The 72,089-nt window shown below is 50.1% G+C and overlaps 1 protein-coding gene across 5 annotated transcripts; it reads left to right on the forward strand.

Moving 5' to 3' along the window:
* The first annotated feature begins 6,088 nt into the window (after positions 1 to 6,088).
* LOC308231622 (methyl-CpG-binding domain protein 2-like) lies at positions 6,089 to 35,803 on the forward strand. 5 transcript variants are annotated; one of them, XM_080637248.1, is made up of 7 exons: positions 6,089 to 6,283; positions 8,796 to 8,955; positions 12,445 to 12,582; positions 16,681 to 16,801; positions 17,114 to 17,291; positions 29,001 to 29,141; positions 35,335 to 35,803. In XM_080637248.1, the coding sequence occupies exons 1-6, from the start codon at positions 6,171 to 6,173 to the stop codon at positions 29,128 to 29,130; spliced, it is 840 nt and encodes a 279-aa protein (XP_080493374.1). In that variant the 5' UTR covers positions 6,089 to 6,170; the 3' UTR covers positions 29,131 to 29,141; positions 35,335 to 35,803. The 5 variants fall into 5 exon arrangements, with proteins under 5 accessions (XP_080493374.1, XP_080493376.1, XP_080493375.1 ...); XM_080637250.1 differs by having other exon boundaries at positions 17,200 to 17,291; XM_080637249.1 differs by having other exon boundaries at positions 16,711 to 16,801.
* Positions 35,804 to 72,089: the final 36,286 nt, after the last annotated feature.

Genomic DNA, 72,089 nt, shown 5'->3' on the forward strand with positions numbered 1-72,089 from the left:
CACCCATAGAGCACCCATGCAGCACCCATAGAGCACCCATAGCGCACCCATAGAGCACCCATTGGGCACCCATAGAGCACCCATAGAGCACCCATAAAGCACCCATAGAGCACCCATAGAGCACCCAAACAGAACCCAAAGAGCACCCATGCAGCACCCATAGAGCACCCATAGAGCACCCATAGAGGACCCATAGAGAACCATAGAGCACCCATAGAGCACCCATAGAGCACCCATAGAGGACCCATAGAGAACCCATAGAGTACCCATAGAGCACCCATAGAGCACCCATAGAGGACCCATAGAGAACCATAGAGCACCCATAGAGCACCCATAGAGCACCCATAGAGCACCCATAGAGCACCCATACAGCACCCATAGAGCACCCATAGAGCGCCCATAGCGCACCCATAGCGCACCCATAGAGCACCCATAGAGCACCCATAGCGCACCATAGAGCACCCATAGAGGACCCATAGTGAAGCATAGAGCGCCCATAGAGCATCCATAGAGCACCCATAGAGCACCCATAGAGCACCCATAGAGCATCCATAGAGCACCCATAGAGCGCCCATACAGAACCCAAAGAGCACCCATGCAGCACCCATAGAGCACCCATAGAGCATCCATAGAGCGCCCATAGAGCACCCATAGAGCACCCATAGAGCACCCACAGAGAACCATAGAGCACCCATACAGCACCCATAGAGCACCCATAGAGCGCCCATAGCGCACCCATAGCGCACCCATAGAGCACCCATAGAGCACCCATAGAGCACCCATACAGCACCCATAGAGCACCCATAGAGCACCCATAGAGCGCCCATACAGAACCCAAAGAGCACCCATGCAGCACCCATAGAGCACCCATAGAGCATCCATAGAGCGCCCATAGAGCACCCATAGAGCACCCATAGAGCACCCATAGAGCACCCATAGAGCGCCCATAGAGCGCCCATAGAGCGCCCATCGAGCACCCATAGAGCACCCATAGAGCGCCCATCGAGCGCCCATCGAGCACCCATCGAGCGCCCATCGAGCGCCCATCGAGCGCCCATAGAGAACCCATAGAGCACCCATAGAGCACCCATAGAGCACCCATAGAGCACCCATAGAGCACCCATAGAGAACCATAGAGCACCCATACAGCACCCCTAGAGCACCCCTAGAGCACCCCTAGAGCACCCATAGAGAACCCATAGAGCACCCATAGAGCACCCCTAGAGCACCCCTAGAGCACCCATAGAGCACCCATACAGCACCCCTAGAGCACCCCTAGAGCACCCCTAGAGCACCCATAGAGCACCCATAAAGCACCCATAGAGCACCCATAGAGCACCCATAAAGCACCCATAGCGCACCCATAGAGCATCCATAGAGCACCCATAGAGCACCCATAGCGCACCCATAGAGCACCCCTAGAGCACCCATAGAGCATCCACAGAGCACCCATAGAGCACCCATAGAGCACCCATAAAGCACCCATAGCGCACCCATAGCGCACCCATAGAGCACCCATAGAGCACCCATAGAGCACCCATAGAGCGCCCATCGAGCATCCATAGAGCACCCATAGAGCGCCCATCGAGCGCCCATCGAGCACCCATCGAGCGCCCATAGAGAACCCATAGAGCACCCATAGAGCACCCATAGAGCACCCATAGAGCACCAATAGAGAACCATAGAGCACCCATAGAGCACCCATAAAGCACCCATAGAGCACCCATCGAGCGCCCATAGAGAACCATAGAGCACCCATACAGCACCCCTAGAGCACCCCTAGAGCACCCATAGAGCATCCACAGAGCACCCATAGAGCACCCATAGAGCACCCATAAAGCACCCATAGCGCACCCATAGAGCACCCATAGAGCACCCATAGAGCACCCATAGAGCACCCATAGCGCACCCATAGAGCACCCATAGAGCACCCATAGAGCATCCACAGAGCACCCATAGAGCACCCATAGAGCACCCATACAGCACCCCTAGAGCACCCATAGAGCACCCATAGAGCACCCATAGAGCACCCATTAAGCACCCATAAAGCACCCATAGCGCACCCATAGAGCACCCATAGCGCACCCATAGCGCACCCATAGAGCACCCATAGCGCACCCATAGCGCACCCATAGAGCACCCATAGAGCACCCATAGCGCACCCATAGAGCCCCCATAGAGCACCCATAGCGCACCCATAGAGCACCCATAGAGCACCCATAGAGCACCCCTAGAGCACCCCTAGAGCACCCATAGAGCACCCATAGAGCACCCATAGAGGACCCATAGAGCACCCATAGAGCACCCATAGAGTACCCATAGAGGACCCATAGAGCACCCATACAGCACCCATAGAGCACCCATACAGCACCCATAGAGCACCCATAGAGCACCCATAGGGCACCCATAGAGCACCCATAGAGCACCCATAGAGAACCCAAAGAGCACCCATGCAGCACCCATAGAGCACCCATAGAGCACCCATAGAGCACCCATAGAGCACCCATAGCGCACCCATAGAGCACCCATGCAGCACCCATAGAGCACCCATAGCGCACCCATAGAGCACCCATAGGGCACCCATAGAGCACCCATAGAGCACCCATAGAGCACCCATAGAGCACCCATACAGAACCCAAAGAGCACCCATGCAGCACCCATAGAGCACCCATAGAGCACCCACAGAGGACCCATACAGAACCATAGAGCACCCATAGAGCACCCATAGAGCACCCATAGAGCACCCATAGAGGACCATAGAGCACCCATAGAGCACCCATAGAGCACCCATAGAGCGCCCATAGAGCACCCATAGAGAACCATAGAGTACCCATAAAGCACCCATAGAGCACCCATAGAGGACCCATAGAGCACCCATAGAGCACCCATAGCGCACCCATAGAGCACCCATAGTGAACCATAGAGCACCCATAGAGCACCCATAGAGCACCCATCGAGCGCCCATACAGCACCCATAGAGCACCCACAGAGCGCCCATACAGAACCCAAAGAGCACTCATAGCGCACCCATAGAGCACCCATAGAGCACCCATAGAGCGCCCATAGAGCACCCATAGAGCACCCATAGAGCACCCATAGAGCACCCATAGCGCACCCATAGAGCACCCATGCAGCAACCATAGAGCACCCATAGAGCACCCATAGCGCACCCATAGAGCACCCATAGAGCACCCATAGCGCACCCATAGAGCACCCATAGAGCACCCATAGGGCACCCATAGAGCACCCATACAGAACCCAAAGAGCACCCATAGAGCACCCATAGAGCACCCATAGCGCACCCATAGAGCACCCATAGAGCACCCATAGAGCACCCATGCAGCACCCATAGCGCACCCATAGAGCACCCATAGGGCACCCATAGAGCACCCATACGGCACCCATAGAGCACCCATAGAGCACCCATACAGAACCCAAAGAGCACCCATGCAGCACCCATAGAGCACCCATAGAGCACCCATAGAGCGCCCATAGAGCACCCATAGAGCACCCATAGCGCACCCATAGAGCCCCCATAGAGCACCCATAGAGCACCCATAGCGCACCCATAGAGCACCCATAGAGCACCCATAGAGCACCCATACAGAACCCAAAGAGCACCCATGCAGCACCCATACAGCACCCATAGAGGACCCATAGAGAACCATAGAGCACCCATAGAGCGCCCATAGAGCGCCCATCGAGCACCCATAGAGGACCCATAGAGAACCATAGAGCACCCATAGAGCGCCCATAGAGCGCCCATAGAGCACCCATAGAGCACCCATAGAGCACCCATAGAGCGCCCATAGAGCGCCCATAGAGCACCCATAGAGCGCCCATAGCGCACCCAAACAGAACCCAAAGAGCACCCATGCAGCACCCATAGAGCACCCATAGAGCACCCATAGAGGACCCATAGAGAACCATAGAGCACCCATAGAGCACCCATAGAGCACCCATAGAGGACCCATAGAGAACCCATAGAGTACCCATAGAGCACCCATAGAGCACCCATAGAGGACCCATAGAGAACCATAGAGCACCCATAGAGCACCCATAGAGCACCCATAGAGCACCCATAGAGCACCCATACAGCACCCATAGAGCACCCATAGAGCGCCCATAGCGCACCCATAGCGCACCCATAGAGCACCCATAGAGCACCCATAGCGCACCATAGAGCACCCATAGAGGACCCATAGTGAAGCATAGAGCGCCCATAGAGCATCCATAGAGCACCCATAGAGCGCCCATACAGAACCCAAAGAGCACCCATGCAGCACCCATAGAGCACCCATAGAGCATCCATAGAGCGCCCATACAGCACCCATAGAGCACCCATAGAGCACCCATAGAGAACCATAGAGCACCCATACAGCACCCATAGAGCACCCATAGAGCGCCCATAGCGCACCCATAGCGCACCCATAGAGCACCCATAGAGCACCCATAGAGCACCCATACAGCACCCATAGAGCACCCATAGAGCACCCATAGAGCGCCCATACAGAACCCAAAGAGCACCCATGCAGCACCCATAGAGCACCCATAGAGCATCCATAGAGCGCCCATAGAGCACCCATAGAGCACCCATAGAGCACCCATAGAGCGCCCATAGAGCGCCCATAGAGCGCCCATCGAGCACCCATAGAGCACCCATAGAGCGCCCATCGAGCGCCCATCGAGCACCCATCGAGCGCCCATCGAGCGCCCATCGAGCGCCCATCGAGCGCCCATAGAGAACCCATAGAGCACCCATAGAGCACCCATAGAGCACCCATAGAGCACCCATAGAGAACCATAGAGCACCCATACAGCACCCCTAGAGCACCCCTAGAGCACCCCTAGAGCACCCATAGAGAACCCATAGAGCACCCATAGAGCACCCATACAGCACCCATAGAGAACCATAGAGCACCCATACAGCACCCCTAGAGCACCCCTAGAGCACCCCTAGAGCACCCATAGAGCACCCATAGAGCACCCATAGAGCACCCATAAAGCACCCATAGCGCACCCATAGAGCATCCATAGAGCACCCATAGAGCACCCATAGCGCACCCATAGAGCACCCCTAGAGCACCCATAGAGCATCCACAGAGCACCCATAGAGCACCCATAGAGCACCCATAAAGCACTCATAGCGCACCCATAGAGCACCCATAGAGCACCCATAGCGCACCCATAGAGCACCCATAGAGCACCCATAGAGCACCCATAGAGCGCCCATCGAGCATCCATAGAGCACCCATAGAGCGCCCATCGAGCGCCCATCGAGCACCCATCGAGCGCCCATAGAGAACCCATAGAGCACCCATAGAGCACCCATAGAGCACCCATAGAGCACCAATAGAGAACCATAGAGCACCCATAGAGCACCCATAAAGCACCCATAGAGCACCCATCGAGCGCCCATAGAGAACCATAGAGCACCCATACAGCACCCCTAGAGCACCCCTAGAGCACCCATAGAGCATCCACAGAGCACCCATAGAGCACCCATAGAGCACCCATAAAGCACCCATAGCGCACCCATAGAGCACCCATAGAGCACCCATAGAGCACCCATAGAGCACCCATAGCGCACCCATAGAGCACCCATAGAGCACCCATAGAGCATCCACAGAGCACCCATAGAGCACCCATAGAGCACCCATACAGCACCCCTAGAGCACCCATAGAGCACCCATAGAGCACCCATAGAGCACCCATTAAGCACCCATAGAGCACCCATAGCGCACCCATAGAGCACCCATAGCGCACCCATAGCGCACCCATAGAGCACCCATAGCGCACCCATAGCGCACCCATAGAGCACCCATAGAGCACCCATAGAGCACCCATAGCGCACCCATAGCGCACCCATAGAGCACCCATAAACCCCCCCGTTACCGGTCGCTCCGCCCTCCCCCCCCCCCCATCCCCGCGTTGGTTCCGTCCGGCTGCCAGCCCCGCCCCTCGCGCATGCGCACTCCCCCCCGGGCCCACTTCCGCCTCGGCCGCCATCGCCAGCGGGGCCCGGCCCCGAGCGCTCCGGAGCCGGGGGCCCGGGGCAGGGCGGGCGGGGAGGGGGGGGGGGGAGGACGGGAAAGGGGTTGGGGGGGGTGGGGGGGAAAGGAACCGGACCCGGTTCCGGTTCCGGCTTCCCTTCCCGGCCAAGCCCCCGCATGGAGCGCCAGGGCCGCATGGAGTGCCCGGCCCTGCCGCCTGGCTGGAAGAAGGAGGAGGTGATCCGTAAATCCGGCCTCAGCGCTGGCAAGAGCGATGTCTACTACTTCAGGTACGGGGAAAACCGGGAATAGCAGCGGGAATAGCAGCGGGAATGGCGCCGGGAACAGGGTCCTAGTGCCCCCCCCCCCCATAGCTCCATTAACAGGGTCCTAAAGCCCGCCTATGGCTCCATTAACGGGGTCCTAGTGCCCGCCTATGGCCCCATTAACGGGGTCCTAGTGCCCGCCTATGGCTCCATTAACGGGGTCCTAGTGCCCGCCTATGGCTCCATTAACGGGGTCCTAGTGCCCGCCTATGGCTCCTTTAACCGGGTCCTAATGCCCCCCTCTGGCTCTATTAACAGGGTCCTAGTGCCCGCCTATGGCTCCATTAACGGGGTCCTAGTGCCCGCCTATGGCTCCATTAACGGGGTCCTAGTGCCCGCCTATGGCTCCATTAACCGGGTCCTAATGCCCCCCTCTGGCTCCATTAACAGGGTCCTAGTGCCCGCCTATGGCTCCATTAACAGGGTCCTAGTGCCCGCCTATGGCTCCATTAACAGGGTCCTAGTGCCCGCCTATGGCTCCATTAACAGGGTCCTAGTGCCCGCCTATGGCTCCATTAACAGGGTCCTAGTGCCCGCCTATGGCTCCCATCTCCATTCCCTGTTTCCCCCCTCCTTATCCCTGTTTCCCACCTCCTTATCCCTGTTTCCCATCTCCTTATCCCTGTTTCCCATCTCCATTCCCTGTTTCCCCCCTCCATATCCCTGTTTCCCACCTCCTTATCCCTGTTTCCCACCTCCTTATCCCTGTTTCCCACCTCCTTATCCCTGTTTCCCATCTCCTTATCCCTGTTTCCCACCTCCCTATCCCTGTTTCCCACCTCCTTATCCCTGTTTCCCACCTCCTTATCCCTGTTTCCCACCTCCTTATCCCTGTTTCCCATCTCCATTCCCTGTTTCCCACCTCCTTATCCCTGTTTCCCACCTCCATTCCCTGTTTCCCACCTCCTTATCCCTGTTTCCCATCTCCATCCGTGCATCGGGAACGCTCCCATTCCCTGCTTCCCTTTCCCAATGCCTCCGGGGCCGGGCTTGTTCCCCTTCTCCAATGGGAAGCGCTGCCTCCGCCCGGAATTCCGATGGGAAAGGCTTGGGAGCTCTTCCCAACAACCGAGTCCATTGGATCGGGGGGGCATCTGCAGCGGCCCGGAATTCCCAATGGGAATATCCCACAATCCCCAATGGACACGTCCCAAACCTCCCCATGGAGCCATCCCATAATTCCCAATGGAGCCATCCCATAATTCCCAATGGAGCCATCCCATAATTCCCAATGGAGCTCTTCCCACAATTCCCAATGGAGCCCTTGCCGCCATTCCCAATGGTCACATCCTGGAATTCCCAATGGAGCCATCCCATAATTCCCAATGGAGCCATCCCATAATTCCCAATGGAGCCCTCCTATAATTCCCAATGGAGCCATCCCACAATTCCCAATGGGAATATCCTATAATTCCCAATGGGAATATCCCTAACCTCCCAACGGACACATCCCATTATTCCCAATGGGAATACCCTGCAATTCCCAATGGGACTATCCCACCCTTCCCAATGGGAATACCCTGTGATTCCCAATGGACACATCCCATTATTCCCAATGGAGCCCTCCTATAATTCCCAATGGAGCCATCCCACACTTCCCAATGGGAATACCCTGCAATTCTCAATGGGAATAACCCACACTTCCCAATGGACACCTCCCATTATTCCCAATGGGAATACCCTATAATTCCCAATGGGACTATCCCACACTTCCCAGTGGACACCTCCCATTATTCCCAATGGGAATACCCTGCAATTCCCAATGGGAATATCCCACACTTCCAAATGGACACATCCCATGATTCCCAATGGAGCCCTCCTATAATTCCCAATGGACACATCCCACAATTCCCAAGGGGAATATCCTATAATTCCCAATGGGAATATCCCACACTTCCCAATGGACACATCCCATTATTCCCAATGGGAATACCCTGCAATTCCCAATGGGACTCTCCCACCCTTTCCAATGGGAATACCCTGCGATTCCCAATGGGACTATCCCACACTTCCCAATGGACACCTCCCATTATTCCCAATGGAGCCATCCCACAATTCCCAATGGGAATACCCTGCAATTCCCAATGGGACTCTCCCACCCTTCCCAATGGGAATACCCTGCGATTCCCAATGGCCACATCCCACAATTCCCAATGGAGCCATCCCACAATTCCCAAGGGGAATATCCTATAATTCCCAATGGGACTATCCCACACTTCCCAATGGACACCTCCCATTATTCCCAATGGAGCCATCCCACAATTCCCAATGGAGCCATCCCACAATTCCCAATGGGAATATCCTATAATTCCCAATGGGAATATCCCTAACGTCCCAATGGACACCTCCCATTATTCCCAATGGGAATACCCTGCAATTCCCAATGGACACCTCCCAATATTCCCAATGGGAATACCCTGCAATTCCCAATGGGACTCTCCCACCCTTCCCAATGGGATCGCCTCCCTTCTGCCAGTCCGAGCGGGAAGAAATTCCGGAGCAAGCCGCAGCTCGCCCGCTACCTGGGGAATTCCATGGATTTGAGCAGCTTCGACTTCCGCACGGGAAAGATGATGCCGGGCAAAGCGCAGAAGAACAAGCAACGGCTCCGGAATGAGGCGCTCCAGCAAGCCAAGGTGGGGAACATTCCCGACAGCGGGAATTGCATCCGTGGGAAAGAGGGAGCTGCTCGGGGAAGGCTGGGAATGGGAAAAGGTGGGAGGAGGAGGAAGGCTTCCGTGGATACAGAGTGAGATCTACTGGGGGATGGGGCTGTGGATATAGGGAATGGGAATGGGAAAAGGTGGGATGAGGAGGAAGGATTCCATGGATATGGGAGCGGGATCTACTGGGAGATGTGGGAATGGGAATGGGAAAAGGTGGGATGAGGAGGAAGGATTCCATGGATGGAATGGAGGGATGGGGCTGCGGAGATTGGGATTGGGAATGGGAAAAGGTGGGATTAGGAGGAAGGATTCCATGGATACAGAGTGGGATCTACTGAGGGATGTGGTTGTGGATATAGGGAATGGGAATGGGAAAAGGTGGGATTAGGAGGAAGGATTCCATGGATACAGAGTGGGATCTACTGAGGGATGGGGTTGTGGATATAGGGAATGGGAATGGGAAAAGGTGGGATGAGGAGGAAGGATTCCATGGATGGAATGGAGGGATCTATTGGGAGATGTGGTTGTGGATATAGGGAATGGGAATGGGAAAAGGTGGGATTAGGAGAAAGGATTCCATGGATACAGGAGTGGGATCTACTGAGGGATGGGGCTGTGGATATAGGGATTGGGAATGGGAAAAGATGGGATGAGGAGGAAGGATTCCATGGATACAGGAGCGGGATCTACTGGGGGATGGGGTTGTGGATATAGGGATTGGGAATGGGAAAAGGTGGGATTAGGAGGAAGGATTCCATGGATACAGGAGCGGGATCTACTGGGGGATGGGGCTGTGGATACAGGGAATGGGAATGGGAAAAGATGGGATGAGGAGGAAGGATTTCCTCTGGAAAACCGGGATACGGCTGATAGGGATGGCCACGGAGCACGACCGGATCATTTGGGATGCGATGCCGGAATCCCTTGGGAATGCAGTGGCTGCGGTGGCCCCGCTCCGGCGCCTCCGGACGTGTTATCCCAACGCATTCCAATAGGGAATTCCATGCAGGCTCGTGCCTTTGCTGCTGGGAATCAGCCCTTTTCCATGGGAAGAGCTTCCCGGGATAACTGGGAAAGGTTGGATGCGGGAATGGGGAAAGGAGGCCAAGGCAGTGGGGAAGTCGCTGGCCTCGGAGCGTTGGAATTCTGCTTGGGAAGCTTGGAGCCAATTGGGAATCCTTGATTCCCATTGGGAATCTTGGATCCCATTGGCACCCTTGGATCCCATTGGGAACCTTGGATCCCATTGGAACCCTTGGATCCCATTGGCAACCTTGGATCCCATTGGGAACCTTGCATCCCATTGGCAACCTTGGATCCCATTGGGAACCTTGGATCCCATTGGAACCCTTGGATCCCATTGGCAACCTTGGATCCCATTGGCACCCTTGGATCCCATTGGCACCCTTGCATCCCATTGGCAACCTTGCATCCCATTGGCAACCTTGGATCCCATTGGCACCCTTGGATCCCATTGGCACCCTTGGATCCCATTGGCACCCTTGGATCCCATTGGCACCCTTGGATCCCATTGGCACCCTTGGATCCCATTGGCACCCTTGGATCCCATTGGGAACCTTGAATCCCATTGGAATCCTTTGATCCCACTTGGGAACCTTGGAATTCATTGGGAACCTTGGAATTCCTTGGGAACCTTGCATCCCATTGGCAACCTTGGATCCCATTGGCACCCTTGGATCCCATTGGCACCCTGGGATCCCATTGGCACCCTGGGATCCCATTGGCACCCTTGGATCCCATTGGCACCCTTGCATCCCATTGGCACCCTTGGATCCCATTGGCAACCTTGGATCCCATTGGCACCCTGGGATCCCATTGGCACCCTGGGATCCCATTGGCACCCTGGGATCCCATTGGCACCCTGGGATCCCATTGGCACCCTGGGATCCCATTGGCACCCTGGGATCCCATTGGCACCCTTGGATCCCATTGGCACCCTGGGATCCCATTGGCACCCTTGGATCCCATTGGCACCCTTGGATCCCATTGGCAACCTTGGATCCCATTGGCAACCTTGGATCCCATTGGCACCCTGGGATCCCATTGGCACCCTGGGATCCCATTGGCACCCTGGGATCCCATTGGCAACCTTGGATCCCATTGGCACCCTGGGATCCCATTGGCACCCTTGGATCCCATTGGCACCCTTGGATCCCATTGGCACCCTTGGATCCCATTGGCAACCTTGGATCCCATTGGCACCCTGGGATCCCATTGGCAACCTTGCATCCCATTGGCACCCTTGGATCCCATTGGCAACCTTGGATCCCATTGGCAACCTTGGATCCCATTGGCACCCTTGGATCCCATTGGCACCCTTGGATCCCATTGGCAACCTTGGATCCCATTGGCACCCTTGCATCCCATTGGCACCCTTGCATCCCATTGGCACCCTGGGATCCCATTGGCACCCTTGCATCCCATTGGCACCCTTGCATCCCATTGGCACCCTTGCATCCCATTGGCACCCTTGCGATCCCATTGGCACCCTTGGATCCCATTGGCACCCTTGCGATCCCAGTGGCACACTTGCATCCCATTGGGAACCTTGGATCCCATTGGAATCCTTTGATCCCACTTGGGAACCTTGGAATTCATTGGGAACCTTGGAATTCCTTGGGAACCTTGCATCCCATTGGCAACCTTGGATCCCATTGGCACCCTTGGATCCCATTGGCAACCTTGGATCCCATTGGCACCCTGGGATCCCATTGGCACCCTTGGATCCCATTGGCAACCTTGGATCCCATTGGCAACCTTGGATCCCATTGGAAACCTTGGATCCCATTGGCACCCTTGGATCCCATTGAGAACCTTGCATCCCATTGGCAACCTTGAATCCCATTGGCAACCTTGGATCCCATTGGCACCCTGGGATCCCATTGGCACCCTGGGATCCCATTGGCACCCTGGGATCCCATTGGCACCCTTGCATCCCATTGGCACCCTGGGATCCCATTGGCACCCTTGGATCCCATTGGCACCCTTGGATCCCATTGGGAACCTTGGATCCCATTGGCACCCTTGGATCCCATTGGGAACCTTGGATCCCATTGGAATCCTTTGATCCCACTTGGGAACCTTGGAATTCATTGGGAACCTTGGAATTCATTGGGAACCTTGGAATTCCTTGGGAACCTTGCATCCCATTGGCAACCTTGGATCCCATTGGCACCCTTGCATCCCATTGGCACCCTGGGATCCCATTGGCACCCTTGGATCCCATTGGCACCCTTGCGATCCCATTGGCACCCTTGGATCCCATTGGCACCCTTGCGATCCCATTGGCACCCTTGGATCCCATTGGCACCCTTGGATCCCATTGGCACCCTTGGATCCCATTGGCACCCTTGCGATCCCAGTGGCACCCTTGCGATCCCAGTGGCGCCCTCGCCTCCGTCGCCGCCCTTCCCGCTCTTCCCCTTTGCCTCCCCGTAGGGGAAGCCGGACCTGAGCACGGCGCTGCCCATCCGCCAGACGGCCTCCATCTTCAAGCAGCCCGTTACCAAGGTAACCAATCACCCCGGCAACAAGGTGCGGGCCGAGGCGCAGCGGGTACCCGAGCAACCGCGCCAGGTGAGCATCGCCCCCTGCCCTACGGCATCCCAAGGGGGATCCGGTGGGATCGGGCGGTTCCCATTTATCCGCATGGGGAATGGTGTTCCTGAAGCCATGTTTTTCTTCCCGTCGTTCTTTGCTTCCCGGAAGGAATTCCATTGGAAACCATGGGGAAAATCCATCCCATCCCTGGTTTTCACCGTATGGAGATGGGAATGGGATCCGATGGGATCAGGGAATCCGATTTATCCGCATGGGAATGGTGTTCCTGAAGCCATGTTTTTCTTCCCGTCGTTCTTTGCTTCCCGGAAGGAATTCCATTGGAAACCATATGGAAAATCCATCCCATCCCTGGTTTTCACCGTATGGAGATGGGAATGGGATCCGATGGGATCGGGGAATCCGATTTATCCGCATGGGGAATGGTGTTCCTGAAGCCATGTTTTTCTTCCCGTCGTTCTTTGCTTCCCGGAAGGAATTCCATAGGAAACCATGGGGAAAATCCATCCCATCCCTGGTTTTCACCGTATGGAGATGGGAATGGGATCCGATGGGATCGGGGAATCTGATTTATCCGCATGGGGAATGGTGTTCCTGAAGCCATGTTTTTCTTCCCATGGTTCTTTGCTTCCTGGAAGGAATTCCATAGGAAAAATATATGGAAAATCCATGTTATCCCATCCAATCCCTGTTTTTCACCTTATGGAGATGGGAATGGGATCCGATGGGATCAGGGAATCCGATTTATCCGCATGGGAATGGTGTTCCTGAAGCCATGTTTTTCTTCCCGTCGTTCTTTGCTTCCCGGAAGGAATTCCATTGGAAACCATGGGGAAAATCCATCCCATCCCTGGTTTTCACCGTATGGAGATGGGAATGGGATCCGATGGGATCAGGGAATCCGATTTATCCGCATGGGAATGGTGTTCCTGAAGCCATGTTTTTCTTCCCGTCGTTCTTTGCTTCCCGGAAGGAATTCCATAGGAAAAATATATGGAAAATCCATGTTATCCCATCCAATCCCTGGTTTTCACCTTATGGAGATGGGAGTGGGATCCGGTGGGATCGGGCGGTTCCCATTTATCCGCATGGGAATGGTGTTCCTGAAGCCATGTTTTTCTTCCCGTCGTTCTTTGCTTCCCGGAAGGAATTCCATAGGAAAACCATATGGAAAATCCATGTTATCCCATCCAATCCCTGTTTTTCACCTTATGGAGATGGGAATGGGATCCGATGGGATCAGGGAATCCGATTTATCCGCATGGGAATGGTGTTCCTGAAGCCGGGTTTTTCTTCCCGTCATTCTTTGCTTCCCAGAAGGAATTCCATAGGAAAACCATATGGAAAATCTATGTTATCCCATCCAATCCCTGTTTTTCGCCTTATGGAGATGGGAGTGGGATCCGGTGGGATCGGGCGGTTCCCATTTATCCGCATGGGAATGGTGTTCCTGAAGCCATGTTTTTCTTCCCGTCGTTCTTTGCTTCCCGGAAGGAATTCCATAGGAAAAATATATGGAAAATCCATGTTATCCCATCCAATCCCTGTTTTTCACCTTATGGAGATGGGAGTGGGATCCGGTGGGATCGGGCGGTTCCCATTTATCCGCATGGGGAATGGTGTTCCTGAAGCCATGTTTTAATTCCCGTCGTTCTTTGCTTCCCGGAAGGAATTCCATTGGAAACCATGGGGAAAATCCATCCCATCCCTGGTTTTCACCGTATGGAGATGGGAATGGGATCCGATGGGATCAGGGAATCCGATTTATCCGCATGGGAATGGTGTTCCTGAAGCCATGTTTTTCTTCCCGTCGTTCTTTGCTTCCCGGAAGGAATTCCATAGGAAAACCATATGGAAAATCCATGTTATCCCATCCAATCCCTGGTTTTCACCTTATGGAGATGGGAATGGGATCCGATGGGATCAGGGAATCCGATTTATCCGCATGGGAATGGTGTTCCTGAAGCCATGTTTTTCTTCCCGTCGTTCTTTGCTTCCCGGAAGGAATTCCATTGGAAACCATGGGGAAAATCCATCCCATCCCTGGTTTTCACCGTATGGAGATGGGAATGGGATCCGATGGGATCAGGGAATCCGATTTATCCGCATGGGAATGGTGTTCCTGAAGCCATGTTTTTCTTCCCGTCGTTCTTTGCTTCCCGGAAGGAATTCCATAGGAAAAATATATGGAAAATCTATGTTATCCCATCCAATCCCTGTTTTTCGCCTTATGGAGATGGGAATGGGATCCGATGGGATCGGGGGGCTCCGATTGGTCCGGGTTGGCAATGATGTTCCTGCATCCGCGGCATCATTCCCGTGTTGTTTGGCTTCCGGGAAGGAATTCCATAGGAAAACCATGGCGAAACTCCGTGTTATCCCATCCCATCCCTGTCTTCCACCTTCTGGAGCCTTCCCGATGTGCCTCCCGTTCCCATTCCGTGGCCTTTTCCCATCCCTTTCCCCTTGTCCGTGGCGGGAATCGCCTTGCGTCCTCCTTGCCTTTTCCGTCGCTCGGCCTCGCGCCATCCATTGGGAACGCTTTGGCTTGGAAAAGGCCGCTTCCGAGCCCTTTGCCCATGCCTGCTGGAATCCGTTAGCCCCTTCTTCCGGCCTCTCCCGGCCGTCCCGTCCCTTGGATCCCGAGTTCTCCTTTCCGTGCCTTTGCTTCCTCCTTTCGGCCATCCTTGGCCCAAATCCCAGGGGATATCCTTGCTTCCGGAATGCCGGCTCGGGAATTGCAGCTGCAGATCCCGCCTCTTAGGGCTCCCTTGCCCTTTGGCCCTATGGAGCGCTTGGGCCTTTCCGGGTGTTATCCATGTGTTATCCATGCATTATCCATCCATTATCCATCCGTTATCCATGCATTATCCATCCATTATCCATCCGTTATCCATCCATTATCCATGCATTATCCATCCATTATCCATCCGTTATCCATGCATTATCCATCCATTATCCATCCATTATCCATCCATTATCCATCCGTTATCCATCCATTATCCATGCATTATCCATCCATTTTCCATGCATTATCCATGCATTATCCATCCATTATCCATGCATTATCCATGCATTATCCATACATTATCCATCCGTTATCCATCTGTTATCCATCCGTTATCCATCCATTATCCATGCATTATCCATCCGTTATCCATCCATTATCCATCCGTTATCCATCCATTATCCATCCGTTACCCATCCGTTACCCATCCATTATCCATCCATTATCCATCCGTTATCCATCCGTTATCCATCCGTTATCCATAACCGCAGGGGCGATGCTGTTGGGGTTGGGGATGCGCATTCCGAAGGGGAAGGAGATTCCAGAGGGATGCGGTTGCCTCCTCCTCCATCCCATGTCCTCGTGCTCCCAAAGGGAATGGTTTCAAGGCCCGATCCGGGCTTATCCCTATGGAATACGTCAGCAGCACCGGGATCGTTGCCTCTGCTTCCTGGGCATCCCATTGCATCCCATTGCATCCATCCCATCCCATTGCATCCATCCCATCCCATTGCATCCATCCCATCCCATTGCATCCATCCCATTCCATCCCATCCATCCCATCCCAATCCATCCCATCCCATCCATCCCAATCCATCCCATCCCATCCATCCCATCCCATTCCATCCCATTCCATCCATCCCATCCCATCCCATCCATCCCATTCCATCCCATCCCATCCATCCCATCCCATCCCATCCCATCCATCCCATTCCATCCCATCCCATCCATCCCATCCCATCCCATCCATCCCATCCCATCCATCCCATCCCATCCATCCCATCCCATCCGGGACACAATCAGTGCTTTTCACTCTTGCCCTTCCCATGGACATCCGGCCACTTTCCCATCGGAAACAATGGAACCGGCCTGCATGCCGGGGAATCCGCCATCGGAATGGCCTCCTTGAGAAGTAGGGATGGATGCTTCCCATCCTATGGAGCATCCCAATCCCTCTGCTCCGGGATGATCCCTCCCGTCCAACGCCACCCCATTCCCAACGCCTGGAACGCCGCCTCCGTGCCCCTTTCGAGCCCTTTTGGCACCCCGTGGGCGCCGTCTCCTTACGTCCCCCTTTTCCCGGCGCTCCCTGTTTTCCCGTCGGGAAGAGCCCTTTGGGATTGCCTCTTCCTCTGCAGCTCTTTTGGGAGAAGCGGCTCCAAGGGCTCAGCGCTTCCGACGTCAGCGAGCAAATCCTGCGCTCCATGGAGCTGCCCAAGGGCCTCCAAGGTAAAGCCCAATGGGAATGGTGGGGATGAAGGGGTGGGGATGAAGGGTGGGGATGAAGGGTGGGGATGAAGGGGTGGGGATGAAGGGGTGGGGATGAAGGGTGGGAATTCTCTGCTGCCCTCCCTCCCACCTCTGTTTAATGCCGGCGCTCGGTAGCGCCATGGGGCCGGTTTGTGATGGGGGCCTTGATCCATGCGGACGCGGACGGGATCCGGACGCGCTCCAGGTCCTTCCCGACCCATAGCGGCGCCGCGGTTCCGCTCGGGTGCCGGGTCCCCGTTGGCGCTGAGCGCGACGCTCCCCGCGCCGCAGGGCTGGGTCCCGGCAGCAGTGCGGACGCGCTGCTCTCGGCCGTCGCCAGCGCCCTGCACACCAGCTCCGTGCCCATCACGGGCCAGGTCTCGGCCGCCGTGGAGAAGAACCCGGCCGTGTGGCTCAACACAGCCCAGCCCCTCTGCAAGGCCTTCGTCGTCACCGACGAGGACATCAGGTGCGTGCCGCGGGCGCCGCGGGTCGGTGATGGGCGGCAGGGAGGGCGGGCGCTGCTCCTCGGACCGGTTGTGTCCCATGGGGAGGGGACGGCCTCGGTGTGCGTTTCCGTCCCAAAGGGTCGGTGCTGGGGGTGAACGGAGGGGCAGACCCAAAACAGCGTTTTCTGGCCCAAAAAGGATGGTGCGGCCGTGGGAAGGGTCGGTCGGCGCTTCCATCCGGTGCCTGGTCCGTTTGGGTTGATGGGTTGGGATCAGTTAGGAAGTGAGGGATTTTGACAAGGAGAGAGTAAAGATGTTCCCCTACAGCTATACACGTATATATACAGCTATACGTGTATACAGCTATACATGTATACAGCTATACATATATATAGCTATACATATATATACACCTATACATGTATATATAGCTATACGTGCATATATACAGCTATACGTGTGTATATACACCTATACATATACATATATAGAGCTATACATATATATACACCTATGCATGTATATACAGCTATACGTATATGTGCACCTATACATGTGTATACAGCTATACGTATATACAGCTATACATGTATATACACCTATACATATATACACCTTTACATGTATATACAGCTATACCTATATGCAGCTATACATATATATACAGCTATACATGTATATACAGCTATACATATATGCAGCTATACATATATATACAGCTATACATGTATATACAGCTATACATGTATATACAGCTATATATGTATATACAGCTATACATATATACAGCTATACATGTATATACGGTTATACATGTGTATATAGCTATACACATACATAAAGCTATACAGCTGTATACCGATATATACATATAGCTGTATGTAGCCATATACAGCTATGTATATGTGTATAGCTATATGTGTATGCTTATGTATATGTATATAGCTATATACAGCTATGTATATGTATGCAGCTATATACAGCTATGTATACAGCTATATGTATATATAGGTATATACATAGTAGATAGCTATATACAGCTCTATATAGGTGTATATATATAGCAGCATATACTTGTAGCTTTTTATACGTTATACATATATACATCTATACATATACATATTATAACTGTTTATATGTTACATGTATACATATATATACATACAGCTATACATATATACATAGTTGTCTATAGCTATACACAGCTATATGTGTATAACTGTATACAGCTGTATGTATGTATTGCTGTTTATATAGCTATATACAGCTATGTAAATATATATGTATATATGTATATAGCTGTATACAGCTATATAGCTGTACATATATACAACTGTATATATGTATAGCTGTTTATATATGTTATGCATATTATGCATATATACATATCCATATTATAGTTGTTTACATAATATACATATATATATGGCTATATACATAGCTGTATATAGCTGTACAGAGGTATATGTATATAGTTGTATACATATATATGTATATGCATTTACACATTTATATACATATATATACACATACATATACATTATATATGCATATATGCATGTACATATAGACATATAGCTGTGTATAGCTATATAGAGCTGCATATAGCTGTGTACAGCTGTATAGCTGTATATACGTATACCTGTTTACACAGCTGTATACACCTATACATAGCTCCTTCCACGTGCAGCCTGCATGGCTTTGTGTCTGATGCACGGTCACGGTGGGAGCTGCGCTGGGATGTGGGGAGCTCCGCTGGGTCTCTTCACTCCAGGGCACAGATTTCGGGTTCCCGTAGCTCTCGTGCCCCTTCCTAAGCCCTAAACCCGCACCTGAAGCTTCTGCAGCGCTGGTGGGAGGTACGGGATTCCCATTCCCGTCCCCTTGCCTTGGGAATTCACTCCTGGGCTTAACACGGACGGGAAGGGAAGCGCGCTGGGAACGCTGCTCCAGGGGCAGGCAGGAAGAGGGATGAGCACCCCTGGAAGCCACCTTCTCATGGCGCTGGTGTGGAGCTGCCTTCGCTCCAGGACCATTCCCAAAAGGCACTGCAGAAAGCTCCTGCTGTCCATGGGGAAAGCGGTGCCCTCGCTTCCCGACGTTCCACAATGGAAGACTTTCCACCTGGGGATATCCAGTCAGGGGCCTTTCTGCACCCTGAGCTCCTCCATCCCGGCTGTTGTTCCCATCTCAGTTCCCTTGATCCCGGCTGTTGTTCCCATCTCAGTTCCCTTGATCCCGGCTGTTGTTCCCATCTCAGTTCCTTGATCCCGGCTGTTGTTCCCATCTCAGTTCCCTTGATCCCGGCTGTTGTTCCCATCTCAGTTCCCTTGATCCCGGCTGTTGTTCCCATCTCAGTTCCTTGATCCCGGCTGTTGTTCCCATCTCAGTTCCCTTGATCCCGGCTGTTGTTCCCATCTCAGTTCCCTCCATCCCGGCTGTTGTTCCCATCTCAGTTCCCTTGATCCCGGCTGTTGTTCCCATCTCAGTTCCCTTGATCCCGGCTGTTGTTCCCATCTCAGTTCCTTGATCCCGGCTGTTGTTCCTATCTCAGTTCCCTTGATCCCGGCTGTTGTTCCCATCTCAGTTCCTTGATCCCGGCTGTTGTTCCCATCTCAGTTCCCTCGATCCCGGTTGTTGTTCCCATCTCAGTTCCTTGATCCCAGCTGTTGTTCCCATCTCAGTTCCCTTGATCCCGGCTGTTGTTCCCATCTCAGTTCCTTGATCCCGGCTGTTGTTCCCATCTCAGTTCCCTTGATCCCGGCTGTTGTTCCCATCTCAGTTCCCTCGATCCCAGCTGTTGTTCCCATCTCAGTTCCTTGATCCCGGCTGTTGTTCCCATCTCAGTTCCTTGATCCCGGCTGTTGTTCCCATCTCAGTTCCTTGATCCCGGCTGTTGTTCCCATCTCAGTTCCCTTGATCCCGGCTGTTGTTCCCATCTCAGTTCCTTGATCCCGGCTGTTGTTCCCATCTCAGTTCCTTGATCCCGGCTGTTGTTCCCATCTCAGTTCCTTGATCCCAGCTGTTGTTCCCATCTCAGTTCCCTCCATCCCGGCTGTTGTTCCCATCTCAGTTCCCTTGATCCCGGCTGTTGTTCCCATCTCAGTTCCCTTGATCCCGGCTGTTGTTCCCATCTCAGTTCCCTTGATCCCGGCTGTTGTTCCCATCTCAGTTCCCTCCATCCCGGCTGTTGTTCCCATCTCAGTTCCCTTGATCCCGGCTGTTGTTCCCATCTCAGTTCCCTTGATCCCGGCTGTTGTTCCCATCTCAGTTCCCTTGATCCCGGCTGTTGTTCCCATCTCAGTTCCTTGATCCCAGCTGTTGTTCCCATCTCAGTTCCCTCCATCCCGGCTGTTGTTCCCATCTCAGTTCCTTGATCCCGGCTGTTGTTCCCATCTCAGTTCCTTGATCCCGGCTGTTGTTCCCATCTCAGTTCCCTTGATCCCGGCTGTTGTTCCCATCTCAGTTCCTTGATCCCGGCTGTTGTTCCCATCTCAGTTCCCTTGATCCCGGCTGTTGTTCCCATCTCAGTTCCCTTGATCCCGGCTGTTGTTCCCATCTCAGTTCCCTTGATCCCGGCTGTTGTTCCCATCTCAGTTCCCTTGATCTCGGCTGTTGTTCCCATCTCAGTTCCTTGATCCCGGCTGTTGTTCCCATCTCAGTTCCTTGATCCCGGCTGTTGTTCCCATCTCAGTTCCCTTGATCCCGGCTGTTGTTCCCATCTCAGTTCCCTTGATCCCGGCTGTTGTTCCCATCTCAGTTCCCTCCATCCCGGCTGTTGTTCCCATCTCAGTTCCCTTGATCCCGGCTGTTGTTCCCATCTCAGTTCCTTGATCCCGGCTGTTGTTCCCATCTCAGTTCCCTTGATCCCGGCTGTTGTTCCCATCTCAGTTCCTTGATCCCGGCTGTTGTTCCCATCTCAGTTCCCTTGATCCCGGCTGTTGTTCCCATCTCAGTTCCCTTGATCCCGGTTGTTGTTCCCATCTCAGTTCCTTGATCCCAGCTGTTGTTCCCATCTCAGTTCCTTGATCCCAGCTGTTGTTCCCATCTCAGTTCCTTGATCCCGGCTGTTGTTCCCATCTCAGTTCCCTCGATCCCAGCTGTTGTTCCCATCTCAGTTCCTTGATCCCAGCTGTTGTTCCCATCTCAGTTCCCTCCATCCCGGCTGTTGTTCCCATCTCAGTTCCCTTGATCCCGGCTGTTGTTCCCATCTCAGTTCCCTTGATCCCGGCTGTTGTTCCCATCTCAGTTCCCTCCATCCCAGCTGTTGTTCCCATCTCAGTTCCCTCCATCCCGGCTGTTGTTCCCATCTCAGTTCCCTTGATCCCGGCTGTTGTTCCCATCTCAGTTCCCTTGATCCCGGCTGTTGTTCCCATCTCAGTTCCCTTGATCCCGGCTGTTGTTCCCATCTCAGTTCCCTTGATCCCGGCTGTTGTTCCCATCTCAGTTCCTTGATCCCAGCTGTTGTTCCCATCTCAGTTCCCTTGATCCCGGCTGTTGTTCCCATCTCAGTTCCTTGATCCCGGCTGTTGTTCCCATCTCAGTTCCCTCCATCCCGGCTGTTGTTCCCATCTCAGTTCCCTTGATCCCGGCTGTTGTTCCCATCTCAGTTCCTTGATCCCGGCTGTTGTTCCCATCTCAGTTCCCTTGATCCCGGCTGTTGTTCCCATCTCAGTTCCCTTGATCCCGGCTGTTGTTCCCATCTCAGTTCCCTTGATCCCGGCTGTTGTTCCCATCTCAGTTCCTTGATCCCGGCTGTTGTTCCCATCTCAGTTCCCTCCATCCCGGCTGTTGTTCCCATCTCAGTTCCCTTGATCCCGGCTGTTGTTCCCATCTCAGTTCCTTGATCCCGGCTGTTGTTCCCATCTCAGTTCCCTCCATCCCGGCTGTTGTTCCCATCTCAGTTCCCTTGATCCCGGCTGTTGTTCCCATCTCAGTTCCTTGATCCCGGCTGTTGTTCCCATCTCAGTTCCTTGATCCCAGCTGTTGTTCCCATCTCAGTTCCCTTGATCCCGGCTGTTGTTCCCATCTCAGTTCCTTGATCCCGGCTGTTGTTCCCATCTCAGTTCCTTGATCCCGGCTGTTGTTCCCATCTCAGTTCCTTGATCCCGGCTGTTGTTCCCATCTCAGTTCCCTTGATCCCGGCTGTTGTTCCCATCTCAGTTCCCTTGATCCCGGCTGTTGTTCCCATCTCAGTTCCTTGATCCCGGCTGTTGTTCCCATCTCAGTTCCTTGATCCCGGCTGTTGTTCCCATCTCAGTTCCCTTGATCCCGGCTGTTGTTCCCATCTCAGTTCCCTTGATCCCGGCTGTTGTTCCCATCTCAGTTCCCTTGATCCCGGCTGTTGTTCCCATCTCAGTTCCTTGATCCCAGCTGTTGTTCCCATCTCAGTTCCTTGATCCCGGCTGTTGTTCCCATCTCAGTTCCCTTGATCCCGGCTGTTGTTCCCATCTCAGTTCCCTCGATCCCGGCTGTTGTTCCCATCTCAGTTCCTTGATCCCGCCTGTTGTTCCCATCTCAGTTCCCTTGATCCCGGCTGTTGTTCCCATCTCAGTTCCCTTGATCCCGGCTGTTGTTCCCATCTCAGTTCCCTCCATCCCGGCTGTTGTTCCCATCTCAGTTCCTTGATCCCGGCTGTTGTTCCCATCTCAGTTCCCTTGATCCCGGCTGTTGTTCCCATCTCAGTTCCCTCCATCCCGGCTGTTGTTCCCATCTCAGTTCCTTGATCCCGGCTGTTGTTCCCATCTCAGTTCCCTTGATCCCGGCTGTTGTTCCCATCTCAGTTCCCTCCATCCCGGCTGTTGTTCCCATCTCAGTTCCCTTGATCCCGGCTGTTGTTCCCATCTCAGTTCCTTGATCCCGGCTGTTGTTCCCATCTCAGTTCCCTCGATCCCGGCTGTTGTTCCCATCTCAGTTCCTTGATCCCGGCTGTTGTTCCCATCTCAGTTCCCTTGATCCCGGCTGTTGTTCCCATCTCAGTTCCTTGATCCCGGCTGTTGTTCCCATCTCAGTTCCCTTGATCCCGGCTGTTGTTCCCATCTCAGTTCCCTTGATCCCGGCTGTTGTTCCCATCTCAGTTCCTTGATCCCGGCTGTTGTTCCCATCTCAGTTCCTTGATCCCGGCTGTTGTTCCCATCTCAGTTCCCTCCATCCCGGCTGTTGTTCCCATCTCAGTTCCCTTGATCCCGGCTGTTGTTCCCATCTCAGTTCCCTTGATCCCGGCTGTTGTTCCCATCTCAGTTCCTTGATCCCGGCTGTTGTTCCCATCTCAGTTCCCTCCATCCCGGCTGTTGTTCCCATCTCAGTTCCTTGATCCCGGCTGTTGTTCCCATCTCAGTTCCCTTGATCCCGGCTGTTGTTCCCATCTCAGTTCCCTTGATCCCGGCTGTTGTTCCCATCTCAGTTCCCTTGATCCCGGCTGTTGTTCCCATCTCAGTTCCCTTGATCCCGGCTGTTGTTCCCATCTCAGTTCCCTTGATCCCGGCTGTTGTTCCCATCTCAGTTCCTTGATCCCGGCTGTTGTTCCCATCTCAGTTCCCTTGATCCCGGCTGTTGTTCCCATCTCAGTTCCCTTGATCCCGGCTGTTGTTCCCATCTCAGTTCCTTGATCCCGGCTGTTGTTCCCATCTCAGTTCCTTGATCCCGGCTGTTGTTCCCATCTCAGTTCCCTTGATCCCGGCTGTTGTTCCCATCTCAGTTCCCTTGATCCCGGCTGTTGTTCCCATCTCAGTTCCCTTGATCCCGGCTGTTGTTCCCATCTCAGTTCCCTTGATCCCGGCTGTTGTTCCCGTCTCAGTTCCCTTGATCCCGGCTGTTGTTCCCATCTCAGTTCCCTCCATCCCGGCTGTTGTTCCCATCTCAGTTCCCTCGATCCCGGCTGTTGTTCCCATCTCAGTTCCCTTGATCCCGGCTGTTGTTCCCATCTCAGTTCCCTCGATCCCGGCTGTTGTTCCCATCTCAGTTCCTTGATCCCGGCTGTTGTTCCCATCTCAGTTCCTTGATCCCGGCTGTTGTTCCCATCTCAGTTCCCTCGATCCCGGCTGTTGTTCCCATCTCAGTTCCCTCGATCCCGGCTGTTGTTCCCATCTCAGTTCCCTTGATCCCGGCTGTTGTTCCCATCTCAGTTCCTTGATCCCGGCTGTTGTTCCCATCTCAGTTCCCTTGATCCCGGCTGTTGTTCCCATCTCAGTTCCTTGATCCCGGCTGTTGTTCCCATCTCAGTTCCCTTGATCCCGGCTGTTGTTCCCATCTCAGTTCCTTGATCCCGGCTGTTGTTCCCATCTCAGTTCCCTCCATCCCGGCTGTTGTTCCCATCTCAGTTCCTTGATCCCGGCTGTTGTTCCCATCTCAGTTCCCTCCATCCCGGCTGTTGTTCCCATCTCAGTTCCCTTGATCCCGGCTGTTGTTCCCATCTCAGTTCCTTGATCCCGGCTGTTGTTCCCATCTCAGTTCCCTTGATCCCGGCTGTTGTTCCCATCTCAGTTCCCTTGATCCCGGCTGTTGTTCCCATCTCAGTTCCCTTGATCCCGGCTGTTGTTCCCATCTCAGTTCCCTCGATCCCGGCTGTTGTTCCCATCTCAGTTCCTTGATCCCGGCTGTTGTTCCCATCTCAGTTCCCTTGATCCCGGCTGTTGTTCCCATCTCAGTTCCTTGATCCCGGCTGTTGTTCCCATCTCAGTTCCTTGATCCCGGCTGTTGTTCCCATCTCAGTTCCCTCGATCCCGGCTGTTGTTCCCATCTCAGTTCCCTTGATCCCGGCTGTTGTTCCCATCTCAGTTCCTTGATCCCGGCTGTTGTTCCCATCTCAGTTCCTTGATCCCGGCTGTTGTTCCCATCTCAGTTCCTTGATCCCGGCTGTTGTTCCCATCTCAGTTCCCTTGATCCCAGCTGTTGTTCCCATCTCAGTTCTCTCCATCCCGGCTGTTGTTCCCATCTCAGTTCCTTGATCCCGGCTGTTGTTCCCATCTCAGTTCCCTCGATCCCGGCTGTTGTTCCCATCTCAGTTCCCTCGATCCCAGCTGTTGTTCCCATCTCAGTTCCCTTGATCCCGGCTGTTGTTCCCATCTCAGTTCCCTCCATCCCGGCTGTTGTTCCCATCTCAGTTCCTTGATCCCGGCTGTTGTTCCCATCTCAGTTCCCTCCATCCCGGCTGTTGTTCCCATGTCAGTTCCTTGATCCCGGCTGTTGTTCCCATCTCAGTTCCCTTGATCCCAGCTGTTGTTCCCATCTCAGTTCCCTCCATCCCGGCTGTTGTTCCCATCTCAGTTCCTTGATCCCGGCTGTTGTTCCCATCTCAGTTCCCTCGATCCCGGTTGTTGTTCCCATCTCAGTTCCCTTGATCCCGGATATTGTTCCCATCTCAGTTCCCTCCATCCCAGCTGTTGTTCCCATCTCAGTTCCCTTGATCCCGGCTGTTGTTCCCATCTCAGTTCCTTGATCCCGGCTGTTGTTCCCATCTCAGTTCCCTCGATCCCGGCTGTTGTTCCCATCTCAGTTCCTTGATCCCGGCTGTTGTTCCCATCTCAGTTCCTTGATCCCGGCTGTTGTTCCCATCTCAGTTCCTTGATCCCGGCTGTTGTTCCCATCTCAGTTCCTTGATCCCGGCTGTTGTTCCCATCTCAGTTCCCTTGATCCCGGCTGTTGTTCCCATCTCAGTTCCTTGATCCCGGCTGTTGTTCCCATCTCAGTTCCTTGATCCCGGCTGTTGTTCCCATCTCAGTTCCCTTGATCCCGGCTGTTGTTCCCATCTCAGTTCCTTGATCCCGGCTGTTGTTCCCATCTCAGTTCCCTTGATCCCGGCTGTTGTTCCCATCTCAGTTCCTTGATCCCGGCTGTTGTTCCCATCTCAGTTCCTTGATCCCGGCTGTTGTTCCCATCTCAGTTCCTTGATCCCGGCTGTTGTTCCCATCTCAGTTCCCTTGATCCCGGCTGTTGTTCCCATCTCAGTTCCCTCGATCCCGGCTGTTGTTCCCATCTCAGTTCCTTGATCCCGGCTGTTGTTCCCATCTCAGTTCCTTGATCCCGGCTGTTGTTCCCATCTCAGTTCCCTTGATCCCGGCTGTTGTTCCCATCTCAGTTCCTTGATCCCGGCTGTTGTTCCCATCTCAGTTCCCTCGATCCCGGCTGTTGTTCCCATCTCAGTTCCTTGATCCCGGCTGTTGTTCCCATCTCAGTTCCCTTGATCCCGGCTGTTGTTCCCATCTCAGTTCCCTCGATCCCGGCTGTTGTTCCCATCTCAGTTCCTTGATCCCGGCTGTTGTTCCCATCTCAGTTCCTTGATCCCGGCTGTTGTTCCCATCTCAGTTCCCTTGATCCCGGCTGTTGTTCCCATCTCAGTTCCCTCGATCCCGGCTGTTGTTCCCATCTCAGTTCCCTCGATCCCGGCTGTTGTTCCCATCTCAGTTCCTTGATCCCGGCTGTTGTTCCCATCTCAGTTCCCTTGATCCCGGCTGTTGTTCCCATCTCAGTTCCTTGATCCCGGCTGTTGTTCCCATCTCAGTTCCTTGATCCCGGCTGTTGTTCCCATCTCAGTTCCCTCCATCCCGGCTGTTGTTCCCATCTCAGTTCCTTGATCCCGGCTGTTGTTCCCATCTCAGTTCCCTTGATCCCGGCTGTTGTTCCCATCTCAGTTCCCTTGATCCCGGCTGTTGTTCCCATCTCAGTTCCCTTGATCCCGGCTGTTGTTCCCATCTCAGTTCCCTTGATCCCGGCTGTTGTTCCCATCTCAGTTCCTTGATCCCGGCTGTTGTTCCCATCTCAGTTCCTTGATCCCGGCTGTTGTTCCCATCTCAGTTCCTTGATCCCGGCTGTTGTTCCCATCTCAGTTCCCTCGATCCCGGCTGTTGTTCCCATCTCAGTTCCTTGATCCCAGCTGTTGTTCCCATCTCAGTTCCCTCCATCCCGGCTGTTGTTCCCATCTCAGTTCCTTGATCCCGGCTGTTGTTCCCATCTCAGTTCCTTGATCCCGGCTGTTGTTCCCATCTCAGTTCCTTGATCCCGGCTGTTGTTCCCATCTCAGTTCCCTCGATCCCGGCTGTTGTTCCCATCTCAGTTCCCTTGATCCCGGCTGTTGTTCCCATCTCAGTTCCCTTGATCCCGGCTGTTGTTCCCATCTCAGTTCCTCGATCCCGGCTGTTGTTCCCATCTCAGTTCCCTCCATCCCGGCTGTTGTTCCCATCTCAGTTCCTTGATCCCGGCTGTTGTTCCCATCTCAGTTCCTTGATCCCGGCTGTTGTTCCCATCTCAGTTCCTTGATCCCGGCTGTTGTTCCCATCTCAGTTCCCTTGATCCCGGCTGTTGTTCCCATCTCAGTTCCTTGATCCCGGCTGTTGTTCCTATCTCAGTTCCCTCCATCCCGGCTGTTGTTCCCATGTCAGTTCCTTGATCCCGGCTGTTGTTCCCATCTCAGTTCCCTCCATCCCGGCTGTTGTTCCCATGTCAGTTCCTTGATCCCGGCTGTTGTTCCCATCTCAGTTCCTTGATCCCGGCTGTTGTTCCCATCTCAGTTCCTCCATCCCGGCTGTTGTTCCCATCTCAGTTCCTTGATCCCGGCTGTTGTTCCCATCTCAGTTCCCTCGATCCCGGTTGTTGTTCCCATCTCAGTTCCCTTGATCCCGGCTGTTGTTCCCATCTCAGTTCCCTTGATCCCGGCTGTTGTTCCCATCTCAGTTCCCTTGATCCCGGCTGTTGTTCCCATCTCAGTTCCTTGATCCCGGCTGTTGTTCCCATCTCAGTTCCTTGATCCCGGCTGTTGTTCCCATCTCAGCTCTGTTGTTCCCACTGTGCCAGATCTTCCTCCATGCTCAGTTGGAGTCTTTCCAGGGATATTGTGCTCCCATTGCCCCTCATGTCTTCCATAGGATTCGCTGTATAAGGGGTCCCTGTGTTCCTTGTATCCACGCTTTGGATACTGGTTCGCGGTATTGGGATCCCCTGGATCCTTCCGGAGCTCATCCTTCTCTCCCAGCCTTTCGTTGCACAGCTTCCCTGTCCTTGCATCATCTCTGTGTCCCTTCCATGCTCCCTTTCCACCCCATCCACATCCGGTTTGGTCCCATGTGGATCAGCTGCACGCTTGGGAAGGAGGTAACGGGGTGAAATCCCCATCCTTGTGCGAGTTTGGGAAGCAGGACACGGATGGAAGCTCTGGAGTAGCGTGGATGCAGAACCTGATGTGATGCAGGATGGGATCGGGGGTGCACAGAGCCGGGTACCACTGCTGCCTGCGTCGGGTCGGGTACCGCAGGCGCATCCGTCCACATGGCGCGGATGCGGATGCTGACTCCGAGTGGCTCGCTGAGATTGCGGGAGCCCATTCAAACTAGGGCCTGTCGGGGTGCTGGGGCCCATGGGTGCTTTGCACCCAGCTCCTCGGTGCTGCTCCTTGGTGTTCGCTGTTCCCATCCTTCACGAGGGGCTTTGGGACCCCCCCTTTTCCGCGCTCGCGGTGGGGATCTCCCACTGTGTATCCCGGGAAGAAGGGATCCAAAGGGGAGAGCAGGGATGGCCCAGGGGGATGCGGATCCGGTGCCCGCTCTCAGATCCCTGTGTCCCGTTCTGCTGCGGGAGGGAAGGGAAGGCACCGGGCCCCGGGGCAGCGCCTCCGCTGATGCCCTCGAGCTGCATCCGAGGCCGGGAAACGCATCCCGAGGCGTTTGTGCATGGAGAGCGGTAGCTGCTCCCGAGGGATTGATGCCCGTGGGCCCCTTCCCGCCCCTGTGTCCCTGCAGGAAGCAGGAGGAGCGGGTGCAGCAAGTGCGGAAGAAGCTGGAGGAGGCGCTGACGGCCGACATCCTATCGCGGGCTGCGGATACGGAGAGAGATGGGGACATGGATGTGGATCATGGAGAGGAAGCATAGGAGCGGATCAGGTGAGCGAGGCCCCATGGGCATCGCTGCAGCATCACCACGAGAATCGCTGCTTCCTCCCTGCGCCCACTGCACCGGGGCGATGCTGCGGGTACCACGGGGAGCATCCTCACATGGGATGATACAGGGGAGAGAGGGAGTCAATCCTGTCCTTTGGAATCAATGGGGTGAAGCAGTCACAGGGACCCCCCTTTTCCTGATCTCCGGAATCAATGGGGTGAAGCAGTGCTATTACATATAGGATACGGCAGTGCTCTTACGTACAGTGTACTGCAGTGCTATTACATGCAGGGTACGGCGCTGCTATTACATACAGTGTACTGCAGTGCTATTACATATAGGGTACTGCACTGCTATTGCATATAGGGTACGGCAGTGCTATTACGTATAGGGAACGGCAGTGCTATTACATACAGTGTACTGCAGTGCTATTACATATAGGGTACTGCACTGCTATTGCATATAGGGTACGGCAGTGCTATTACGTATAGGGTACGGCAGTGATATTACATACAGTGTACTGCAGTGCTATTACATATAGGATACGGCAGTGCTATTACATACAGTGTACTGCAGTGCTATTACATATAGGGTACAGGAGTGCTTTCACTTATAGGGTACGGGAGTGCTATTACATAGAGTGTACTGCAGTGCTATTACATGCAGTGTACTGTGGTGCTATTACATACAGTGTACAGCAGTGCTATTACATAGAGTGTACTGCAGTGCTATTACATACAGTGTACGGCAGTGCTCTTCCACTTAGTGTACTGTAGTGCTATTACATACAGTGTACGGCAGTGCTATTACATATAGGGTACAGGAGTGCTTTCACTTATAGGGTACGGCAGTGCTATTACGTACAGTGTACAGCAGTGCTATTACATAGAGTGTACAGCAGTGCTATTACTTATAGGGTACTGCAGTGCTATTACATACAGTGTACTGCAGTGCTATTACATACAGTGTACTGCAGTGCTATTACATACAGTGTTCTGAGGTGCTATTACATACAGTGTACTGCAGTGCTATTACATACAGTGTACTGCAGTGCTATTGCATACAGAGTACAGCAGTGCTATTACATACAGTGTACAGCAGTGCTATTACTTATAGGGTACTGCAGTGCTATTACATACAGTGTACTGCAGTGCTATTACATACAGTGTACTGTGGTGCTATTACATACAGTGTACTGCAGTGCTATTACTTATAGGGTACGGCAGTGCTGTTACATACAGTGTACGGCAGTGCTATTACATATAGGGTACGGCAGTGCTATTACATACAGTGTACGGCGCTGCTATTACATACAGTGTACTACAGTGCTATTGCATACAGTGTACTGCAGTGCTATTACATACTGTGTACAGGAGTGCTATTACATACAGTGTACTGCAGTGCTATTACAAATAGGGTACAGCAGTGCTGTTACATACAGTGTACAGCAGTGCTATTACATACAGTGTACTGCGCTGCTATTACATCCCGTGTACGGCAGTGCTATTACATACAGTGTACTGCAGTGCTGTTACATACAGTGTACTGTAGTGCTGTTGCATACAGTGTACTGCAGTGCTATTATATAAAGTGTACTGCAGTGCTATTACATGCAGTGTACTGCAGTGCTATTACATACAGTGTACTGTAGTGCTATTACATACAGTGTACTGCACTGCTATTGCATACAGTGTACTGCAGTGCTATTACATACAGTGTACTGCACTGCTATTACATACAGTGTACTGCAGTGCTATTACATATAGGGTACGGCAGTGCTATTACATACAGTGTACTGCAGTGCTATTACATATAGGGTACGGCAGTGCTGTTACATACAGTGTACTGCAGTGCTATTACATATAGGGTACGGCAGTGCTATTACATACAGTGTACGGCGCTGCTATTACATACAGTGTACTACAGTGCTATTGCATACAGTGTACTGCAGTGCTATTACATACAGTGTACTGCAGTGCTATTACATACAGTGTACTGCAGTGCTATTGCATACAGAGTACAGCAGTGCTATTACATACAGTGTACAGCAGTGCTATTACTTATAGGGTACTGCAGTGCTATTACATACAGTGTACTGCAGTGCTATTACATACAGTGTACTGTGGTGCTATTACATACAGTGTACTGCAGTGCTATTACTTATAGGGTACGGCAGTGCTGTTACATACAGTGTACGGCAGTGCTATTACATATAGGGTACGGCAGTGCTATTACATACAGTGTACGGCGCTGCTATTACATACAGTGTACTACAGTGCTATTGCATACAGTGTACTGCAGTGCTATTACATACTGTGTACAGGAGTGCTATTACATACAGTGTACTGCAGTGCTATTACAAATAGGGTACAGCAGTGCTGTTACATACAGTGTACAGCAGTGCTATTACATACAGTGTACTGCGCTGCTATTACATCCCGTGTACGGCAGTGCTATTACATACAGTGTACTGCAGTGCTGTTACATACAGTGTACTGTAGTGCTGTTGCATACAGTGTACTGCAGTGCTATTATATAAAGTGTACTGCAGTGCTATTACATACAGTGTACTGCAGTGCTATTACATACAGTGTACTGTAGTGCTATTACATACAGTGTACTGCACTGCTATTGCATACAGTGTACTGCAGTGCTATTACATACAGTGTACTGCACTGCTATTACATACAGTGTACTGCAGTGCTATTACATATAGGGTACGGCAGTGCTATTACATACAGTGTACTGCAGTGCTATTACATATAGGGTACGGCAGTGCTGTTACATACAGTGTACTGCAGTGCTATTACATATAGGGTACGGCAGTGCTATTACATACAGTGTACGGCGCTGCTATTACATACAGTGTACTACAGTGCTATTGCATACAGTGTACTGCAGTGCTATTACATACAGTGTTCTGAGGTGCTATTACATACAGTGTACTGTAGTGGTATTACATACAGTGTACTGCAGTGCTATTACATACAGTGTACTGTAGTGCTATTACATACAGTGTACTGCAGTGCTATTACATACAGTGTACTGTAGTGCTATTACATACAGTTTACTGCAGTGCTATTACATACAGTGTACTTCAGTGCTATTACATACAGTGTACTGCAGTGCTATTACGTACAGTGTACTGCAGTGCTATTAAATACAGTGTACTGCAGTGCTATTACATACAGTGTACGGCAGTGCTATTACATACAGTGTACTGCAGTGCTAATACATACAGTGTACTGCAGTGCTATTACATACAGTGTACTGCAGTGCTAATACATACAGTGTACGGCAGTGCTCTTACTTACAGTGTACGGCAGTGCTCTTACATACAGTGTACGGCAGTGCTATTACATACAGTGTACTGCAGTGCTATTACATACAGTATACTGCACTGCTATTACATCCCGTGTACGGCACTGCTATTACATACAGTGTACTGCAATGCTATTACATATAGGGTACGGCAGTGCTGTTGCATACAGTGTACTGCAGTGCTATTACATACAGAGTACAGCAGTGCTATTACATACAGTGTACTGCAGTGCTATTACATACAGAGTACAGCAGTGCTATTAGATATAGGGTACAGCAGTGCTTTTACATACAGTGTACGGCAGTGCTATTGCATACAGTGTACTGCAGTGCTATTACTTATAGGGTACGGCAGTGCTATTACATACAGTGTACTGCAGTGCTATTACATACTGTGTACAGGAGTGCTATTACATACAGTGTACTGCAGTGCTTTTACATACTGTGTACAGCAGTGCTATTACATCCCGTGTACGGCAGTGCTATTACATACAGTGTACTGCAGTGCTATTGCATACAGTGTACTGCAGTGCTATTACATACAGTGTACTGCAGTGCTTTTACATATAGGGTACAGGAGTGCTTTCACTTACAAGGTACGGGAGTGCTGTTACGTAGAGTGTACGGCAGTGCTGTTACATACAGTGTACTGCAGTGCTATTACATACAGTGTACTGCAGTGCTATTACATACTGTGTACAGCAGTGCTATTGCATACAGTGTACTGCACTGCTATTGCATACAGTGTACTGCAGTGCTTTTACATATAGGGTACAGGAGTGCTTTCACTTATAGGGTACGGCAATGCTATTACATACAGTGTACTGCAGTGCTATTACATAGAGTGTACTGCAGTGCTATTACATACAGTGTACTGCAGTGCTATTACATAGAGTGTACTGTAGTGCTATTACATACAGTGTACTGCAGTGCTATTACATACAGTGTACAGCAGTGCTATTACATACAGTGTACTGCAGTGCTATTACATACTGTGTATAGCAGTGCTATTACATACAGTGTACGGCAGTGCTGTTACATACAGTGTACGGCAGTGCTATTACATACAGTGTACTGCAGTGCTATTACATACAGTGTACTGCAGTGCTATTACATACAGTGTACAGCAGTGCTGTTACATACAGTGTACGGCAGTGCTATTACATACAGTGTACTGCAGTGCTATTACATACAGTGTACTGTGGTGCTGTTACATACAGTGTACAGCAGTGCTATTACATACAGTGTACTGCAGTGCTGTTACGTACAGTGTACGGCAGTGCTATTACATACAGTGTACTGCAGTGCTATTACATACTGTGTACAGCAGTGCTATTGCATACAGTGTACTGCACTGCTATTGCATACAGTGTACTGCAGTGCTATTACATACAGTGTACTGCAGTGCTATTACATAGAGTGTACTGTAGTGCTATTACATACAGAGTACTGCAGTGCTATTACATACAGTGTACAGCAGTGCTATTACATACAGTGTACTGCAGTGCTATTACATACTGTGTATAGCAGTGCTATTACATACAGTGTACAGCAGTGCTGTTACATACAGTGTACGGCAGTGCTATTACATACAGTGTACAGCAGTGCTGTTACATACAGTGTACGGCAGTGCTATTACATACAGTGTACTGCAGTGCTATTACATACAGTGTACTGCAGTGCTATTACATACAGTGTACAGCAGTGCTGTTACATACAGTGTACTGCAGTGCTATTACATACAGTGTACTGCGGTGCTGTTACATACAGTGTACAGCGGTGCTATTACATACAGTGTACTGCAGTGCTATTACATACAGTGTACTGCAGTGCTATTACGTACAGTGTACAGCAGTGCTATTACGTACAGTGTACTGCAGTGCTATTACATACAGTGTACTGCAGTGCTATTACATACAGTGTACAGCAGTGCTATTACATACAGTGTACTGCAGTGCTATTACATACAGTGTACTGCAGTGCTGTTACATACAGTGTACGGCAGTGCTATTACATACAGTGTACGGCAGTGCTATTACATACAGTGTACTGCAGTGCTATTACATACAGTGTACTGCAGTGCTATTACGTACAGTGTACAGCAGTGCTATTACGTACAGTGTACTGCAGTGCTATTACATACAGTGTACTGCAGTGCTATTACATACAGTGTACAGCAGTGCTATTACATACAGTGTACTGCAGTGCTATTACATACAGTGTACTGCAGTGCTGTTACATACAGTGTACGGCAGTGCTATTACATACAGTGTACAGCAGTGCTATTACATACAGTGTACTGCAGTGCTATTACATACAGTGTACTGCAGTGCTATTACATACAGTGTACTGCAGTGCTATTACATACAGTGTACTGCAGTGCTATTACATACAGTGTACTGCAGTGCTATTACATACAGTGTACTGCAGTGCTATTACATACAGTGTACTGCAGTGCTATACTCTAAGGCCCTATATAGTACCAGCAGTATCAGTACCGTCAGTGTTCAGCATCCCTTTGCAGCAGCCTGAGAGCCCCAGGTTTTCTGTTTCCTTCCTCTCCTGTTCCACTTCTCCTTCCTTGTGCTTAAGCCCCAGGGGTGCAGAAAGGGGCTTTGGGTCCTTGTTTCTGTGGGGTGAGGGAGTGTGCATGGGGCAGCGTGTTCAACGTGGGGCTCATGCAGCGCCCACCCCGCACTTGTGGGGCCCTTTACCAGCGAGCGGGCAGCGGGGCCGTGGGTCCTGGTTGTGCTGCCTGCTCTGTGCTGTGCCCATGGGAGCGATGCTGGGATGCGGCCGCTGAGTGAGGGCGCTGTGATTGATGCTGTGATGCGGCCCTGCCTTCCCACGGGGCCCTTCCTGTCTCCGCTGCAGGTACTTTGAACTGACTCATCCCAGCAGGGACCTCCTGAGAGACAGAGGCACTTTCTCCTTCGGCTCTTTCGCTGCCAGAAGAGACGGACCCATGCACATTTATAGCGCTTTTAATAGCATTAAACCCAATGCCTTTTCTAGACTCCTATTTTTTGATGTATATATCTTACTTCGAAAGCAACTTTATTTTGGGCCCTGCGACTCTAAAACTCCCCCTTCTTTTTTAAGTGTCGAACCTTTTCCCCTCGGTCTGAAGCTGAGCTTTCCGTGCCCGGTCGCGAACCCACCGGAATCCTGTACCAAGTACTGGTTCTTTCCCCTGTGGTTTTTGGGGTCAGAACGGGTCAGAACCGGGTTAAAGATTATTGTGACCCTGTACATACACAGATTTTTATACCTGCGGGCGAAGGCGCCCGCGCGCCCTGAGCCCGCCCCTGTAAAGAGAAGTAAAGGATGGATTCTATTGCGAGCTCCTGGAGTCGTGTCTGTGTCCTGCATGGGGTGGATGGGGACGGCCCTGCTCTGAGAGCACGGGGCAGGGGTGGCGATGCGCTGGGGCCGGAGCGCGGGGATGCAGGCGCGTCCCGACCGCGGGCGATGGGGCTGCCGGGATGGAGCGGGAACGTGGACGTGCATGGAGCGGCCCTGAGGAGCAGATCCCCATGGAGACCTGAACCGGGGACCTGCAGAGAGAGCGGCTGCGAATGCGGAGGGATGGAGCCCGCTTCTGCCAGCAGGGGATGGGTAAATGGGAGCAGGAGACCGGTACCCGCAGCATCCCTGGTACCTGCAGCACCCCAGGTACATCCCCGGTACCTGCAGCATCCCCGGTACCTGCAGCATCCCCGGTACCTGCAGCATCCCCGGTACCTGCAGCATCCCCGTTACCCGCAGCATCCCCGGTACCCGCAGCATCCCCGTTACCCGCAGCATCCCCGTTACCCGCAGCATCCCCGGTACCCGCAGCATCCCCGGTACCCGCAGCATCCCCGTTACCCGCAGCATCCCCGGTACCCGCAGCATCCCCGTTACCCGCAGCATCCCCGGTACCCGCAGCATCCCCGGTACCCGCAGCACCCCCTGCGCTCGGTGCCCCTCGGGCTCCCGGGGTTGCCCTCGCCCCGTTCCCCACCCGGTGTCCGGTCGGGTCCCGGCCGCTCCTCCCGCCCCGTCCAGCGCCGCCGGGTGCAGTTCGCGCCGCGGCCTCACGGGGGCGCCGCAACACAAGGAAAGAGCCGGGAGCGTGCGAGCAGAGGGAGCGGGGCTGGGCTCAGAGCGACCGGTACCGAGGGTGCTGAGCCCATTTTGTGTGGTTCTGGGCTCATTTTGTGTGGTTTTGGGTTCATTTTCTGTGTTTCTGAGCTCATTTTTTGTTTTTCTGAGCTCATTTTTTTGTTTCCAGGCTCATTTTTTATGGCTCTGAGCCCATTTTCTGCAGTTCTGGCCTCATTTTCTGTAGTTTTGGGCTCATTTTCTGTGTTTCTGAGCTCATTTTTTGTTTTTCTGAGCTTATTTTCTGTAGTTTTGACCTCATTTTCTTGTTTCTGGGCTCATTTTCTGTGTTTTTGAGCTCATTTTCTGTAGTTTTGGGCTCATTTTCTGTGGTTCTGAGACCATTTTCTATGTTTCTGGGCTCATTTTTTGCAGTTTTGGGCTCATTTTCTGTAGTTTTGACCTCATTTTCTTGTTTCTGGGCTCATTTTCTGTAGTTTTGGGCTCCTTTTCTGTGTTTTTTGGGCTCATTTTCTGTGTTTTTGAGCTCATTTTCTGTGTTTTTTGGGCTCATTTTCTGTGTTTTTTGGGCTCATTTTCTGTAGTTTTGGGCTCATTTTCTGTGTTTCTGAGCTCATTTTCTGTAGTTTTGGGCTCACTTCCTGTGGTTCCGGTCCCATTTCCTGTGTTTCCGGGCCCATTTTCCAGGCTCGGACGCCCACGGGAGGGCAGAGCTGCCCCATTCCCTGTTCTATGGACGGGAGCTCCCCAGTCCCAGCTCTCAGCATCCTCAGCTCCCCGGCGCTGGGACGGAGCCTTCGGAGCCGAGCCCTCGCCGTGCACCCCTGGCCTCTGCTGGAGCCAGGCCCTGCTGGGGCCTGATCCTCGCTCATCCCCTTCCTTCCCCATGGATCCGGGGGTGACCGGATCCGCGCGCCCCAGTTCGAGGACGCGAACCGTCTCCATCGGGTTTCATCGTGGGAGCCAAGCGTTCCCGCGCAGGAAAAGCCTCATTAATCACAGTCATTAATTGTGGTTCACAATTAATCAAGGTCGATAATTGATAACGAACCTCCCGCGTGCGTTTGCGCACTGGAGCGCGGAACGACTGCGGACGGAGGGGGAAAGGAAGGGCCCTCCCCATAGGACACAGCCATGGAAAGCCAGGGGAGCCCTGCACTGATTGCTCAGAGCTGTGGGTCCGGGGCGGCCCCAGCACCCTGCCCTCCAGCACGGCACCAATGCAGCATGGGGGTGATGGGCTTGAAGGTCCTCTGCACCCTGCTCCATTCCATGGCTCCGGCTCATCCCCACCGGACACCGCTCCGAGTCCATCGGGAGCTTCCGGGTTGAAATAGGTGGGAATGGGGGGCATAAACCCAGAGGGGATCACGGGATCCCAGCCTGGTCTGGGGCTGGTTTGCCCTGTACAGAGCACCCCTAGGAACTGATCCTCGAGGATGATTTCAGCTCCATTCACACACGAGGATGATTTCAGCTCCATTCACACACGAGGATGATTTCAGCCCCATTCACACACGAGGATGATTTCAGCTCCATTCACACACGAGGATGATTTCAGCTCCATTCACACACGAGGATGATTTCAGCTCCATTCACACACGAGGATGATTTCAGCTCCATTCACACACGAGGATGATTTCAGCCCCATTCACACACGAGGATGATTTCAGCTCCATTCACACACGAGGATGATTTCAGCTCCATTCACACACGAGGATGATTTCAGCTCCATTCACACACGAGGATGATTTCACCCCATTCACACACGAGGATGATTTCAGCTCCATTCACACACGAGGATGATTTCAGCTCCATTCACACACGGGGATGATTTCAGCTCCATTCACACACGAGGATGATTTCAGCTCCATTCACACACGAGGATGATTTCAGCTCCATTCACACACGAGGATGATTTCAGCTCCATTCACACACGAGGATGATTTCAGCTCCATTCACACACGAGGATGATTTCACCCCATTCACACACGGGGATGATTTCAGCTCCATTCACACACGAGGATGATTTCAGCTCCATTCACACACGGGGATGATTTCAGCTCCATTCACACACGAGGATGATTTCAGCTCCATTCACACACGAGGATGATTTCAGCTCCATTCACACACGAGGATGATTTCAGCTCCATTCACACACGAGGATGATTTCAGCTCCATTCACACACGAGGATGATTTCAGCTCCATTCACACACGGGGATGATTTCAGCTCCATTCACACACGAGGATGATTTCAGCTCCATTCACACACGAGGATGATTTCAGCTCCATTCACACACGAGGATGATTTCAGCTCCATTCACACACGAGGATGATTTCAGCTCCATTCACACACGAGGATGATTTCAGCTCCATTCACACACGAGGATGATTTCAGCTCCATTCACACACGGGGATGATTTCAGCTCCATTCACACACGGGGATGATTTCAGCTCCATTCACACATGGGGATGATTTCACCCCATTCACAACACAACCTCTGCAGTTGTTCTGTGTTCAAGAGGGCAAATGGATGCGGGAGGTTCCGTATTAATTATTAATTAATTTTATTATTAATTAGTATTATTTTTTATATGTTATTTCTATGTATTTAAATGTTTTGTATATATTGTATGCAATATAATAATATAGAATATATATTATTAATATATTATATTTATATAATATATTATCATATATTATTACTATTAATATATATATTAATAACATATAAATATTTATATATTAATATATACATTTCTATATATCATATAAATACATTCAAAAAGTAGACATTTATTGTTATTTTATAATAACTATTATTATTAATTATGATAATAAAAGATAATTATCATCCCAGCCATTATTCCAGCACATCCATAGGGAACGATCATCCCAACCTCTATCCCAGCACATCCATAGGGAACGATCATCCCAACCTCTATCCCAGCACATCCATAGGGAACGATCATCCCAACCTCTATCCCAGCACATCCATATGGAACAATCATCCCAACCTCTATCCCAGCACATCCATATGGAACGATCATCCCAACCTCTATCCCAGCACATCCATAGGGAACGATCATCCCAACCTCTATCCCAGCACATCCATATGGAACGATCATCCCAGCCGTTATCCCAGCACATCCATTTTGGGGATTTCCCAGGCCATGCCCACAGCGAACCCGAATGGCTCCGGTCCTGAAGAAACCAAGGTCCGGCCGTGAGGGGTGAAACAAGCACGGCCCCGATTGCTTCCTGTCAACGGGAGCACAGAATTAAGGATGAAAAGGTGAAATCCGGAAGCTGGAAAAGACAAAGCAGGGAGGAAAAGAGGCGGAATGGGGGCCGGCATCCGGGAACAGGGGGATTTTCATCGCCGCGCTCGAATCAATGGCGTCGATGTTCTACAATTGAGAGGGAAAGCGCTTCCCGACGTCCCTCGTTCCGTGGGTTCCAAGCAAGGTGTTGTTAACGCAAGGAATTGTCCGGGTATGGAGCTGGTGTTTGCTCACCCGGGGATGCTCTCGTCACGGGGAACCCTTCGTTCCCAGCATGGAATAGCGTGGAATGTTCACTTCCATGGGGGAATCCCCATGTGGCTGTTGTGGAGCAGGGATGGGGATGGGGATGGGATGGGGATGGGGATGGGGATGGGGATGGGATGGGGATGGGATGGGGTTGGGATGGGGATGGGATGGGGATGGGGATGGGATGGGGTTGGGATGGGGATGGGATGGGGATGGGATGGGGATGGGGATGGGGATGGGGACGGGGATGGGGACGGGGATGGGGATGGGGATGGGATGGGGATGGGGATGGGGATGGGGATGGCGATGGAATGGGGATAGGGAGAGGATGGGGATGGGGATGGGGACGGGGATGGGGATGGGGATGGGGATGGGGATGGGATGGAGATGGGGATGGGGATGGGGATGGGGATGGGGATGGGGACGGGGATGGGGATGGGATGGGGATGGGATGGGGATGGGGATGGGGATGGGATGGGGATGGGATGGGATGGGGTTGGGGATGGGGATGGGGATGGGGATGGGGATGGGGATAGGGAGAGGATGGGGATGGGGATGGGGACGGGGATGGGGATGGGGATGGGGATGGGGATGGGATGGAGATGGGGATGGGGATGGGGATGGGGGCAGTTTGGTGCCTCTATGACCTAAAACGTGGCTTAAAACCGGCGTTTTCGTGGGTGTGAAAAGAGTTGGGCTTGGTTCAGCCCCTGGAAACCTCCCGAGGACCCCCCCCTGGGCTCTCCTTCCTTAGAGCCTGGGTCCGACATCCGGGAATGGACTCAAACCCTTCCGCTTCCTTCCAGGGTCTCGCTCATGGAGTAGGGAAAGTAGAGAAGGGTTGGGGTTGGGAAGGGCCTTGGGGTCACCCAGGTAACTGATGGGTGCTACAGGGCAATGCATTCTCACTGCATGGAGGAGAACGGAATGGAGTAAACAGGCTGGGATGGGATGGGATGGGGTTGGATAGAACAGGATGGGATGGGATGGGATAGGATGGGGTGGGATGGGATGGGATAGGATGGGATGGGAGGGGATGGGAGGGGATAAAATAGGATGGGATGGGATGGGATGGGATGGGAGGGGATAGAATAGGATGGGATGGGATGGGATGGGATGGGATGGAATGGGATGGGGTAGGATGGGATGGGATGGTTTGTGATAGGATGGGATGGAATGGGATGGGATGGGAGGGGATAGAATAGGATGGGATGGGATGGGATGGGATGGGATGGGATGGGATAGGATGGGATGGGATGGGATGGGATGGGATGGGATAGGATGGGATGGGGTGGGGTGGGATGAGATGGGGATGAGATAGGATGTGTTGGGATGGGATAGGATGGGATGGAATGAGACAAGAAGAAGTCAAGGGCAAGGCAAGGGCAAGGCAAGGCGGGAAGGGGACGCGAGGAGACGGGGAGGGAAGGGAAGGGGGTGAAGGGGAGCGCGCCCGGGGCGAGGGAGCAGCGCGGGGCCCCCGGTGCCCGGGCCCTGCCCCAGCCCCACCAGGACGCGGCTCCAATGGGGAGGCTTCGGTCCCCCGGGGCGCACTGACCCCTGTGCGAGCCCAGCGCCCCCCCGCGAGCGGCAACGGCAGCGCCGGGGCCTCATCCTGCACCGACCGCATCCGGGAGCGGGAGCGGGAGCTGGGGTCCGTCCCCGCGGCCGGGGATTGTGCGGGAGGCGATTGGCAAACGGGGGCTCGGATTCCTCCGTGTTCGTTTCCATGCCCGGAGGAGTCGCGGGGCAGTAACTGTGGGATTGATAACAACGGAATGAGCTCGGGAAGCGGCCTCGCTGGGACAGGATTGCGCCGTCACCCCATCGGGTTACAGGCTTCGAAGGGGGTTAGGGCTTCCTGAAGGTTTTACTGTTTCATAAAGGAAAGAAAGGGAAGGGAAAGGTTCCCTGCGGGCACAGGGGTGTCCAACAGGAGAGCTGGGCATGTCCCAGCTGTTCCAATGGGAAAGGGAGAAAAGGATCCGCACAGAGGATGAAGGGGGTGCCTGGAGCAGGAACAAGATCCGTTCACCCCAACTGGCTGTGAGGAGGGGACGGTCTCTGCTCCCAAGGGATGGGACAAGAGGAAACTGCCTCAAGGTTTAGATGGAGCTGAGGACCAGCTCCTGCCCCAGAGGGTGCTCGGGCATTGGAACAGGCTGCCCAGGGCAGGGCTGCAGGCACCGACCCCGCAAGGGTTCACAGCCCGTCCTTTCCAGCCTGGTTCACTCCGTGCTCCTATGGATGTTCTGTTCCTGCAGCAGGACCTGGGGCATTTCCAGCCGGATCTCAAAGCCTCGTGGAACCGAGGGCCCTTGGAAGGGCCGCTGGATCATCTCCCTGCCCTTGTACAACCGGGTCTTCCGGTGCGCGTTGGAGCTACATCGAGCCCTGTTAGAAGGCCCCATCCCACCTTTTGGTTGTGCCTACGGCTCCTCAAGCTGATGCAAAACCCCATAGACCCCTGAGAAACCTCACCCTGTGATGGGTACCCAATGTCTGTTCTCCCCTCCGTTCACCACATCCAAATGCCTTGGGGTTTTCTTTAGCATCCTGCTCCTCACACCCCGTCCCTGTTCCCCTCTCGAGCCCTCTCTTGCGGGTACCACCAGACCCCATCACCTGATCCATCGCGTTTGGTTTCCATGCTGGTATTTCCCAACTTTCCCTCTTTCTCTGGCAGCGTTTCCCTTGGATTCACGCCTGAGGCAGGTCCCCGTCCACCCGGAGGGAAGGACTCGGCTTCCATCAGGTTTATGGGAGACTCAGGGCAATGGGAGTGCCCAGGCTGCCCTGACCCCTTGCTGGCTTCAAAGGGGGTAATGCCAGTGCCGGTGGGAGCGGAGATTCCCTCTGCTCACGGGTGGCCCATGGAGCGCCCGTAACTGCAGTGAGGACACGAGGGATCCTGAAGGAGAATCCACATGGAATCATGGAATAGCCAGGGCTGGAAAGGACCTTGAGATCATCCAGGTAGCAGGGATGTTAGCGTCAGGACAAACACATACCCACCGGAATGGTTATATGAGGTGCTTTATTAAGGCGCCCAGAACCAGGGGTACGCACCCAAATCTGGTTCTAACCCCGTCACATCGCGTTCGCAATTTATACGTTAGGAGTTCCGCAATAGGTACCAGGGATTGCTTCATCAGTCCTTTAGGACATCAGCCTCCTCTGCGCTTGCACAGCCCCCTCTGCTGGTCGTCCTGATGAAGTAAGGAGTCTTCCTCACTCTGTCCTCTTTTTACCTTGTTCTTTGGACAAGTCCCAACCATTATGTGCATACAGCATTCTCTTATCTTCCTTTGGTATGTGGTTCAGGCTTACTTAATCTTTGGTTCTGCTAAGCTGGAGTTTCTCAGTCCATTCTTTTCTCCATTCCCTTTACTATACAAGGTTATATTTGTCTCTATTCCTAAAGTCACCATTGTAGCCTTTAGTTATAAAGTACCTAAGATACAAACCAACACAACTGCTGTATTCAGCGTATGAAGCTTCTCTATTGATTTATGATTTCTAAACACAATCACCTACTGGAACAGTACCTAAAATACAGAACAGCAAAGTGACAAAATTTTAACCTATGTACAAAGGCTTTCTTTGCAAACTACAAACTTTTCAAATATAATCACTGCTAGAACGGTTTCAGAAATTTTCACCCTCCTCTAACAGGGACACCTCACACTAAACCATGGCACCCAAGGCCTCATCCAACCTGGCCTTGAACACCACCAGGGATGGAGCATTCACAGCCTCCCTGGGCAACCCATTCCAGTGCCTCACCACCCTCTCAGTAAAGAATTTCTTCCTTAGATCCAATCTAAACTTCCCCTGTTTCAGTTTGAACCCGTTACCCCTTGTCCTGTCACTGCAGCCCCTGATGAAGAGTCCATCCCCAGCATCCTTGTAGGCCCCCTTCAGATACTGGAAGCTGCTCTGAGGTCTCCACGCAGCTTCTCTTCTCCAGGCTGAACAGCCCCAACTTTCTCAGCCTGTCTCCATACAGGAGGTGCTCCAGCCCCTGATCATCCTCGTGGCCTCCTCTGGACTTGTTCCAACAGTTCCATGTCCTTTTGATGTTGAGGACACCAGAACTGCACACAATGCTCCAAGTGAGGTCTCACGAGAGCAGAGCAGAGGGGCAGGATCACCTCCATGACCTGCTGGTCACACTGCTTTTGATGCAGCCCAGGATACGGTTGGCTATTGCGGCACGAAGCTCTTTCCCATGATGGTTTTGCATCACGCCTACGATTCCCTTGGTGCAGGTTTCCTTCCTGCCCACTTCTTGGGTCTTGGTTGAAAGAGGCTTTTTCATGGCGTAAAATCAGTGCCCTCTGCTCTGTGGCGTAGGGAAAGGTTTCTCTGCACCCATTTCTGTTGTGGGTCAGGGGGGCTCTGACAGAACCGTTCAGGTGAGGGCGATGCTGTTGGGGTCTGATCTTGTGCTGTGCCTCGTGCTTGCTTTACCTGCTGCTGGCTTCGGTTTGGGGCAGGTGTGGGGCATCGGAGTGGAGCCCGGCAGCCGCTTGCAGGTACCTGATCCAGCTCTGGGCTGTTTCATTCAGAGCCAGAAGCAGCCAGGCTGCAGCGAGGACTCGTGGCCCGGTTCGTTAGCCTGGACCCGTGCACCTCTCCTGTTCCTTGCTCCTTGTTCCAAGCCAGCAGCTTTGCACAGCCCCGGATATGAGGATGCTCCAGCACAGTCAGACCGGGTGCGTTTGGGCACCTCCACAAAGGGCCAGGTAGCTCTTGAGAGACGGAAATTACATCTAAAACTCCTGTTTTCCCTTCCAAAACAAGGAAACTTCAGTTTTCTGTGTACGGATGGTGTATTCCTCGGGAAATGGGGAGAGCATCCTTGCTGTTGCCCTTGCGGTGCTGGCTCTCCACAGCTTTCCTCCTGGGCCAGGCTCGTTTCTCCAGATGGGCTTTTCCAGTTGTGCAGTGTTCGGGGTGTTTGCTCCTCCATCTCCAAAGAGGATTTGTTTCCACATGCAGATGCAAAAAAGTGGCTTCTGAGTTTTGAATGGGGCTCACGTTCAGGCAGGGGAGGTGATAAATTTGGCTTTTGACACCTGTAAAATGTACAGGATTCACGAAACCATCAGAGAATCCCAGCCTGGTTTGGGTTGGAAAGGACCCTAAAGCTGACCCAGTTCCAACCCCTGCCACAGGCAGGGACCCCTTCCACTGGAGCAGCTTGCTCCAAGCCCCTGTGTCCAACCTGGCCTTGAGCACTGCCAGGGGACCTTCACCCTCTGAATTAAATGTGGAGTTTTGCCTTTGTTTCGTGGAGGTGGGGTTTTGGGTGTAGGAACCTGGCACATGAAACACAACCTCTGACACCCTGCAATGGGAGGGAAGACCTCAGAGCAGCTTCCAGTATCTGAAGGGGGCCTACAAGGATGCTGGGGATGGACTCTTCATCAGGGACTGTAGTGACAGGACAAGGGGTAACGGGTTCAAACTTAAACAGAGGAAGTTTAGATTGGATCTAAGGAAGAAATTCTTTACTGAGAGGGTGCTGAGGCACTGGAATGGGTTGCCCAGGGAGGTTGTGAATGCTCCATCCCTGGCAGTGTTCAAGGCCAGGTTGGATGAGGCCTTGGGTGCCATGGTTTAGTGTGAGGTGTCCCTGCCCATGGCAGGGGGGTTGGAACTGGATGATCTCAAGGTCCTTTCCACCCCTGACTATTCTATGGTTCTAATGCAATGGGGTGCCCCAGACACGGCCCCTTCCTGTCTCCTTGTAAGCCCTGGCTGGCAACTCGATCCGTGGCGTTGTGATGCACCTTTATTTATGGGTGCCAGGTTTAAAGCGTTTCACCATGGATCTTGCGTTTTGATATCGATGTAATTGGAGGCGTTTGAAATGCAATAACCAGTTATTGTTCTGTAAGCAGGCCAAGTGAATCATTTCAACTGCAGTCGACAAACACCGCTCCCTCTGACATAGATGGAGAATTGGCCAAAGGGAGAAATTCCTGAGTACTTGGTTAACTCTTAGTTTTGCCTTGCTCCTTTTCAACCTTCCTCTTCCCTCCTTTTCCCAAGGATTCACTACAGGCAGGCTTCCACCGCTGTTCCATGTTCTCATGTGAGCCGCACCAGCTGGTTGTGTTCTAGTGACTACAGTAGATTTCCATCAGCAAAAGGGGAAAGTGCCATGAGCATTAGAAATGAGGTTAAAAGTCTCTGTTGTGGGCATTTCCGAGAGTAAAATGTAATTGTGTGTGTGTCATTTATTTGCTGGTGCAAGAGAAAGGAGGAAATTCCACATCTTTTACCCATCTGTAAACGTATGCAAATGCATCAACTGAAACCTGAGTCAACAGCGAGAGATGTGGTGTAGTGTCTTTAACTATTCATGCAATGGGTTGATAATTGGACTTCGGCAAATCCAACGGAGTAAACGGGATTGTTCACGTTCCCTAAGTGTCTGTTTGCATTTTCCTTGTGTTTATTCATGGATCTCACATAAAATGCAACGCAAAAAAGCAACGCTAAGTTCAGCAAAGCCCCATCGGCTTTCCCTGGGGCACATGAATTGTGCGATTTACGGACAGCTCCTGCAGACACAGGATGGGAATAACCCCGGAAAAAAGTGAAAAGCAGAAAGCCCCCAGACTCCTGTTAAATTAAATTCCGATTTGAGCGCTTTTTATCTGCAAAAAAAAAAAAAAAAAAAAAAATCCCATCTCTTACCTCCAGAACTGTTCAAAACCTGAAACCTTCCTTTCCGCGAGATAAGGGCGCAGTAGCTTTCGCCTTACCCCAGGTTTCTCCGCCCTGCATTAAATCTGTGATTTTCTGACTACTTTCATCTGCAGTCGGCGTCCCTGCTCCAATGACCAATGACTTGGAGTGAATTCTTGGGCTGTCTGATGGGGAAGCTCTCAAGTGCCTGCAGCTTTCCATCCCAGGGGTGTCCGCGCTGGACCCAGGGGTCATCGCATCCCAGCCTGGTTTGGGTTGGAAGGGGCCTTAAAGCTCACCCAGTCCCAACCCCTGTCATCGGAGCAGGGTGCTCCAAACCCCTGTGTCCAGCCCGGCCTTGATGCTCTGCCCTTGTCACCGGTCGGGTGTGAAGCCACGAAACGTTCAACGCCAGCCCCGCACAGTGGCTTTCGTGTGTGTCCATTGTGATGCCTGATCTGAGAGCGCTTCCCCATCCCCACTGACCCCATAGGGACGGAGGGGAGAGCCCGCAGCTCTCACCTCGCGCCGCTCACGTTGGTGTTTAGACGTGTCTTTGGCCATAGCAGATCTGAGCCGAGGAAGCCTGAAGGAGGCAGCTTCCATTGAGCGAGACCATGGGAAGACACCCAAATCAGGATGGGAAAGACTGGGACCGTCGGAGGAGGTTGCAAACCTGCCCCTGTTCTCGTCTTGCACTGCTCCCATTGCCCCCGATGGGGCGGGAGTTAGGACTTTTCACCATTTCCATACAAAACCCTGTTTCCCGTTTGAAATAATGCAACTTTCAAGTTCATTTATTTTGTTTGATTTATTGAGAAAGCACATCAGGATCGCCAAGCTAATTATCATAGGCGAATGACTTGTCATAAAATTAATGTACCTAGTGAAAAAGTTAATAGTTATTATTTAAATTCCCGATTCCTCTTCTTTGCCTGTAATTACTTCCAGATACGTGAATGAAGGCGATTAATATGGAAAAGTGAAAAGGAAATTAATTTGTTTCAGACTTTTCTCTCCACAACAACTCTTTATCCCGCACCCTTTATTCTAACAGAAAGGACTGCTGGAGATCCGATTTGTATAATTGAATATTTCTTCTTCTTGCATAGCTGGACGTTCAGAAAACTGATTTAAAACCGCACAAAATATCTCATCTTTTAAAAATTAATAGAATTTCTTGGAAAGGAGTCCTTTGAACAAAGAATTTTAAAGGGGGGGGGTAAATACTTAGAATATTGTGGTGTGTTGAAGACGCTGGGGTCTTGTTTTCTGACAAGATGCTTTTGTAACCATAGTTAGAGCAAGCTGTTGTTCTTGCCACCTCCATAGAATAAATCGGTTAAATAGCTAACACTGTGTTTGTCCAATTGAAACGTGATTTTTGCTTTACTCTGCGTTTCCTCTTTGCCCGATTTCCTCCCTTTCATGACACGAGTTCGTTGCTCCTCTCCCGTAAACTTCAAGTCCCCAGCCCCGTTTTCCTGGTGGTTTTCCAGCTCTGTCTTTGGAGCCGCGTGGCTCAGGCTCATCCCCATGGAGCAGGAGGATGGAAGGAAGCTCTTGGATCATCAGTGCCTGGTCAGAGCTGCTTTGAACGGAGCTGACAAAACGACCCCAAGGATCATCAGTGCAAGGGGCGAGCACCAACCCCATGGACACTGTGCAGGAAGGGACCAACCCCATGGACACTGTGCAGGAAGGCACCAACCCCATGGACACTGTGCAGGAAGGCACCAACCCCATGGACACTGTGCAGGAAGGGACCAACCCCATGGACACTGTGCAGGAAGGCACCAACCCCATGGACACTGTGCAGGAAGGGACCAACCCCATGGACACTGCAGGAAGGCACCAACCCCATGGACACTGTGCAGGAAGGCACCAACCCCATGGACACTGTGCAGGAAGGCACCAACCCCATGGACACTGTGCAGGAAGGCACCAACCCCATGGACACTGTGCAGGAAGGGACCAACCCCATGGACGCTGTGCAGGAAGGCACCAACCCCATGGACACTGCAGGAAGGGACCAACCCCATGGACACTGTGCAGGAAGGCACCAACCCCATGGACACTGTGCAGGAAGGCACCAACCCCATGGACACTGTGCAGGAAGGGACCAACCCCATGGACACTGTGCAGGTTGTTTCCAACACGCGTGTTGCTATTTCATCCTCCATCCAATGGTGTTTGTGGATATTCCTCCACAGCAAGAACCTGAGGAAGCTGCCGCATCCTCCCATAGGAGGAGTGAGCAGCAAAACCCCTCCTCTCCGTCAGAGAACTTCTGTGTTAGGAAGGACTGGCTCTGCTGCCCGGTGCAGGAGCCAGACTGTCAGTGGTGACAAACTCGTCCTCCCCAGGTAAGGACGTGAGCCATGATGTTGTACTTGTACCATCGATGTGCGTAAATCATGGACTCCCTGGCAGTTCCGAATGCTTGTGTCGTGCTAGTGAAGAATTGTCCAAACACAGGTCAAAAATCCGGTACCTTCCTCAGTAAATCTGACGGGGTGAATCCGACTCCATCCATTAACTCACATAGAACAAACCTGGAGAGAACGCTTCGGCACCTGGGCGCAAAGTCCTCAAAGGCAGTGATAAAACATGCCTTGTTCATACAGATGACTGAATGCTCCCGAGTTACTGCCCTTTACACATCGCAGTGTTTACAGCGTCATCGTTATCTGCATCCTGTAACTAGGAAATAAATCACTTTAAAATTTAAATTTTTTTTTAATTATTATTTAATTATTTTTTAATAATAAAATATATTTTTATATATTATATTTATATAATAATTATATTATTACATAATATATAATATATATTATATATTACATATACATTTATTTATTATATATATTTATTATTTATTTATATATATTTATATTTATTTTTATATATATTTATATATATTTATATTTATATAATTATTTATTATTTATTATATATATTACATATTATATATATTATATATATAATTATATATAATATATAATTATAATTAATATAATTAATATAAAATGTATCATTAATATATTATATATTATATATTATATAAAATATATAATATATCTAAATATAGTTTTATATATTATATATTTATATATATTATATATATTTATTATATATTTATTTATTATATATATAATAAAATATATATAATATATTTTATATAATTAATAATTATATAATAAAAATTATTTAATTATTAATTATTAACATTAAAAACCAGCACAACAAACCGCCCCGCATCCCAGCACAGCACTACCGCGAGGATGCGCTCAAGAAGTGAGGTCTGTTTGCTCAGTTGGACGGGTCGATATCCCTGATTTACAGTATAACACTGTGGAAATGAATGCGCTATTGCTGCGATGGGTTGATGGCCAGTTACGTCATCCGGTGACTTGAGTTTGACATCAACAACCCTTGGTGTAAGCTGAATTCTGGCCCCAGCACTGGGAGCAGGGCTTTTCAGCAGCCCTTTTTGTTCAGGAGGGTCAAAGGTGTCCCAGTCTCGACATCAGAGGCCAAGGAATAAGGCAGGGATTGTGCTGGTGGGCTCTGTGCTCATCTCAGCGGCGTTATGATGCCAGAGAGGTGCCTGTTCTCTATGATAATTTACCTTTGTAAGTGACTCATGATTTGGCATGGGACGCAGTCAGCAGCATCCTTCTCTGGTTTTGACAAGCGCTGCATTCTGGTTCAACAACAAAGCTGTTAATGGTTTCCATGTGTTAGAGATAAGGACATTGATTATTCAAATGAACGACTTAAATCAGTCCTCGTGCTTTTTTGCTTTGAAAACCCGTACTGCCTTTGATTAAACTCTGCCCTTTTGTGAGTAAAAGTCACTTGCACTGGCAAATAAAAGGCAAGGAAGCGGGGAAGGTGGCTGTAACCTCTGCTATGAGGTGCCAGGATGGGCTGGGTACGAGCTATGGTCCATGGTGGTGTCTTTACCAACAACACCTCCTGGGTGTTTTGGCCAGCTTAAATGTTCACACAACTGACTCCACGTGGCCCCATGGGGTACATAGAATCATGGAATAGTTAGGGTTGGAAAGGACCTTAAGAGCACCCAGTTCCAACCCCCTGCCACGGGCATCTCCAAGTATGGGCCTTTTCCTCAGTCTGCCTTTGCGAGAGTGGGGAAGCGGCGCTGCAGTGATGGGTGCTGTTAACAGCAGAGCATCCTGAAGGATGCAGTCAGAATCTTCCCAACAGTTCCTCGTACCTAGAAAAGGAAACACCTTTTTTTTGTGCAGATGGAGAATTCCCATGTGAGGCGCTCCCTTCTTGTACTGCTGGTGGTGCTGCAGGTCGGTGCTTGTTTTTCACCCTGGGACGGGTGAATGTGTCATAGGGAAGCTGATGATACTCAGCACTCCGAAGGTACAATGTAGGGACCTGATGGGGCTGTTCTCTGATCTCATGAGCAATCAGGGATGCTGGCTTTACCTGGAGGATGGAGATGTCTCAGGTACCCGGAGGATGGGCAGGGCTCCACCACGTGTTTCCATGGCTACATGGATGGAGCAGGTAAGGAGGGATGCCTCTAAACCTGAAATGACAGACACGAAGGTCCTGTCAACCCTTGTTCGCATTCTTTTGCTTGGTGTAATAATGCATTGTAAAGGTTCCATCTCACCTGAATTTCTTGTTAGTGCCATTGCAATTGGGTTTCCAGCAATGAAAGTAATAGTCCAGAGCTGGTTTCAGTTCGTAGGTGAAGATGCCTACGTGTGTGTCTAATACGTGGCAGTTCAGTATCTGAACATCCATCACTGATGGATGATGGAGTGGGGTGGATGGATGCAGTGGAGCTTGGGGAGCTATTTCAACTGTGGTTAACCTAAGTTCATGTCAGGTGGAGAGCTCTCACCCTTCCACTGATGGAGTTGGCTCTATTCAGCCACTCATAGGCAGGTACCTGGTGCTGGTTGGCATGCTCTGGGGTGCTGGAGACGTGCACAGTGCTCGTATGTGTGAGGCAAGGCCTGGAGATGGCTGGGGTAGCAGCTGGAGTGTGGACAAGAAATAGCTAAGAAGGCACCGAGGGTTTCAATCCGAATAGAGATAACTGGGGGCTAGAGGATGTGACTGCTCCAAGTCAACAGGAGAACACATGCTCAGGACTTGTACAACTGTTGTATTGGTTAAAATACACTGATAAGAACGGGTCTGGATTAATATCTGAAGAACTCCTTAGAGCATTGCAGCTGATTCCGTGCTCAACTTGGCTCTAATTTCTGTGTGGTGTATTTGAACTCATAATGAATACCGATCTAAGGCTATTGGTGCATTATTTCCCTCCAGCTTGACCTCTGAGGGTGTTTTCTGCTGCCTGAAAGGAGCTGACATTTCTGTTTTGCAGGCTGAGTCCCTTATTTCCCCTTGTACTTCATAGAATCATCTCACACTCGTGCTCCTTCGCTTTATGTTACATTCTTCCAAATAACTCAGACAGAAAAACGTGGTGAAATGCAATAACAAGGTGTTTTCCCTAGAGGAATTGTATCGATACGAATGGGTTCTCCTGTTGGAGTTCTTGGGAACGGTGTCTGTGGCTCTTGCTATTGCAATGTGCGGCTTTCTATCATTGCATCTGTGGGGCACTGGGTATTCTTCTGAACGCCTCTTGATCATCTTTTAAACATTTCTGCAGTTGTTTTGACCACTGAACTGAATTACAGCAATAAACACAACGTGTACCCTGAAGGATCCTGTTTTTGAGCAAGCTTGTATAGAAGGTAGGGGTCCTCTAGAATGGAAGTCAGGGTCTGAATTCATTGTTCCAGTTCTTTGGTTAAGTGCTTGAAAATTCTTGTGTTTCCTTACCCATCACTAGACCAGAAGACGAAAAAAGAATGTACTGAAAATAGAGCATTTTCGAGAATAAATAGATATCATGTAGCATTTCCTGGGTTTAGTGTAACAGTTGAGAATCTAATCTGCGTAATACATCAATTAGTTCTCTAAGCTACCAAATGTCTGTTATTTCAGAAGCTTCTGGTTGTAAACATAATGTTCAAATACAGATGGTGTTATTTAGGTTGGGTTTGGGAGGTTTTTTTGCACAATTTGATGAGACAAAGTGTACTACATTTTGGGTTTAGCAGCAATGTTTGCGAGGCTGTTTGTAGGAACTAATGAATATAGATGGTACTGCTAGGTGTGCATAGCACGTTCCTACAGCACAAAGCAAGAAGCTCAGGTGTCATTTAGGAATTTACTTGCCATCAAAGGCAGCTGTCTGTCTTCTCTACTTTAGCCTGTGTAAAGAAATGCTATAGTTCACCATTAAAAAATAATAAAGCTTTGAAAGTGACCATAAATGGGGCTACTTCTGCAGGGAACTCATGGCTAACCAAGCAGAAAGACAAAGTAAAACCATTCACTAATGACAAGCTCGACCCTGCTTCCTCTCCAAGTCATAGGCAAAGCTGTTGCTATCGTCAGAGAGTGGGGCTGGGCTAATAATTAGCAGCGTGCCATCAATAATGATAAAGAATCAAGGTTGAAATAGAGAGGTCGGGGCACAAAGGGCTAAATCAGTGCTGGCGGAGTGCTGAGGTCGTTGGATTGAAGATGTACTTCTGGTACTCTGCACAGGAGGTGTTTTGAGGTGCCAGCAGCTGAGATGCCAGCCATCAGTAAGCACTGACTGCCTTCGACACGTGCAGAAGGAGGGTGCTGTAGGAACAGGATCTGCACAGCTCCGGACTGGTACGAATGAGGCTCGTACCAAAGGTGAAAGCGCTGATGTGGGCTCAAGTGGGGTGCCTGGAGGTTGTGTATGGTTGCATTTACATTGGCACTCACACTTGGACCAAGCAGGACCTCGCCAATAGGTCGGACCAGCTGATCCTTGAGGTACCTTCTACATGGTGTTCTATGGACCTGTGATTCTTGAGGCTAAACCCCAATCAACCCCTGCATTTCTCATAATAGCCTGAGATGCCGATAGATTTTGAGCTCGTATAAAGGAAAATCAGAGAGAAAAACATTAATTTGGGTCTCTTAGCACATAGGAAGAAAAACACTTAACCGGGGAAACTGTTGCTGTCACTCCCAACCTGTGCAAGACGGGTTAGGGTCGTGCATGGTTTGTGGAGCTGTTTCTGTTGCAGCTCTGGGACATGGCTTTCTTGCAGGGATATTCCCTACTGATGACGCTTCCCACTGGAAAATCTCTGCCTTTCCCTTGGAGGGAGATTGTGTTTGTGCTTGCAGAGTGTAGAGGCGTTGGGTTTGGGAATTAGATGAGTAGGGTGCATTATCTTTGTTCTGCTTTCATTACTTACCAAAAAACCTCTTTCTTCCTGCACTGTGGCTTGAAAAACGTGTTTTACCCGGAGGTATAACTGCTATCTGAGGCTTTTTCTTCATCAAAAGGCAATCAAAGCTAGGAAGAGGTGTATAAGGAATGGGGGCCTATAAGGATGCTGGGGAAAGACTCTTCATCAGGGGCTGCAGTGACAGGACAAGGGATAACGGGTTCAAACTGAAACAGGGGAAGTTTAGATTGGATCTAAGGAAGAAATTCTTTACTGAGAGGGTGCTGAGGCACTGGAATGGGTTGCCCAGGGAGGTTGTGAATGCTCCATCCCTGGCGGTGTTCAAGGCCAGGTTGGATGAGGCCTTGGGTGCCATGGTTTAGTGTGGGGTGTCCCTGCCCATGGCAGGGGGGTTGGAACTGGATGATCTTAAGGTCCTTTCCAACCTGGCTGTTCTGTGATTCTATGATTCCATGATTCTATGATTTCATGTTTGGAAAAGTACATCCATGCATCAACAGCATTGTGGGAGGTTGCACCAGCCCATTCAGGCTTTGACCCCGGCCTCAGGCTTCCTCAGCTCTGCTGGAAACTCACGGTTCGGATCCTTGTTCCAGTTCCTTGCTTTTCCCAATGTGTTCTCCAGGCTCCAAAACTGCCCACTTGTCTCTTCCCTTTACTTCTTCCTTGCACGTGTGGTGGTGCAGGGTGTGAGTTAAGGGACCTGGACCAACGAACAAGTTGATTTTTAAGCTCAGTAGTTACTGGAAGTCTTAGTGCACTCATCTTGCGTCTAACGGCACACAAAGTGAACTAAAAAGCCAAGTTTCATGCGTTTCTTGCTTTAGAAATCGTGTCATAGCGTCCTTTTTTCACATGGCATTGAAACTGCGTGGTTTTGTCCAACAGAATGCATTTGTACTTTGAGTGGGTATTTCGGTGAAGAAGCTCGGTTCTCGCTGCCGATCCATCACATGTGCTGCCTGTCCTGGTTCAGCAGTAGCAGTCATTTTTTTCTCCTTCTTAGTAGCTGGTGCAGCGCTGTGGTTTTGGCTTTCGTCCTGGGAACAGCGCTGATAACACCGATGGTTTTGCTGCTGCTCAGTAATGTTTACTCTGACCAAGGACTTTGTGAGTCTCGTGCTCTGCCAGGGAGGAGGAGAAGCCGGGAGGAAGCAGGGACAGGACACCTGACCCAAACTAGCCAGAGAGGTATTCCATACCACAGCACGTCATGTAACAGAGAGTTACCCAGAAGGGCTGAGATCACTGCTCGGTCGGGCTGGGTATCGGTCGGCGGGTGGTGAGCGGTTGTATTCTCTTCCCTTGTTATTTCCCTTATCATTATCATTATTGGTGGTAGCAGCAGTGGTTTGTGTTATACCTTAGTTACTGGACTGCTCTTATCTCAACTCATGGGAGTTACATTCTTCCCATTCTCCTCCCCAACTCTTCCGGAGCAGGGGGAAGAAAAAAGGGGGCCGTGGAGTAGACTGCGTGGTTCTGATTTATGGCCTGGGCTTGAACCACGACACTGCCCAGTCCATTCACTGTGAGCATCACGGGAAGCTTTCACTCAAACCGTTGTGGTTACGAGATGGATGCAGATGTTTTTATAAAAGGAAGGTTTTGGGAAGAACGCATCAATTGAGCAAAAAAGGGCCCTGGACCAGGCACTGGATGAAACACCCTGAAAACAGGAACGTTTCCCTATGGTTTGAACGCGCACACGTTGCAGAGCAGCGCTGGGATCAGGGAACGAGGGAGGTCGAGGTTTAAGCAGATGTTCCCTGCACTGATCCAGGATCTGGGACTCCATGGGGCAGCCTGTGAGTAAACAGCTGAGGCTGTGGAACTCGTCCTCCGGCTGGAGCCGCTCATCTTACAGTCCAAAGGGAGGAGCCCGGTGCCCTCACCTCTGTCCGGAGATCTGCAGCCAAGTCACTGGGCGTGAGTGGGGCTGCTCAAGTGCAGAAAGGATGAGAAGGGGTGCGGGGTTCTCAGCCCTCGCTGTGACCGTATTGTGGGTATTCAGTTCTTTCATAGATCCATGGAATGGTTTGGGTTGGAAGGGACCTTAAAGCTCCTCCAGCTCCAACCCCTGCCATGGGCAGGGACACCTTCCACTGGAGCAGCTTGCTCCAAGCCCCTGTGTCCAACCTGGCCTTGAGCACTGCCAGGGATGGGGCAGCCACAGCTTCTCTGGGCACCCTGTGCCAGCGCCTCAGCACCCTCACAGGGAAGAGCTTCTGCCTAAGAGCTCAGCTCAGTCTCCCCTCTGGCAGGTTAAAGCCATTCCCCTTGGCCTGTCCCTACAGGCCCTTGTCTAAAGCTCCTTTCTCTTTCCCGGGATGGTGTAAGGAGCTACTGAAGAGCAGTGATTGCGCATACTAAATACTGGATAACATACGCCATATGCTGGGGTTTAGCTTCTTGAATAAATCTTAATTAGTTAATATAACCAAACCAACTCTTCTTTCATTCTGAAATCGGTGGCTAATTGGATGTGACTGATGTACAGTTCTCCATCCTAACAGGAATAAAGACCTCTTTAGCGAGCGTGGAGAAGCAACGTACTTATAATTGCTTCTATTATTAGCAAGGTGCTTTAATCAAGCGATAACAAAGGTAATGATTTTCTTGTTTGCAGTGCAATTTTTCCCAGTGTCTTATGGCAGAACAGGTTCTTGGGGGGAGCTCAATGCTGCTGATCACTTCTGCTGGGGAGAAAATGCTTCTGTCCTCCATCAGCATCCTCCAGTGGCTGCTGGACCAGAAGCATGGTCATAATTCTGCTGCCCATTATTCAGCACCCATCTCTCCGGGCCCACATCTGTCGTTGTTCCTGCAATGGTGCAGTAATGGAGCTAAGAACCCAAAATGCATGAACAAAACAGATGGGAGCATGGCTGGGAGACCACTCCTGGGGCTAGTTTGAGGCTGCATCAGTGCGGTACCATAGGCAGCGACAGCGGGTGTAAGTCCTCCATCATGAACCAGATGCCGCTTTACAAGTGGCTGAGGTTTTTGATCAGTTCTTGCTCGTGTTTTCACCCCTGTTAAACGGCTGTGATTTGTGTGGGGTATCTGACGTGTCAGCAACAACAGCAACGCGCTCTTGTTTTGTCCATGCTTCAAGCATTTTAGGGTGAAACGTCCTCGATCGCAGTGGTGGAGCAGGGTGGCTGCATCCGTTTCGTGTGTCCAGTCTTCACCCACCGTGTCTCTGGCTACACGTTCACTAAGGAAGCGATACAGGCTGTGTGATGAGGAGCTGGTGAGAAATGGAATCGTTTTCCTATGGAAAGAAGTAACTCAAGAACAGGGCCTGGCTGCGTTCCTGCCCTTTGCATCCGAAGTGGAAAGAGGGAACATCAAAAGTGGTCCTTAGCTCAAAGAGAAATGCTAGCACGCAGGAAAACTGGAGAGCCTGAGGAAGGATAAGGTAGAAAAGGACAAGCTTACAGCAGTACTTCAGACTATTCAAAGACTAAAGGGAACATCAATGGCTACATAAACAAAATATGGGGTTTGAGGTGTTCAGTGTCTGCATCTCAAAAGCAAATCTGTGTTTTGATGAAGATGGGGAGCACTTAGCAGTTGAGATGGGTGCATCGCCCTCCCTGAGTCCTGGGGCAGTGGCTGAGCAGGTAAACCAGCTTCCCCATCAGCACAGGGCAGGTGATGCTGCTCTCACACAACAGGACGGGGTGTTATTAGTGCATATTTTTAGTGACATTTAGGGCAAACGTAATTTTCTCATTAGCATAAAACGGTTAAGGCAGAATAGACCAGAGGATAATTTGTTTGTTTAAAATGCAGGAAACGCAACATATTTTGTTCCATTGAGGATTATACTGGTTTTAGGCTCGATGTAGAACACAGATGAACGAGGCGCTTTACTCCCAAAGAGGATGCATCAGCCTAATGATGATCTGTACCGTTTGGGTTTTATTTGAATTGGAAATTCCAATTAATCTAAAGGCAAAAGGGTAAAAATACTTGAGGCTTCCACGTAGTTCAGCGGAGGGGCAGGACGCACTTCGTGTGCTTGGCATCCGAGTCCAAAGCCTTAACAGAAGGTGATCAGGTCTTAAGGCGCTGGCCCAGGGTGCCCAGAGAAGCTGTGGCTGCCCCATCCCTGGCAGTGTTCAAGGCCAGGTTGGACACAGGGGCTTGGAGCAAGCTGCTCCAGTGGAAGGGGTCCCTGCCCTTGGCAGGGGTTGGAGCTGGAGGAGCTTTGAGGTCCCTTCAACACAAACCATTCCGTGTCTCTATAACAGCCAAGGCAGTGTAAGGTAGCTCTCAAGGGTTTGCTTTAAGACACTTCAAAGCTTCCTAATTCTGGTCTTGGCTGATTCTTGGTTTTGAGCTGCTTCCTGATGAAGCTTTGAGCAGGTTTCTGTGCTTTAAATGATGCTGATTGCTCGTGCAGCTGCGCTGGTCAAACAGAGGGTGTGCAAGGAAGAGGAGTGTGGCTCTGGTACCCAGGAGCATCAGGGTTCTCCATCAGCCAGAGGAGCCATTCGCACCAGGAAGAGAGAAGCTGCATTTTCACAAGGTAGGACTGCACAGGAGGCTTCCAAATGCACTGCGGTTCCTCACCCTTTGCTCGTTTCCAGCTTATTAACGTGTATTCAATGCAAACAGTCGCGTGCTTCCTTTATGTATGGGTGCGAGGGCACCAAACTAACCCTGTTTCCAAAGCTCCCTGCTTCTGCTAGCTCATAACATACCCTCGGAGCGCCTTCCATGTCAGAAAGTGCTGTGGAGATGTGAAAGGCATGAAACAAGGCATTTATTGGAAGCAATGTGCCTATTCATCTGTGAAGTCTATAGCAACAAAACAATAAAACACGAGCTCTGAAGCTGAGGGAGGCAATAGCATGGAACCAAGGCTGTTTTGCTAAAGCTTCGCAGTGTTTTGCTAGGTGACATGTCAGGCTCATTACATTTGATTCATTGGCTTCAGTGCCTGGGGCCGAGCACCAGCTTAGCAACCAATTGTGGAGGAGAAGTAGATAGTTTAGGAGCTGGGATAAGCATCCGTGATCCTTGCTGCCTTGAATTCAGTGTTAGGATGAACGTTATCATTAGAGATATCCAGAATACGCCTGAGCACACCTCTGAAGGGTTTGGCCTGTTGGCTGCACTTTATCGGACGTGAGCCTGTTGCACAGATTCACTCTTTCTTTGGATAAGGACGTGTCATGCCCAGTGTTCCATCATGCAACCATGTGGCAAAACCTGCTGGTTCATTGCCTCGGAAGAGCCAAGGTCGGCCCAGTTGTGTTTGCCCTCTCTGTCCCTTTGCAGTTAGAACGGTTCTCGTGTAGATGGATCTTATGTTTTCAGGCGGGATTATTGCATGTTCCCACCTGGGAGGTAAAGGCCCCTGTTCTGACCATTCCCTTCCACAAATGGGCATGATGACACTGACTTTGCAGGGTAACATGCTAACCAATACGTCATTGACGACCCATGCTAAGTGTCAAGGAGCTCTGGTGGTCCTTGGCTCACCTCCTTTACCATAGAGTTTGCTTCCCTTTGCTTTGCTTCCCTTATGCCTGCTATTAGGAAGGTCTATGACTTGCTACTGCTTCAGCTGGTGATCACAAGTATTTGACCAGTTCAATTCTCCCAGCTATTTTAAGTATGTATTTAAGTGAAGGGGGGAATAAGCAGTGTAACTTAGTGAGGTTTCAGGAAGTTAGCCCAAATAATTTGCCCTTAAACTGGAGTTTATCCAAATGAAGTTACTATTGTGGTAGCCCCGGTGAAGCTTTTTAGTACAGTGTTGACAATATTGGTCTGAGACAGCTGCTTGTGATTTACGGTTACTTGATCCCCTCCGATGTGTCTGGTCAGGTCTAAGACACATTGGTTTTTGACCTTGGAGGTGCTCATGTGCGGTTACCACCTTATGAAGGTATTAGTAGATACAATGCAGATGGGAATAAACTGGCTGCTTTAGTTCCTTAGGAAAACAGTCCCTGAGGTCCCAGGGGATGTACTCCTCATCCTGCTTCTCACAGCATCAATCCCTGTGCAGGTCTGCCAGTGTTTGAAATGCTTCAAGCACGGAAGGGTGAATTGGTGCCTGAAGTACGTGGCTGCCCTTCCGACAGAGGTGGTCAGATCCTGCATCCGCTTTTAGCACTGTACTGATTTCTGTGGGCATTCCAACGGGATCGTTACAGGAGCTTGAACGCTTCGTATCTGTCCCATGGCAGTCAATTCTGAAGTTTATTCTACAACAGAACGCAAGAGCCTATAATTAGAGTGTTATTAGGGCCAATTTTTAAGTACTCCATCATTTCTCTTCTGATTAAAATTGAAAGAAACCCCTCAACCAGCCCCTCACTCATTGAATCATAGAATCACGACATGGTTTGGGTTGGAAAGGACCTTAAGATCGTCCAGTTCCAACCCCCCTGCCATGGGCAGGGACACCCCACACTAAACCATGGCACCCAAGGCTCTGTCCAACCAGGCCTTGAACACCGCCAAGGATGGAGCATTCACAACCTCCCTGGGCAACCCATTCCAGTGCCTCACCACCCTCACAGTAAAGAATTTCTTCCTTAGATCCAATCTAAACTTCCCCTGTTTCAGTTTGAACCCGTTACCCCTTGTCTTATCACTGCAGCCCCTGATGAAGAGTCCATCCCCAGCATCCTTGTAGCCCCCTTCAGATACCGGAAGGCTGCTATGAGGTCTCCACGCAGCCTTCTCTTCTCCAGGCTGAACAGCCCCAACTTTCTCAGCCTGTCTCCACATGGGAGTCTCTCTTCTGCCCAACCTGTAGCTGTGCCTGGGTCACACAGAAGGAGAAATGGACGGGATGGATAGGAAGGAGAGATGTGCAGATGTTGCACTCAGATGAAGGAAGGAGGTTTCTCATTCCAGACAGGCAGCGGGTTATTAATTCCCTCAAGTCGTTCTGCACATGCCATAAACCAGGGGAGCAGCTGAGCTCAAGAGGTTCACGAATGGCAGCTGAACCCCAGGAATCGTTGCTGTCCCTGGGACTCTTCCGTATTCCTTGTTAAACCTGGTCTGTTATCCCTCCCCAAGAAGGAAAGGCAGCAATGCAACGCTCAGAATACCTGAATGAGTGCATTTCTCAGCATTAAGTATGAAATATATTGAGATATCCGTGAAACACGCACTAGATATCTTCTGGTAGCAATAATAAACACAAGGAGAAAGCTGGCACTTAAACTCGAAGTTTCCATAAGTCCTAATGCCAACGTTGTCACTTCTGGTGGTGCCAGCAGAAGTTGCATGGGCCCAGCTTTGTGTCAAGTACTTCTGCTTCGTGCTTTCACTCAGCCTCTGCCTACAAATGCATCCCTCTGATGCCCCTAAGGCTGGAAAATGGGAGCAAGCGGTGCAGCCGTGCCAAAGGAATGAGTCCCCATGGGGAGACCTCTGATGCGCTGAAGATGCTCAGGAATCAACCTATTCCCCACACTCTCGCCCTGATTTCGGGCATCCCATAGACCCAGCTGCAGGGCTCTGCTGATGTTCTGATGTGGCAAGTCCCAGGCTTGAAAAGTCTCTGCAGTTGTGTTTGCACCCTTGGAGATGGGACACACACGTAAAGAAAGCCATCCCGATGATCCATGCTTACCAGGAGCAGGGATAGGCTGCGTTTATCAGCCAAATATGTATATATACACATGTATATATGTGTGTATATATGCGTATATATATGTGTGTATATATGTGTGTACATATGTGCATATATGTTCTGTATATATATGTATATATATGTTGTGTATATATGTGTGTACATATGTGCATATATGTTCTGTATATATATGTATATATATGTTGTGTATATATGTGTGTACATATGTGCATATATGTTCTGTATGTATATATGTATGTATATGTTGTGTATATATGTATATATGTGTATATATATGTTGTGTATATATATGTATACACACACATATATGTATATATGTATATATCTGTGTGTATATGTGTGTGTATATATGTAGCATCTAAAATGCTGCAATATTTATTATGGTTGTGGACATAAAGGGTGTATCAAAAGTAGGTATACACGTGTCTATATGTATGTGTATATATATACGTATATGTATATACGTGTATATATGTAGATATATGTGCACATATGTGCATACATGTATACGTATATGGGTGTATATATGTGTATATATGTTGTATATGTATGTGTATATATATGTTGTGTATATATATGTATATATATGTATATATATGTATATATATAGACATTTACATATATATGTATATGTATATATGTACATATATGTAGCATCCAAAATGCTGCATTATTTATTATGGTTGAGGACATAAGGGATGTATCAAGAGTAGGGATGTGATAGGTAGATTTGGTCATTATATTCTGCTTCCAGACTTAAATAATAGTGGCCACAGCGACCAGGAAATGTTTGTTGGTTTTTATTGCCTTTCCATTTCAAGTGCAGTTCTACTAATGCATTTAAATGAGTAGAAAACGCTTTCTTTGACAGAATTAAGTCTTTGTAAGAAATAAGCGAATTTTCGAGGCTTTTGAGCTACTGCTTTGTTTGTCTGCGTAGTAAAGGGGTCGAGCTCAAGTCTGGGCAGCTTCCTGCTGTTGAGTGGTTCCTGCGGCGCTCCTGCACGCAGCAGTGACAGGTTAATTCCATGTTGGGAGCAGCTACGCGGTGGTTTGTTAGCGCTCTGTTAAGGCAGCGGAACCATATCCTTGTGCATAACAGCAGGGCCTACCTGCTGTCAGGAAATGCGCGTGTAAAAGGCACGTCCTTGCTGCATATTTCTCATAAAAACCCCTACAGAAAATGTGCTGGTGGGAAATAAAGCAATTGTTGTAAATCGTGGGAGTTTGGGGCTCGGGGACAATATGGATCGGGTAAATTTGGGTTTCCGTCTTCCTGCTTCAGTTGAATATCCGAGTACCTTCCTATCGGTTTTGATAAAGAGGATTGCTCATGAGCCCTGTATTATTCATCCTTGACCCTGCAATTCTGTTTGCACGCACCCGATTTTGTTTCATGCAGGCTGTGGACTGGAAGAAGAACAACAGGCAGAAAGTGGACAGGAAGAATGCAGTTGTTTTCCAGCAAAACCTTTCCTTACAAGCTCAGGTGCGTGCCGTACTCCATTGCTTTCCTATGGGTACTCATGTTGTTGTAATTAAAGACATTGCCCTTAATGTCTTATATTATTAATCATTCAATAACTGAGTACTGAGCAGATGGCATGTTAGCAGTTGCTGTGCAATATTCATAGAATAGGGACTAGATTCTTACATGGAAAGAGACAGAAACGCCCCCTTAGGCCACTGAAGGCGCACATAGGAGGAATCATACCCTCATCAATTATGATTTATAAAGGAATACCAAAAGCAGGCCAAGGGAAGTCAAGTGAGTGAGGGACTTCTCATCAGAAAGACACCTGGGGGCATAAGAGGAGTAAAAAATCAGAGGGTGACCAAAGGAGAAGTCCTCCGACAGCAGCAGAGCTGCGATGGCTTGGGTTGCATTGGAAACGGGAGGGCTGTGGTCTCTTGGGCCCGGGTTTCCCATAGGATCCTGTGCTTGGGGGTTTGCTAGCACCATTCGGCTGAGCATCGAATGGATTCTGTCACTGTGATTATTTTTGGTGATCCTTTCCCTTCTCCTTTAATTACTTTTGTCTTTATAAGGGTATTTTCTCTTCTGTATGCCCCTAAGATTGTATGATTTTCTTTTTTCCCGTGGAAGTGATTTATTTGAAGGGAAAAATGGGTTTCGGGCAAAGTACGCCATGAATGACTTGATTTCTCAGTGTTGAATATTGCAATTGAAGAAAACAAACCCAATACTCCTATGCCTAAATATTTCATGATATTTACTGATTTAAAGCTTCAGACACTTGTTTTAAGCAGGAAATGAGTGCTACCCTGGTAACTGCAGGCTCCTACCAGATGTTTTCTTCCATGATGCCTGCATGAACTCTTCCTCAGATCTGGGGATGTAACTCGTGCAGCACAGGGATGCCCGCAGCAGTGTGTGGAGTCATCCCTCCACAACAGCAGGACTTCCTTCTGCCTTCATCGGAGCAGCTTTGCTGCCCTGACCCTTTGTGGTACAGGTCTTCCATGCAGGCTTTCAGCTCCAGGTATCAGGCGGGGTTGTGCCATGGCTGTATTTGCCTGTGCTAAAATGCCATGTAATCAAGGATAACCCACCCTGGCTGCCCCACGGGGGCAAGTCGTGTGCTCAGGTCCTCCCCAGCAATGGTGCCAGTGCCCTTGTCCACAAGCAGAGTTGCAGCCCTTGGGTATCCTCCAGTGATTCCCAACTCAACCTCAGCATCCCTAACAGTGGGTGTCTGCGGAGAGCGCGTTCCTCCTTGGAGACTGGCCACAGGGCTTGCAAAGGGGGGAAAGATATAAACCCACACGCTTCCCCATAGGTGGAAAACCCTCCTGTGCTACTGTGCACTTCAAAGAGGTTCGCCATAGAACAGGGCTCTGCATCGCACCAAGAGCATCCTTTCATTTCGGCTGCGAACGCGCACTCCAGTGAGGAAGGTCTTCTATGCCATTTATAATTTCACAGCTTCAGCCTGCTGCTGTGCACTCTGCGGCAAGTAAACAGTGCTATTTTGATAAAGAAAAATAATTAGCTACCATTGCTAATTATGTTAATCCTCTTCTGGTGCTGTCACGTTATTATAAAGGGTTTTGACACTTCTGTGCTTCGCATTCGGTTTGTGCAAAGCTATTAGCATTTACCTTCCTTTCTGTAATTAAATACAAGGAGGATTATATAAAAACATTGCATTGTTTAGAGGAGGGTTTTTTTGTGGCCATGTGTGGCTTTATTCTGCTGCCTCCCTTTGCTAGGTTGAAATACAGAATCAAAAAACCCCATCTTCAATGTACCGAAAACGTCAAGACTGACATGTTCCAACCGCAGAACACAGGCATGGATACAGAGGTGTAGGGAACTTCTTCACTCTGATCGTTTTCCCCTCTCTGCTTCCTTATTCACCTTTCCGAACACCACCACCGTTAGAAGACACTGCTGCAATATACAGCAATGTATAATACATATAGGAGCCAGGCACATACATCACAAATGCCAATACTGCGGGTCCAGGTAACAAATTGCCTGTAATCTGTACACTTGGTTTTAAATATCAATACTTATAGGCAGGGTTAAACCTTTCCATTTTAGCTGCTGTCTTTGGTAGTGCACGGGGAAGCACTCTGCTAATTGAGCATTCTATTTATTGCATTGCACCTCGTTTATATGTTTTTATTAAATGAAGGTTTTGCAGGCAGTTAAAGGTATCCTGGGTGTCAGAAGGCAAACACGAACACGTTCATCTTAATGCATTTCTCCTTCCTTCACGAACTTCATACAAAGCTTGTGTTCTTTGATTTTAACTTTTTATTTATTTTGATACAGAGACTTAAAAATTGACCCTTTCTCTGTGGCTTTTAAAATGACGCAGCTGAAAATTCAGTTTTCCCTGGCAGTGTTCAAGGCCAGGTTGGACACAGGGGCTTGGAGCAAGCTGCTCCAGTGGAAGGGGTCCCTGCCTGTGGCAGGGGTTGGAGCTGGGTGAGCTTTAAGGTCCCTCCCAACCTAAACCATGCCATGATTCTATGGAATAATCCAGGAAGACAAATACGCTCATATCACAGATGGAACTAGATCAGCAGTTTGGGAAGTCCAAAAGTCCAAGTTGTCTTTTTCTCTTCTCTCCTGGCTCTAACAAGAATTGGTGTGGCCTTCCTGGAATGGTGGAATGACCGACTGATGTTATTTGGGATTACAGAGACAATGAAAGATTGTACCAAAGGAATCTTCTATATGAGAAATCTCAGTTTCATAGAGTGGTTTGGGTTGGAAGAGGCTTTGAAGATCACCTAGTCCAACGCCCCTCGCCGTGGGCAAGGGCACCTTCCACTAGACCTGGTGGCTCAAGAATATCTGCAAACTCAAAAGGGACTCTCAGCGGTAGCACAGAAAGGTGTGAGTTTAATGGCATAAGTGAAATTGAAGCTGAATGTTGTGGGATGCTCGTCCTCCACAGCCCAACATTAGAGTTACTGCTATTAATGATGACTTTAATGTCGGCTTCAAGCCGCAAAGGCGGGTTTATACTCATTTGCCTTCTAAATGACCCTACAAAAAGCCTTGCTCTTTTCCTCTGTGATTCTCAGTTGTAAATCTTTATATTATACTTGGAGTTATGACCTGTGTTTCCTTTCATACAGGGAAGTTGAAATGGTAATATGGTAAATGAGATGCATGCTATTCTAACGGGTGCTTCGTTTTGGGGCAGATGGGAATGAACGGTAGAGCGTCACCATCAGTGATAGAGATAGAATCACAGTAGATAGAGAGCTGAATAACTAAGATGATTTTAAGGCATCTCTAATTTATGAGAGTAAGCTTACTGCTGAAATTCTTCATGTGGATTGATTTGTACAGGTAGGGAGCTCCATTTTCCAGCAGAATGGACATGAGCTTTCCTGGAGTGATGAAGCAGGATATGAGATTGTATTTACATTCAGTTGTTGGCAATAAGCGTTAGTGGTTATTTTTCTCTGAGCATGTGCGGGTTGGACTACCTTCATGCCGAGGAGGCAGTCTGTCATTTGCTTATACAAACTCTGTGGTCTTGTATTTGTACATTATACTATCCCTGTGGCATTTCTTGCTCCTACTGAGTCGTCGCCATGCAAGAGTTGTGAGTCTTTGTAAGACAGTTGTGGTTTATAGGATGCTGGAAGGAACATCGCCAAAGCGTGAATGTATCTGATGAACAATCATTTAGCTCCTGCACTTTTCAAGCGTGGAGTTCAGCGTGCTTTCCATCAGGGAGTAATTATCTTCACTCCTGCCATGCACAGGAACAGCTCACACACGAGGGAAGTTATTTGCTGAACGCCACCCGGCAGCTGAGAACAGGATAGGGACCTATCTGCCGGCCTACAGTAGCTAGTAATGAGATGTGTTATGTGTATGTGTTCTTTCTATTGGAAAGCCAGGCACAACTGATACGATGAACTCGGGGAGGAATACGTATCCATGCACGTGGTCTCAGCTACTTACACAGAGCAAGAAGCATCCAGCAGCTCCGAAGCAAAAACCTGGATCAGGAAGGGAATACCTCGAGTGAAATGAAGTACCACAACAGTGAAGAAGTGCGTTAGAGCTGATGGGAGTAAAGAAGGGCTGGGAGAGAGTTATTTTGAAGCCATGTGAACTAAGGTGACACGAACCTAAGCCTTCATCTTGGCATCAAACTCATGTCAGACTCCTCAGCGTTGCAGAGCCACCACTGGGACGCCTCTGCTCAGGTACATCAGAGGCCCTTGCAGGGTGAAAAACGCTTCATTTGAAAACGAGCACTCGTCTATCATCAGGAGTTCGTTTCAAACCTCGGCCTCCTCACTGCTGGGAGGAAAGGAAGGACCGCGAGGCCTTCCTGCAGTTATCACTGAGCCTTCTTCCACATCTGCTTCGCGGATGTGTGCATCCCCTGCTAACTTCGGGGTAGACGAGCTGATTACCTGGGAATAACAAGGGGAATTGCAAGGTAGCTTCTTTGGAAATGCTGTCAGCCACTAAGAATGACAATTGCCCTTTCTAAAACCTTTCAGATTTATTTAATGCAATCCACAGATGCAGATGAAATGCACTGATTCTTGATTGCTTAAATTCAGACACAAGTTCTAAGGTTATTTTAGATGTAGAAACAAAAGCTGCACAGTTTTCCATTTGCTAGAAGGGATGAAAGTGCTTCTAAATAATTGCTGGGTTCTGTAACAGCTATTTTTCCTCCTAGAAATGGAGGTACTTAGGTTTTTAAAAATAGATACACTTCTTCAAATAGTTGTGGTAAACTGGCATTAAAAGAGAAAAAAACAGCAGGTACTTTCACATCAGAATGATTTATGTTTGGAGGAAGGTTAATGAACCGTCTGGCAGAAAGCTCATGACAATTAGACTGCTGAAATACCATCCTCTTACTGGCAGTGGTTTAATAGCAGGTTGAAGGAGGTGATCCTGCCCCTCTCTCTGCTCTTGTGAGACCTCACTTGGAGCATTGTGTGCAGTTCTGGTGTCCTCAACATAAAAAGGACATGGAACTGTTGGAACAAGTCCAGAGGAGGCCACGAGGATGATCAGGGGCTGGAGCACCTCCTGTATGAAGACAGGGTGAGAACGTTGGGGCTGTTCAGCCTGGAGAAGAGAAGGCTGCGTGGAGACCTCAGAGCAGCCTTCCAGTATCTGAAGGGGGGCCTACAAGGATGCTGGGGATGGACTCTTCATCAGGGACTGTAGTGACAGGACAAGGGGTAATGGGTTAAAACTGAAACAGGGGAAGTTTAGATTGGATCTAAGGAAGAAATTCTTTACTGAGAGGGTGGTGAGGCACTGGAATGGGTTGCCCAGGGAGGTTGTGAATGCTCCATCCCTGGTGGTGTTCAAGGCCAGGCTGGAGAGTTGGGCAGGGAGAAACTTGATGAAATATAACAAGGGAAAGTGTAGAGTCCTGCATCTGGGCAGGAACAACCCCAGGTTCCAATATAGGTTGGGGAACGACCTGTTAGAGAGTAGTGTAGGGGAGAGGGACCTGGGGGTCCTAGTGGATGGCAGGATGACCATGAGCCAACACTGTGCCCTTGTGGCCAAGAAGGCCAATGGCATCCTGGGGTGTATTAGAAGGGGGGTGGTCAGTAGGTCGAGAGAGGTCCTCCTTCCCCTCTACTCTGCCCTGGTGAGACCGCATCTGGAATATTGTGTCCAGTTCTGGGCCCTTCAGTTCAAGAAGGACAGGGACCTGCTGGAGAGAGTCCAGCGCAGGGCAACTGAGATGATGAAGGGAGTGGAGCATCTCCCTTATGAGGAAAGGCTGAGGGAGCTGGGTCTCTATAGTTTGGAGAAGAGGAGACTGCGGGGGGACCTTATTAGTGTATATAAATATATAAAGGGGGAGTGTCACGAGGATGGAGCCAGGCTCTTCTCAGTGGCAAACAATGATAGGACAAGGGGTAATGGGCACAAACTGGAACACAAGAGGTTCCACTTAAACTTGAGAAGAAACTTCTTCTCAGTGAGGGTGACAGAACACTGGAACAGGCTGCCCAGGGGGGTTGTGGAGTCTCCTTCTCTGGAGACATTCAAAACCCACCTGGACACATTCCTGTGTAACCTTATCTAGGTGTTCCTGCTCCGGCAGGGGGATTGGACTAGATGATCTTTTGAGGTCTCTTCCAATCTCTAACATACTGTGATACTGTGATACTGTGATACTGTGACTCAGGGGCTTGGAGCAAGCTGCTCCAGTGGAAGGGGTCCCTGCCCATGGCAGGGGTTGGAGCTGGATGAGCTTTAAGGTCCCTCCAACGCAAAGCAGTCTGGGGTTCTATTCCAACTTCAGCAGCGGCCGAGTTCTTGCTGGATCCGCAGTCCTGCACTGGGAATAGACAGGAGAGTCTGAGCAAGAGCGGTAGGGCTTAGCCCATGCTCATGGCCTCCCTGCAGTCCTTCCTCCTGTTTGCTTTACTGACGTGGTCGTTTTGCATGGACCCTGCGTTATGAACTGTAACAAGCCAAGCAGTGACCTTCTGGGTTGTTCCCTGCAGTCAAACCAGCATCCTTGCCTCCTGCAGTGCCTCCCAACAGAGTATTTGGAGGAACGCTGGTGAATGCAAACTCAGTTTCTTCCTTGGTCATCTTTGTCCTGCCCAGCTGCGGAAGCCGCACTTGGTTTCTTTCCATCTGGATCCTACCTGCTTGACAAAGAATGCCCTGAGTCTTGTTTCAAGTCCCATGAACACGGGGGCAGAGCTACGCCGACCTCGCGCTTGATCTTCAAGTGTACTTGAAGGTGATGCAGCAGATACAATAATCTAGATAAAAAATAATAGATTTAAATTAAGCATTTCTTACAACACTTTAGAGGAAAACAGCCTTTAGTTGGACAGGGTAGAGCTGTTTAAGGAAAAAATTGCCCTAAATCATATTTAAGAAAGAGGTGATGAGGGTGGCAAAGGTTCTTCCTCAATGGTCAGCAGTGGGATGGATGCTGCTTCATCTATTGGTGGCCAAGGAGGCAGAACCAAATTATTTGCTAATGAAATCTATGATTCAGCTTAGGCCAATGAGGGTTTGGAGGGGACTGACTATTTCTTGTATTATATAAGTATATTCTCAAGTATACTTGAAAATATACTTTCAATATATATATTTTTAATATATATTGAATAATATATATTGAATATATATATTGAATAACATCTATTCAATATATATTTACTTTCAATAAATATATTTTCAAGTATACTTGAAATAAATATATATCAATAAATATATATCAATAAATATATTTTCAGGTATACTTGAAAATATCCTTGAAAATACAATTCCTGCCACCCTCTGCGGCAAGAAAATGAGGCAAAACATGTGTATTATTTAAACAAACTGATCCTTCAAATTACGTTGTGTAAAAAGGAGGAACATTATCCTGCCTTTCCCAATTGCATCTTGGTTTTTCAGGTGTATCGTATCATGCCTACATGGTGTTTATTTGGAAAGAAATGGATTTTGGGTTATAATGCTCATCTGCTTTGTTGCACTTCTGGTGTTCTACCTAGATTCAGGCGGAGAAATGAGGTACGAGGCTGACAGAAGCCAGCAGTCTGAGTTCAAAACACAAGGTGACTCAGAACCTAAGCTTGCAGCTCGTGTAGACATACCCAAGACTAAAAACCCGGGTCAGCAAATGCTTGAGGTTTAATGAGAAGGTTCAAGCTTGTATCCCTAAGGCTGTGTCTGCACTGCACAGAATAAAGGCATGAAATATAATGGGGCATAAATCCTCTTTAAACAGAGACCTTTTCACGAACCTGAGTTTCTTTGGGGACCATTTGCTGATTAAAACACCTTTTCAAGCCTTCAGAAATAAACCAGTTACATATGTCTGGCATTTTTATATGTGCAGAGACGATCGATCTCACAAATTCCTCATGAGGAGGGGTTTTATATTGGCTGCCTCCCTACATTAGCTTTCCAGTTTCAATTGAAGGCATTTTTCTGTACCGTTTCTTCCAAAATGTGAAGCAGAAATTCTCTCCTGTTTGCTAGTTTTTGTGGTAAGCAGATAAAAATCTTGTTGCAGGTGATTTTTGGCGATTTGGGTTCTAACTTGCATTTCCACCAGTTTCTCTACCCGCAATCAATAGCTTTTTGCCCACGCTTTGAAAAGATAATTTTAGGTCCTTTAAATGCAAATTGATTGTTGGAGATATTGAAGGGAATAAACAAAAACTGGAGAGTTTTAGCGCATCTCCTCACAAGATTAGACTAAAAATAGAAGTCCCCGTAGAACATATCTATGAGCATAACACTTTGAAAGTGTCAGTTCCAAAACATTACCCGTGTTATTTGTCAAAGGGAGTCCTCCTTCCCATTAGTGGAAGAACATTATCGTTACAATCCAGATAGCCATTTAGTTCAAGGAACATAGTTTAAATTAATAATGTGTGTCTGAGTCAATTTTTTGAAGGGAGGTCAAAGACTTTTTTTGGTGGAAAAGTGCGCAGGAGGTTATTCCAGGTAGGTAAGTCACCCGTTAGCCTATGTTGTAACGTAGTAATGACTGTCTTTCATGTATTTATGAGGTTTGGACCACGCTGGCTCTACTCGTGTTTCAACAGTAACACTGCCCTCCTCTGACTCAGGTTAGATTCTGCTGTGTTCCCTGTTTACTTGGCTGCTGCTTCTCCATGGGTCTGTCTCCTTCCATTGCAGACCAAGGAGGTGTTTATGGCACAGACCTAAACTGAAGGTGTTTATGGCGCAGACCTAAACTGGAGGTGTTTATGGGGCAGACCTAAACTGAGGTGTTCATGGCACAGACCTAAACTGGAGGTGTTTATGGGGCAGACCTAAACTGGAGGTGTTTATGGGGCAGACCTAAACTGAGGT

Source organism: Psittacula echo (assembly GCF_963264785.1).
Source record: "Psittacula echo genome assembly, chromosome: Z".
NCBI classification, from domain to species: domain Eukaryota; kingdom Metazoa; phylum Chordata; class Aves; order Psittaciformes; family Psittacidae; genus Psittacula; species Psittacula echo.

Excerpts from the sequence above, each read along its gene's own strand:
- LOC308231622 (XM_080637248.1), top strand. The coding sequence starts at position 6,171 with ATGGAGCGCCAGGGCCGCATGGAGTGCCCGGCCCTGCCGCCTGGCTGG. Across the intron at positions 6,284-8,795 it reads AGCGATGTCTACTACTTCAG|TCCGAGCGGGAAGAAATTCC; the intron begins GTACGGGGAAAA and ends CCCTTCTGCCAG. Across the intron at positions 16,802-17,113 it reads GCTGCCCAAGGGCCTCCAAG|GGCTGGGTCCCGGCAGCAGT; the intron begins GTAAAGCCCAAT and ends CCCGCGCCGCAG.